The sequence below is a fragment of the Apium graveolens genome, chromosome 4 (assembly GCF_009905375.1).
Source record: "Apium graveolens cultivar Ventura chromosome 4, ASM990537v1, whole genome shotgun sequence".
NCBI classification, from domain to species: domain Eukaryota; kingdom Viridiplantae; phylum Streptophyta; class Magnoliopsida; order Apiales; family Apiaceae; genus Apium; species Apium graveolens.
The window spans coordinates 102719535-102791623 of NC_133650.1; the positions used below are offsets into that span (position 1 = coordinate 102719535).

General features: G+C 36.8%; 2 protein-coding genes across 4 annotated transcripts; both read left to right on the forward strand.

Moving 5' to 3' along the window:
* Positions 1-15873: 15873 nt before the first annotated feature.
* LOC141718641 (auxin transport protein BIG) lies at positions 15874-36378 on the forward strand. 3 transcript variants are annotated; one of them, XM_074521018.1, is made up of 14 exons: positions 15874-16330; positions 16416-16522; positions 17513-17678; positions 17763-23866; positions 24606-25226; positions 25337-25517; positions 26442-26676; positions 26758-31299; positions 31376-31598; positions 32099-32497; positions 32658-32801; positions 33373-34398; positions 34777-35280; positions 35416-36378. In XM_074521018.1, the coding sequence occupies exons 1-14, from the start codon at positions 16087-16089 to the stop codon at positions 36229-36231; spliced, it is 15312 nt and encodes a 5103-aa protein (XP_074377119.1). In that variant the 5' UTR covers positions 15874-16086; the 3' UTR covers positions 36232-36378. The 3 variants fall into 3 exon arrangements, with proteins under 3 accessions (XP_074377119.1, XP_074377120.1, XP_074377121.1); XM_074521019.1 differs by having other exon boundaries at positions 17766-23866; XM_074521020.1 differs by having other exon boundaries at positions 16416-16501.
* Positions 36379-37749: 1371 nt separating this feature from the next.
* On the forward strand, positions 37750-40743 carry LOC141718644 (rhamnogalacturonan I rhamnosyltransferase 1). The gene is made up of 8 exons (XM_074521022.1): positions 37750-38053; positions 38379-38446; positions 38550-38638; positions 38721-38886; positions 38984-39273; positions 39361-39565; positions 39671-39828; positions 40246-40743. Exons 1-8 carry the CDS (start codon positions 37750-37752, stop codon positions 40490-40492), a joined length of 1527 nt encoding a protein of 508 aa, XP_074377123.1. The 3' UTR covers positions 40493-40743.
* The last annotated feature ends 31346 nt before the right edge of the window (positions 40744-72089 follow it).

The window sequence follows — 72089 nt, forward strand, 5'->3', positions numbered from 1 at the left end:
TTACACTTATTGTACTGATGAACCTCAGTTAGTCAGCACCCAAACCCCACCTTTTAAGGTTGCAAAACGATACTTTAATGACCTGGTAAATGCTGATACTAAGAAAAAAGTGCTTAGACCATTACAGATTCCTAAGTCTGTAAAACAGATCCTGGTAAGTGCTGATCCTGATACTTATAGATCTGTTTACTCTGATGTCCAACCAACTCCAAACACCCAAAATCCATCAACCTCAGTACCTACCTCTCATTCTACTCAACCTACCCTCAGAACATATCTCAAATCCTATCTCTCCACTTCACAGACTGCTCAACCTTCATCTTCAGCACCTACTGTGAAGCCTTCATCTTCCAAGCCAAAGAGGACAAAGAATGTTCCTCAAACACCTCAAAAGAGAAGGAGGATTGCCTTGAGAGATGACTCTGATTCTGAGGAACCGGTTCCTGCTAGAGAACCTGTTGTAACTGAAGCTGAGAAAGAGGTTTCTCAGAAGGATTCTGAAATTGGGGGTTCTAGGCTTCTCAAGAGGCTTAGACGAATGATAGTTCCTGAAACTCCCAAGGAATCCAAATCAACAAGGAAGTACAAGAAACAGAGGGCACAAAGGCCAGTTTCAGATGATGAAGAGGAAGCAGCTAAGGAAGGGGATCAGGAATCTTTGATCTCACAAGACAAGGATTTTGCTCCAGTCACTTCTTCTCCATCAACTCCATCTCTGAAAGCTGTATCTGACAAGGCTAACTCACCATCTGTGTCTCTTGTTGATCCAGGCACAAGTGCTGAAATTGATATTCAGAACCTGGTTGTGCCTAAAATACTTTTCTTAGAAGCTCCAACAGCAAATAATCCTTTCACAACACCTGTTACTGATGATGTTCAAACTCCAGAGTTATCAACAACACCTTCTTTACATCAAGATGCAGATGATCAGACTTTAGGTGAGCATCAGGATTTGGCTGTTGATCAGAACTTAGTATCAGATCAGCAATTAGAGGATGCTGAAGCCTCCATTGCTACTCACACTGTTGTCTTATTCGAAGATACTGATTCTTTAAGTTCTGATGCTGCAAATACTGGAGATACTGGTGATACTGCTCCAACTGTAGATGCTGATGAAGCAGGACCTTCAGGACATACTCCTCAACAGACTCTTCCTAAGTCTGAACTGGTAGAGAAGTTTGTTACTGGGGCTGCATCATCACCAGTACCTTGGAGTGAAACTCCTGCAGGTCAGGAGTGGACTAAGGAATGAAACTCAGTTTCATGTGTTCCAAATGCATTACATCTTGCTGAGCACTTGACTAAAGCTGATGAAATGTTAAATTCTGATGATTTTAAAACCCAGCTTAGAGTCACTGCATTGAGTACTAAACATCTACAAGGTCTTCATTCAACTACTCATGCAGAACTACACAAGATACAAGAGAACTTTATCAAACAAGAACAAGTTTGGGAAATTGATAAGAAAAAGTTCTTTCAACCTACCATTGACAGGATTGCTTATATTGAGAAAACTCAAGAGAAACAACAAGCTCAGATTGATGACATTCTGACAAATCAAGCTTCTCAGCAATCTCAACTTACTGAAATCCAATCCTCAGTGAAATTACTTATCTCTCTTTTACTACCTGCTGATGCCAAAAAGGGGGAGAAGGTAATTAAGTCCAAATGCAAAACTAACAAGACACTGCAAGGAAAGGATGATGGAAATGATGATCAAGGATACTCTGGAATGGGTAGCGGTCATAGTCAAGGTAGAAGGTTTACATCAAGACAAGCTAGTCACAGGACAAGTTCTGATACTGGGAAAAGAATAAGTTCTGCTGCTGGTAAAAGGATAAGTTCTGATGAACTTCTAGATCTTGATGAAGAAATGTCAAGACAGTTATTTCTTCAAGAAAATCCAGGAATGGACTTGGAAAGTTTAAAGGAAGAAGAAGCCAGACTTAAATCAGAAAAAGTCACATCTAAATCTGAAGCTTCTGGTAAAAAGTCACTTCCAAAACTTAAAGGCATTGTGATCAAAAAAAGGACACATACTGAAGCAACATTGGCTAGATCACAACCACGGATAGATCCAAGATCCAAGGGTAAAGAAAAGGTTGGTGAACCTATCAAGGTTTATGTACCTCCTGAGGAAGAAGAAATTGCTGATGAAAAAGATGATCTTGCTCTGACTTCAAGAAAAGTTCTTAAAACAACCTCTGACATGGCTCAAGTTGTTCAGAGTCAAGAAATTGTAAGTTCTGATATTCAGAAGAAGCAAGTAACCTCTGACAGAGCTCAAGTTAACTTGATATCAGAAAATAGATCAAAGACACTCCTACCAGGATTCACTAAAGCAAAACAGACTCAATCTTTGAAGACTACTGCAAGTGGTTTTAAAGCAAGAGTAGTTACTGGAAAGGAAGCTAGAGATAAAACTGGATTGGGAAGTGCTGATGAAAGAAGAGTACACAACACTACCAATGATCCAACTTCCTGGAGTGAACCAGGTATTGGAGTAACTCCTGAGAGATTGAATCAACTGGAATCTGTACAGATGGTTTACCATACCTACTTGAAAGAATATATCATGTTGTATTTCATGACAGATGGTAGGGTTTATCATATAAGACAAAATGTCATTCCATTGAAGTATTTTGAAGAATTGGAGCATGTACTTTTCTTACTTCAAGTGGATGACAGAATAATAGGGACTGCTGCAAACTACTTAAAAGAACAGATTCAGAGACAGAAAAGGCTTTATTCTGTTAAGTCTGACAGCATATATGTTCCAAAGTACAGAGATCACAATGGTGATATTGTTGATATGAAGCCTAATACTGCACAGATCAGAACGTATCTTGGTATTAAGGGACTTGAATTCAATCTAGAGTCTGACAAAGCTTATGTTTTAAGACTAGATCAGGAGTTGAGAAAAGCAAAGATCAATGATCTCAGAGCTGCAATCTTTCAAACTGGTGAAGATACTGCAGAGCTTAAAGATGTTAAAAGGAGAATGATTGATGAACTAAGATATGCTGAGAAATGTTTGTTGAAGAACTATCTCAGAACAACTCCTGACATCAGAGAGATCAGAAAATGAAGAAGCCAAGTCGAAGATCTACAACTGCTTAAATTCTGATATATATACAGACTGAAGTTGTTATCAGAAGTTAAAATTGGTAAAAACTTTAAGGACTGTAAGTTGTAGTTATCTAGTCTAATTCTCATGCATTTGTACTTAATGTTTTTGACATCATCAAATATCTGTTAAACTTGTATATTATGTTAATTTACAAGTTGGGGGAGATTGTTAGATATATTTGATAATGTCATGGCTAATATGTTTTATGTTTAGCTTTCAGATCTTACTGAACAGGATAAATCAGTACTTAACTGTTGATCAGTACTTATACTGGAAGTCAGGACTTAAGGATATCAGTACGTATGTTACCAGGAGATAATCATCAGAAGATAGATATCAGAACTTAAGTGCTGAAGGATAATCAGATAAGGACAGTAGCTGATTAAAGGAAAGAAGATTGAGATAAACATAAGAAGAGATATGCATGAAGAAGGAATTCCGTGAAGAATGGAATACTTGGAAGAAAAGATATCTGATTGATATATTTTAGGAAGCAGAATTATATTCCATATCAATTAGCGATTATCTTGTAACTGTGTAGTATATAAACACAGACATAGGGTTTACACTATAAGTGTTATCATTCTTAGAGAAGATTATTCATTGTAACCCTAACAGCTCTCGTGATATTTGTTCATCACTGATAGGTAATAGTTCCATACTGTAACAGAGTTTATTGTTTCAATAAAGTTTGTTTTCTGTTACTTAAGTTCTTAAAGTTCGATTTGAGTGTACTATACACTGTATTCACCCCCTCTACAGTGTGTGTGTGACCTAACATTATTTTATTAATTTAAGTATGTACATAATTATAAATGAAAACATATTTATTTAATGTCATAATTTAAAAAACATAATTTATTTACAAAATAAATATTATTAACTCACTGTAATCATATAGTTTGGTTAATGTAACGTATGTACATTGGGCTTTTTGTTTTTTTTCGTAGTTAACCCAAAGCCGCAATACTTTGGCTACACACTTGGTGGTAAATCATTGTGTACATGTCGAAGATGTAATTTAAAAGAAAAGCATAAATCCTATTCTTTTCAGAATATAGTTTAACTTAGGAAATTTAATTATGTTGTCCAACCGATACATTTTTTATGAACTATGTATATTCAAAAGTAATAAACTTTTTGCACCTCCCTTTACATAAGCTGCTATTACATTTTGAACTAATGGCACGAGCAATTTATTGGAACCAAGATTCCACAGGCCCGTAACTTACAATATGAAATATTTACTTCGTCCAATTTAAAGTCACAGATTTTATGTAGTTGCTAACAGTATTATCTCACACGATTTAATTTTCAAAACATCCTATTGAAAAAACCTTTGCTCAATGTATTTATTTAGCGTGTATGAACCATAATTTGACTACATTTCGTAAGTAGTACAACTACAACATGCCTTATTTGGCAAATATTTTATATACTACATATAATAATACGTGGCTACGTGCATACGAAACTAAAGATTAATGTAAAATTGTACTTTCAGATTCCTTCAATAAATTAAGATATCCCAGGTTTGGAATTAATAAGTTTAATAAAACAGCTATAAATATAAATTTTATTTCTCAATAATTTTATTACGCAATTAAAAAGTTTTTGTAATTACAAACAGTACAATCATTTCTTAGCTTTCAAATTTTAAAATTGGTATTGTGTTCTTCAAAAAGTTAAAAATAAAAATAAAAAGTAAATTACAATTTTCTAAACATCATTAACACACGATTTACTTATGTAATTTATGGCGTTTGGATTTCAAAAAATATCAATCACGTAATGAACTGAATGAAGTAACTTACAAATATTAAAAATTAATTTGACCGTTGGTTTCAAATAAATAAACCAAAGTGTGTACGGCGTAAATTAAATTTGAATTTTTTTGATAATGTGAGAAAGAATTATTTATAGAATATAACTTCGATCAAATAATATGTCCACTACTATAAAAACAACAACCAAAATTATGAAACAAATAAATTTACGTATTACTATATTTGAATTAGAAAATTATCAACACTTTCAATATATTATACTTATACGAGCTTATTTTGAAAATATATTAGAATAATTTGGAAGCTAGGTGTTTACCATTTTTTACTTCCATTAGGTCATACCATATTATTGAAACCTATGTATAAACCTCTCCCTGTATCAGTTAACTTGAAGTTGGACAATCTACCCTGCCATTACGTGCCACATCTTCAACCAGTCATCAACCAAGTAACAAGTGCTGTTACTGTACGAACTTAGGCACTAACTAGAGCATGATTAGTTTTCGGTTATCTACCTCTTTAGTTACCATTAAGAAGCCTAAAATATACATACCATTAAGAAGTTAGGTGAAGACTTAGTGAAGCTCCGCCTCCAGTTCGCAACATATCAGGTATGAATCTTTAAATCTGGCACTTACACTCTGCATTCAATAGTCTTACTTGAGTGACCTCTGAACACATTTATTGAACGCATCTGCAGGTACCTAATACTGAAGCAATAAGTTGCATACAAATGGATCTACACAACTACGATAATTTAAGTGATGTGGATAACTCAAGTAATGAATGGAAATATAGAGTAAGAGTGCAGGCGCTGTGGAAAGGAATAAACAGAGAAACACAAGAATTTTGGGGTTTTAATATGCTGCTCATCGATGATATGGTAAGTACCACATCATAATTACAACTGGGGACTACATGTCTCACTTCCACAACACCTTTTAATATGATGCCAATTCACAATATGTAAAACCATCGAATTCACGCTTTTGCAAATACAAAATATTGTGCGGAGTTGACTTGCCCTTTGGTTGAAGGAGGCATTTACATAGTTGACAACTTTAAAGTGAAGGACTTTTTAGGTGACGAAACATATCACCCTGTGAGAAACAAAAAACACATATTCTTCACCAAGGACACAAAATTAAGCAGAGCAACTGAGCCGGGATTAGTAATTGAAAAATATGCTTTTGATCTTTTCCACATGACTGAAATTGAGAAACTTGCAACAGATAATAGGTTCTTAGTAGGTATGGATGTTATACTATTTTTGTAATTGATAACAACCCCTATTACTACTAAAATGTTTTCAATTTTAGACATGGTTGGTTACTTGAAGAACCGAAGACCCCTTATTACTTCAACTAAAAATAGTCAGGAAAAACAAAGGCTAAAATTTGATTTGGTAGATGGGAGGTTTGTCTTCTAATTCAACAATGTGTTAATGTTCTTTATAATTACATACTGGGCTACTTACTTAAGCAGCTTTTCGTTACGTAGGTGTTGCGTGTCTGTCACTTTGTTTGACGAATTTGGAATTATAATTGATAAATCTCTGCAACAACTTGAGGAAGAAGAACCTATTATTATTATTAGCTGTGCTAGAGTGAGTTCGTATGAAGGTATGGGTAATAGCACCCTCATAATGATTTGTATTACGTAATTAAGTTAAAATGTTGAGTAATAATATGCGTTACGGATATAGGAAGAGCACACCTTACAAACTACCCTGCAACAAGGATTTTTATCAATCCCGATCAATACAGTGTTCATGACCTCATAAATAGGTTAATTTTTTACTTAAGAAAATTTAGAAAATATAATATACCTTCCTATTTATGCTATGCAATGCCTTCAGATGCGATGAAATGACTGAAATGTCTGATGATGATGAACAAGACACCAAACAGACACTAACTGTGAGAGATATTACTCTGTTAACTGAAACACATATTCAGGTACTGTAATTATTTATGTGGTATTGTCATTTTCATTGGAGAGGAACTAACTAATGATATTCCTCTTCAGAGGGAAGTTGTGTGCGAAGTTGTGATTGGCAAGGTTAATGAGGATGGTAATTGGTACCTAACAAAATGCACAAGATGTCTCCTTGAAGTTCCATTCATAGCTGACAAATTCAAATGTCAAAATTGTAAGAGGATCATACCACATCCCAGAAGAAGGTAATATGACAAGTAATTAACTTACAATACTATGAACATTGACCATTTTTTGCATGCATAATCAGTTTCTTTGTAATACAGTTTTCGGTTGGAAGCAAAATGCTCGGATGACACTAGATCGTTGACAATAGTTTTACCTCACGCAGTCGTTGCTCAAATTTCACAGAAAACTGTTGAAGATCTGTACTCTGCAGACAAAGAGGTTAACCTCCAACATTGTGCTGCAATAATTTTGTAAACTAATACATACATTTTACTGAAACTAGTCATTTACACGTGTAGGAACTGGGAGAACAACAATTCCCGCCATTTTTGAGAATGTTTGAGAAGCAGAAATACAAAATGACGGTCATCATTAAAGAGGAAAATGTCATGAAAGCTTCAAAAGTGTACGAAGCTACTGGAATTGGTAGCGAAAATGAATCTGGTGGGAGCTTCACTCCGTTTTCTAACCAAACTGTTGATACAAATGAAATGTCAGCTATGAATGTAAGAGAGTAGCATGAAAAGTACAATATAGGTTTAAGAAATGTGTAATGTATGACTACCTTCTTGCATGTAGGTATCACTGAACGAAGATACATTAATACAAGCCCTGAACACAGCCAAATCTACAACCAAGAAGGTTCGAGCAAGGAAACTTCACGCACCAGTGCCATTTGATGAAGAAGGTCAGATTAAGAAGGAGCCTAAATTAGATAGAGTATGTTACCTGAATTTGACATTTGACAGCATGTTATAATATCCCTAATTTTGTTGTCTGACCATCCATAAACTTTCTCCAGAAAAAGAAGGCTAAGTGAAGAGACTCAGGAGATTGATTTACATTGGGAATTTTGTCTACGTAAAGCCAATATTTGCAGTTGTAACTATTCAGACAATGTCATTATCTATTTTGTTAAGAACATCAGTTGTAATTAAATGCATTTAATTATGATAAGATATGAAAGAAGTGGTTGCCCATATTGCTGACGCCAAACAACAAGTAATTACAAAGAAATTAGCATACATTACAAACACTTTAGAAGAATAGAAGATTTGCAAAATTGTCCACCTAAGGGTACAAGCTATAAAAGATAAAGTGTGAGACAACAATTGTTCATTTTTGCCATTTGGAAAAAACAAATAGGTAATTTAAAAGCACACCACAATCAAATACAAAGGAAAATAAATAAAATTTTCCTTCTTCATTTACAGTTGTGGGTAAGTAAATGTTGTTATCAAAACAAACATAAGTGCAAATTGTGGTAGGTGTTAAACATAACACATTATGGTTCTCTGACTATAATGAAAGTAATTTACAGCAGAGAACTTTCAACCACCAAATAATTGAGCATTGTATCTACCCTGTGAAGAGCAACATGTCCAAAGCAAGGTATGATGACCTAAGTAGCCTCAAAGTTGGGAAGTTTGATTGGAAAATCAGAGTAAGAGTTACAAGGTTTTGGAGAGGAGCTACTAGAAAAGGCGAGATTTTTGAAAGTTTCAACATCATTCTCTTAGACGACAAGGTAAAGTATGTTATGAACTTTTACTATTATATATACGCACTAAGAGAGAAGTTCACTGTGGGCAAGTGCTATATCATTAGGAAGTTTGTTGTTCAGGCATACAAACCCGATGACAAGTTCTTATGCCTCGCAAATGATGTGCAGTTGGTTTTTTCAAAAGACACTCAAATTAAAGAGATTCAGGAAAGTACATGTACTATTGAAAATAATACTTTTGATTTCTATGATCATAGCGAGCTGATGGAGCTTACAAAACAAACAACTCACTTGGCAGGTGAAATCAATAAATAAATGTTTTTAACATGTAAATCTTGAATTGAAACTAACAATTTCAAATAATTGTATCCACAGATGTAATTGGAATTATGAAATTTTATCAGCCACTCACACATTTGGTTAACAAATTCAATGATGCTCAGAAGCAAGTTAAGCTAATACTCACCGATGGAAGGTTACATTTTCCTTCTACGTTTAATTTCCATATTTTTAGGTTATTTTCGTCCTTAATCGTCAAATATCCCGGAAATAATGCGTAGGTCCTCAATCAATGTCACTTTCTGGGATACATTTGCTGAAATGTTTGATGAACAAATGAAAGAAGTTCATGAAAAACCTACTATACTGATTATTACAAGTAGTCGAGTAGGATTGTGGAATGGTATGAAAGTAGTAAGTTATTCCGTGTATTGATGAATCCATAACCTCTTTACATTTTTTGACTTCTCTATATACATTGTGCATGTGTAAACAAATGTTTCCCTTCCAAGATCAAGTCGATCTTTCAAGTGTAGGGGGGACTCAATGTTATATCAACTACAATCATTACAGTGTCATGCAACTAAGACAGAAGTAAGTAAAGGAATTAGATTGACATAATCCTTACACTAATGTCATGCATCTAACAATTTCAACATTCGCCAAATATCATTAGATTGAAACAACCTGCTTTCCAACAAGAGTTGTATGCAATGGACAAACATGCAGCGATGGAAATGCTTAATATTGCGAGGATTATAAGCGTGGGGAAGGAATACATCATGGTAATGCAAACCTAAACAAGTACCAGTTCTTTCTTCGTTCAATATTACAGTTTATGTACTTGCAGAGACAAATTTGTGCACACCTCATTATCACTGTGGTCGAAGAGACCGATCCATGGTACAAGACAATTTGCACACAATGCTTTGGAGAAATATAATTTGAGGAAGATCAATGGTACTGTATGCATTGCAATCATATCCTGCCTTGCCCCGACAAGATGTAAGTGACAGATTACAAACTTCTCCACCACAGAATTTTATGTCTACATTTGACAGTAAATTAATACCTTCTTCGGCCTCTTCAATATACATAAATTCAAGTTAACTGTAAAGGCATCAGATAACACGGGTTGCATTGACATCATACTGAACGACCAGCAGGTAAGAGCTGTCATTGGAAAAAGAGTTGTGCACCTCCTCAAACAGGTAACATCTAATACTTTAACCTATGATTTCATGCCTCCTTCCAAAGACCGCTAACTTCTTACTATACTTTCAGATGGGAGAAGATAAGTCGTTCCCTTCAGAGTTTAAAGCATTGGTTAACAAGAAATACACCTTCAAACTTATCATAAAGGAATTCAATGTATTGGACAAGGCCAAAACATACTTCGTAACAAACATTTGCACAGCCTTCATCGATCCAAACCAACATCTAACAGAGGCCACAGCCTCTATGCAGCAACAGACAACAACAGTAACGCATTACACCCCAACCTTCCCATGTCAGTATAAACAACGTATATTCTCAATACCATTCTTTGCTTGACTGCCTTTTACAGGAATCAAGCAGCAACTACCACCTGGACATGATGTCAAATCTTACCTTTCGGTCTCCAGCAACAAAATAGAAACCCAATCCATAAAACCAGTATGGGAGAAAGAATCATATTCTAATGATTTCCACAATCTATTTTGCTTGCATTTTGCATCCTGTACAATGTGAAACTCTATGTCCCCATGCTTCTACTTTTCCCTCCAACCTTCAAAGTGAGGAGGTTAAACTATTATGTAATGAATTTTATGATTTTCAAGCATAATCACCCTAAACTGTTATATTTGACAAGTGTGACCATGTATACGTATAATAATAATAATATAACAGTATGTGTAATGACATAAATAATTGTAAAATTTATCACACCTTTCTATTTGACCAAATTAACTTATGATTATGCTGAAAATTTTTATTACCTAATTTCTAGGATTCAGATTTTACGCATTTGGTACTACAACTAACTTGACAAACCCACCCATTTTATTTCACAATTATGAAGATCTTAATTAAAATTAAATGTAACCATACAAATTGTTATGGCTGTAATATATTATAATATAAGGATAAACAAAATTGTCTCTTCTTTCATAATCATGTCAACATTTTGTCAGTTTTTAAATATAGTGTTATATGAAATACATGTTCCTTCCTCCAATTTTTACATTTTTTTTCTCAATAAATTGATTAACTTTGCTCGCTTTAATAATTTTGACCGAAATAAATAATTTTCAAATACAATTATATTACATCCTACGTTTAAAGGTACATTCAAATCCGAACCCAAATTATAAAACTAAATTTCGGAATCGAAATATAATTTTTTTTTAAAAAAGAAAATTAATGCCAGAAATTATATTCTTCTTCTTAAAAATTACAATTTAATGTTACAAATTAATACGAGAAGCAATATTGGCACAAACTGATATAGAACTGAATAGGTAAGAGTACTCATTTGTTAGTTGTAATCAGACCTTACAATTTCATTTCATTCTCCCAATATATTTGATTAACTAAATTATGTATAGAAGTACATGTAATAAAGAATATATATATATATATATATATATATATATATATATATATATACACAGGAGCTTGAACGTTGCAATGTTAGACAACAGTTTTGACAAAAGTAGAAGGAAACTGAAGTACAAGTTGCAGAAGAGGAGTTGTATCGTGAACTGTATCTAGCAGGACATGAGGCATACTCCTTTTGAGCGGCTCGATGCTGCACAATACTAATTGGCTACTGACAGGATCTATATTTAGGAGTAGCTGTAAGTTTAAGTGAAGTAATAGTTCTGCCAAATTACAGAACCTTCAGTATACAGAACCTCGATTATATTAACCTACCAAGCAGCCTTACTAATTACGTCAATCTGTAGGCCTTCCTCCTACTAATAGTTACTTACAGATGCCTCCAAACACTATTTTGCCAAGTAGTCCTACTCTAAGTAATGTCTACTTTAAAGATAGGTAATGAAGCATTACCTTTCCATGGTAATACACAATAAAATTAGTTTTCAAATAAAATGAAAATGAATGAAAACATTTAGAAACAAATCACATTCATAAAACATTAGCGTAAACCAATAAATATGTTTACATCTGAATCCGATCATCCAAAATAAAACGGCATTGTTCATCAAAAAATTAAAATGTAATTAAATAGAAACAAACATAAAACCAACCACAATCTTAAGCCTTCAAAACCACTCATTCATCTTCATGCGGATCTCACCATGCTCAATCCTCAAAAGCCTAATCTCCTCAAGCAGAAGGTGCTGCTGCGCCTTGAACCTATTGTTGAACTCTTCCTGCTGCATCGTCATGTGACCAGTGAACTGCATGTGGCTCTCACCCAGCTCCTCTACCATCCTCGACACAGCTGCCAGGTTAACATTGAGATTAGTCATGCTCTTTTCCATATTCTGCGACCTGATGAATCTCCGGTTCTCATATCTGGCACTTTTGCACTCATCGGAACTGCTACCACTATTAGGACACATTAAAAAGGCCATATCATAGGAGTAAATTAAAAAAAATCAAATCTAAGTTCACCAATAATGTAATAATAGGAAATGAAATGATGAGAATGTCATAAGTCAGTAGACATAATAGGGAAAGAAATCATATGACAAGTATGAGGAATGAACCCAACCCTGAAAAACTACAAACTTTTACCCCTCGATTTAGCACTTACAACACATGAATCCAAATTTTAATAAGAGGCCTAAGTTAATCTATATTTGACACAAGGTATGAACCATTAATCTACACAAGTTGAGGCATAAAGTGAGGACATCAAATATGGGTGTGGTCATCCTATTATACAGCACATGAAAGTGAGAAGAGGACTAAGGTTGTAGAAGATATGCAAGTGAGTAAGAAGAAGACATGCATAATATGAAAATCATATAACAGTAAGCAAACGCAAAAAAACATATAAAGGGAGTACAAATTCAGAGAAATGGGAGTATTCACATAAGTATCTAGATGCATCAGTTAAAACAATCACCTGTTCTTTGAAGTGGAGGCCATTGCTGTGATTGATCTGAAGTTGAATGAAGCGGAACATAAATAGTAATATGAGTGAGAGGTGATGATGAATGAACCGTTTCTAATCAGATGCAGTCTGCTTTAATAGAGGTCTTGGGGAGATAAATAGTCCAAGTGTATCATATGCAATGGTCTGTTTGTGCGTTCACTAAGACACGGTATCTAACAGGCGTGTCTCTTCGATGAATGGTTACGTAGCAGATGAAAACGCTTCAACCAATCATTATTAATTATAATAAATAATTAAATACATAATAATAACTTTGACTTAAATACATAATTGTGACTTTAATTGAATAAAAAATTAAAAATCTGATTTTTACAAAAAACATAGATTACATTATTTTTAAACCACAAATGATGGCTCCGGTTATGTCAAAAAAATAGTATGTCCATCAATATACAATTAAAATTTTATACAGGTTTTTTAAAATGAAACATTAATTGTACTTCATTACTTATATATTGGATACATAAAAGGAGAATTATTTCGACACTATAATCATGTAGTTTGGTTAGTGTAACGTAAGTACATCATGTCAATTCTAAAGACTTTTTACAAAAGAATCACATTATTCCTATAACTATAAAAAAAGTGTTATTAAACAATTATCTTCAACTTAAAATTTTTAATTTTTTTCCAAACCAATACATTGTTCAAGAACTACGTATAGTAATAAACAATTATTATTTGCAACTACGTCTATTATATTTAAAATTTAACATGGGTATTTATTCACTTAAATGAAACAGATTAAAAATGCACTATTTACTGACATCTACATATTAACTCCTTACAAAAGGTTTTACAAATTTTATTATTCAAATTAATTTATATTAAGCACTAACCTAAAGAATATTCTAACAACAAATACTATAATTGGTAATGACATCCGAATATTAAAATTGGTATTTTGCTCTTAAGAAAGTTAGAGAAGTTAAACATAGTAAATTTGTAAATTATAATTTGCTTAAAATGATGAGTACACGATATTGGTATGTAATTTTAGGAATTTGGAGGTGAAAAACATATCGATGACTTAATAAGTTTTTTGAAGCTACGTACATAGTTTACAATTACCTGAGTCAATTGTTTTGAATAAATAAACTTAAACTATACAAAGTAAATTAATTTTGAACTATTTTTTTTGCAAAAAAGTTTAATTGTAGAATATATCTCCCGCAAATGATATGTCCAATATTATTAAAGAAAAAGTTGAAGTTATGGAACAATTCATTTTACGTATTACTAAAATTGAAATAAAATTATTCAACACTTTCAATATATAGACTTATGGAATAATTCATTTTAAGTATTACTAAAATTGAAATCAAATTATTCAACACTTTCAATATATACACTTATATTATATTTAGTTGAATTTGAAAATGTATTTATTATTTGCAGAAACTACCTGTTGTCCAGGAATGAGTTGATAGTTCCGAGTAAAGAACGCACCATATCAAGTACGGATCTTTCACTCTTAAATTACATTTTGCATTATTCATGTACTAAGAAACACATTATGACATTACCATATTATGTTTACCACTACTACTCTATAACTGGAGAACATACAGTTTCTATAGCTGAGAAAAGGGTCAACGTAATGTTAAAATCTTCAACTTATTTCGATATCAGGTTCCACTACGGACTGAAAATAACAAAGAAGAGGAAGTACTTTGGCAACAAAAAAAAATCGTCCCACCCAATCCTTTCTAAACGGTTTTCCAAATATGTAATCTCATTCATTTAACCTTCTTCCGTTTTCTGGGCACCCTCATAAAAAAAATAACAATACGCATCCAAACTCCTAATTTTGGAAAAATAGTTCCGTGTAATCACTTGATTGTCCTCTCAATTTATTAAAAAACTAACGGCACGCGAAGCGGGCATCCATACTAGTAATATATAACTTAGGCATGGTTGTAAAAATCGGTAATTGGTACTAATCAGTTTAGGTACCGATTAGGAATTAATCGGTAAATCGGGGATTAATCGGCGGGATTAATCGGAACAAAAATCGGATATATTTAAATATTTTAATAATATTTAATATATTTACCTTATTTATTATGAAATATATAATTCAAAATTAATTTATAAATATTAATCGGATTTCAAAAAATAGATTGGCCAAATATTTTTTAAGGATTAATCGGGGATTTTTTTAAAAATCGGGGATTTTTAGAACACCGAACTTAGGTAAGTTTTACTCATGTAACCGGTAACTTGTTAATAAGTAAATAAAGTTAGTAAAAGAAATATTAACTTTTTCTAAAATAAATATTTTAAATACAAGAAAATGAGTGGATGGATTCGTTCGATTTGAAATAAACAAAAAAATTAAATGAAAAATATATTGAAATCATTGTTTTAGTTAATGACGCAAATAAAGACACATACAAAGATATTACGCTTTCGTGCGCTAACTTAAATGCTCCGTCTCAAATATCTTAAGTCATTTGTATCACGCTTTCGTGCGCTAACTTAAATGTAAGTATGTCCGAACATAAACTATATTTACTACAATACCGTATTAATAAATGTCAGCACTATTTTTGAATTGAATCCGTTAATTTTTTCATGGTTATGAATGACATGATAGTTCGATTTTGAAGTTGGACACCTTTGTGACAATGATTGTTAATGAAATTACTTAATTTTGAAAATGAATATAATATTAACATAATAAAAATGCTCTGCTCGGTTAATTTTCTTGAAGGAAATAATTCGTTAATCCGGTTATTATATTGGGCATTGATTTTTAATACCAAGTGAGTTCCCGATGTTGTCCTTTTGACGATTAAAAACATAGTCGGCGACAGCGTCACCAAAAAAAATCAAAACATTACTTGGAAATTAAGCAAATGAATTGTTCTCGATTCTCATCTTTAACACACATAAATACACTTTACACTCATTTTCGTCCTCCTTACTAAACCCCTCTCCACGTTAAAATCTTCAACACAACCTATACATACACACACCTGTCTCTATAATTTCTCGATTCTCGAGAGCTACAACAAACTAGCTCTCAATTCACACTCTGTTATGCACTAATTTGATTAAATCGTGCTTTGATTGGTGTATTGTTATGGCCGAGATCGCCGTACTCGTCGAAGCTGTCTTCGGCGACAAGTCACCGGCCGATCTTCACCGGCGAGTCCGGTCCGATTCATCTCTCAAGTTAGGGTTTGAAAAACTGTATTTGATTCTCAAAAGAAGCGTTGAAGTTGATTCAGATGGCAAATTAGGGTTTGAATTGTGGGACCAGTCTCAGATTCAAGCTGTTTCGTCGATCGGTCACGCGATTTATTCGGCGGTTAATTCGGTTTCAGGTATTGTTTGTGTTTTTTGTGGAGTTATCTGATTATGTGTGTTTTGGTACTGAATCTAGTAGTGATTGTGTGTTTGTTTTTGTAGTGGAGCAAGCGGAACCGATAGTAGTTGCGGTGGTTCAGCAATTGGTGGAGTTTGCGTTGTGTTACTTGGAGAAGTCGATTACGAATGTAGATTGTTTGAATTTTCAGGTTTTTTGACTATTAATTTGTTATGCATAGTTTTTAAATGAAGATATATATATTTTTTTAAATTTAAATGTGGAAAAGACAAGGAGCTAACAATAAAATTTTAGTTATACTAGTATTCCACGATAATAATGTTAGATATACTAGTATGCCAGCAATATCTGATACATTTTTGTATGTTAGTTATGTGTTTATGTTCTCGTGTGCGCACGATGGTGCAAGTACATGCGCTTGTATTGTACCTGTTGTAATGATCAGCTTTGAGAAAGTTAAGGCAGTCTTTGTCTTGTTCTGTTGAATTCGTCAACCATTGCTCAAAATAAATGCTCCGTCTGTTTCGGTTTAATGACGACATTTGAGCTTCCGTTTAATTTTATAATTCCTTACGTGTGCCACATACATTTAATTTAAATGACTTATAGACTGAAATTTTGAAGTCTGAAGTGTGTACTAACTTTGTTGGCAAATAAAGAGTAGGTGAAAACGTCAGTGAATCCCACCTGTAGTAACTTTGGAGGATTCTCCATCAATCTAAGCCCTAAAGGTTATTTTGGGCTTTGTTTCTTTGTTCATATTTGTGTTAGTGCTCTATACAGTAGGAAGATGGAAATTCAAGATTTTTTATGAGTCTCCATACGCGGCCTTGATCTGCCTTAGAGTTATTATTGAGTGTTTCCGACCGTTTTCCTAGGTAGTCTGTAAAGCATTTGATGATTTAATAAGTATCAAAAAATAGTTAAATACAATTGATATCAGCATTTCTTTTGGGGAATCAGTTTAAGTATGTTTTTTTGGCGGTTAAACTTTTTGTGGCTAAAGGTGCATGAAAATGTTATCCCTTTCACATTATCTATTTAACACATGATGAAATGAGTTCAGACTTTATATTTGTGTTGGTCCATAGACATGAATTTAATCAGAGTGAACCATCCTACTATCTGCATGCTTGTGCCTGACTATCATTTTTCCCCTTACTACTTGATTCTATGTCAGGATATTATGGTACAAATGTTGGAGATGGCATTGTTAGATGGTATTGATAAAGAGTTAGATTTAATACAGCCTTCCTCTTCAAAAGCTCTCGTAGATTCGTTGGCAATGTTACCTGTAAAAAGTGGCAGTGCTAAATTACAGGACCATAACAAATGTCTACTTCAAGGTAGTAATCTATGTCTTATCATCTTACTTTCCTTTCTAAGCTCTATCAGTTTGCTGATTCTGTGCCTTGCGTCCTTGTTGTAAGAAGGGGGCAGTTGCACGAAGCAAGAGAAGCAAGTGGATCGTCTTCTCTTGACACTAGCTTCTGAGTGTATGCAAATTGAGAAGGCTACTCTAGGTCAAGGCATCTCCAATAATACTATACGTCATGAGTTCAATAAGGTGGTTTCCTTGACTCAGCACTGGGCACTATTTCATTTAGGATGTGTTCAGCGTCTTGTGATGTTCTGCAAAGAAGTGCTTTCACTTCCGGATATTGTTGATGATAAAACTGTTCAATTTAATCTACGAAAAAGATTATCCTGCTTGGCGAGAATTTTTAAATTACTTGGAAGTGTTACTAAAGACGTATTATATGTGGAATATAATTCTGTATTGTTCCAAGGCGTTACGTCAATTATCAGTGTACTTCCCAACTTATTCAATACTGGATTTGAATTTCTTAGCAACAATGCATCCGTGGAGAGTAGTGTTGACGGTCTCATTTTGTCAGTGTTGCAAGAGTTTCTACAGTTTGTTCATATCATCTTCTGTAACAGCAATGTGTTTCGAAACATTCAGGCATTTTTAGTAGCAAGTGTCTTGGACAATCTGGATGCTGATGTATGGAGGTACAATAAGTCTGGTGGTAATCCAATGCCTCCATTGAGTTATTTCCCCCGAATCGCGATTTACATTCTGAAACTTATTGGAGATATCAACCAACAAAATTATCAGGATTTTGAGTTTGAGAACTTGCCTGAAGACGGAAGTGGGGTGTTAATTGCTGACCAGATAGAATCTATTTCATGCGAGATTCGTTCTGAGAAAATTTTCCTGCTAAAGAAGTACTCTGTGCAGGAACTAATGAGAATAATATTCCCCATTTCAAGGCAGTGGCTTGACAATTTAATGCATCTTGCTTTCTTTCTTCATTCAGAAGGAGTCAAGTTGAAGCCAAAACTGGAGCCATCACATCCCAGTGGAACAAAAGTATCTTCCATTCCAGAACCAGAAAATGCTCTTTGCCATGAAGATGAAGCCCTATTTGGGGACCTATTTTCCGAGGGTGGTCGCTCCGTTGGATCTGTGGATGGACATGATCAGCTTGGCTGTGGCCCTAGTTCTGTTTCAAGCATATGTAACATGCCACTGCAAGCTGCTACAGAAGTTTTTAGCTTTCTGAAAAATAATATTTTTTCCCCCAGGTGGCATCCGGCTTTGTACGAAGATGGTTCCAGAAAGCTTACGGATGGTCATATTGACATTCTGCTATCTATTCTTAACTGTCAAGGTTGTTATTCTGAAGATAGAATGACCAATAATGACGCAACAGTAACTGGACAGATGAATGTTAGCCAGATTGATGAACTTTGCTTTGAACTGTTGCACAACTTTCTTACTAGCCATCTTTTGTCTAATTCCTTGGAGGAATACCTTGTTAGGAAAATTTTAAGTGTGGACAACGGTTGCTTTGTTTACAATGATCAGAGCCTTACTTTGCTTGCTCATGCTCTCATCTCTAGAGTTGGTTCAGCTGGAAGTCAGTTGAGAAATAATATTCAGAAGGCTTTTGTTGATTTCATATGTGAAAAAACAAAGACAGTTTGTTCAGGCAGTCCTGAAATCAAGGAAGTTCTTGAATCTCTGCCATCTGTCTTCTACATCGAGGTTCTCCTAATGACGTTCCATTTATCGTCTGAAGATGAGAAGGTGACATCAGCCAAGTGCATATTATCTTCCCTCAGAGGGATTGATGCTCTCCCTTCCGGTTTTAGTAGTGTTCAACTGTCATGCTGGGGTTTATTAGTTTCACGACTGATTCTAATTTTTCGTCATATGATCTACTACCCTCGTGCTTGCCCTGCAACTTTGCTTTCGGAGTTGCGATTCAAGTTGAGAGAAGTTGCATCTTATGGATCACATAATTCCGGGGATGGTGGCAACGACTGGTCACCCTGGACATCAGTTGTGGTGGAAACTGTGATGGCTACCTGTATTAAAGAAAGGCAAGTTGATAGAAGCGTTTTGAAACAACTGATTGATGTTGGGCCACTTTCTGCTTCAGTATGTAGAGACAACAAGGCAGTTGACTGTTTAGGCTTGAAATGGACTGAAATATGTTCGACTTTTGCATGGATTTTGGATTTCTGGAAGGGTGAGAAGGCTACAACAGTGGAAGACCTGATTATTGAGAGATATGTATTTGTTCTCTGCTGGGATACTCCGACGGTAGACTCTAAGCTAGAAGATTTGAATCCTTTTTGGGCTGACCTTCAGAATCCAGAGGCCACAAATATGGAGCATCTGCTCCATTATAGCCATTCCATATTATGCCACTCCAATGTTTTTCCTGAGAGTCTCAACATTTCTGATGTTGTATTATCTTTGCTTCAGCACATAGATTCAGTACAGGTATCAGATAATATCAAGGACCTAAGCTGGGACTTTCTTAGGCATGGGTCATGGCTGGCTCTGGTACTTTCATTACTCAGTACCGGGGTGTTGAGGTATCTTATGATAGGTACTACAGGATCTGAAGGGCTGTTGTTGGAAGAACACACACCTAGTGATGCTGAGTTTCTTATGCTTGCTGAGAGCTCGGTTTCTAGTATGTTTGAAACTGACAGGGTTGGAACCCTAGTGAAAATTTTATCCTCCTTGTTAGAAAGATATATGCAAGTATATGAAAAAGCATTTCTTTCAACTTTCAACAGCAACCACAAATCTAATGATGCATGTTCGACTTTGTTGTTTCATAAGCATGCTGGAATTGATAAGTCTGTGCAGGATGCTCTACTTGAGAAGTTTGAATTAAATTTCTCCGATATAGAGTCTGCTTATGAGCTTTTATCTAAGGTCACTGTAAATATCGACAGAATGGCTCCAGGGAATCGGACGAAGTTATACTGGGAACTCTTGCTGCATGGATTCCCTTGTCACTCTCAAACTTCCAGTGGAACTCTTCTCTCATGCATTCTGAACATTAGAATGATCATTACTGTTCTTGCTGGTCTGCTTGAGATAAAAAATGCTAGAGAAGTCATCTTTGGAGAGACTGAGTTACTACGCCGGATTCTTGAATTTGTCTTCACCATAAAGTTCGACAAAATCTTCGAATCTATTCATGGAAAATGTGACACCATCTATCATAGCTTGGTTGAAGGACTAGAAGGCATTGATTATAGGAGTTTATATGTCATGCGAGATGTTGAAAAATTGTTAAGAAGTGTCAATGCTGGGGAACTTGCATTAAGCAGTGTTTATGAATGCTTAATTACCAAAGCCATAGATACGATGAACAGTCTTCGGAAAGATCACTCGAAGAATGGTCTCTTTAAATTCTTACTCTCTGCAGAAGACACGTCTGAGCAGATAACGGATCTCTGTGGTTCTCATAGTGGAGATTTGTTTGTTCTCTTTGATTCACTTGATAAATGTAACTCTGAATCAGCGAACATAAAGGTTCTCAATTTTTTTGCTGAACTGTTATCTGAAGAGGTCTCTTCAAGTTTGAAACATAAGTTGCAGCAGAGATTTGCGAGCATGGACTTGCTATGCCTGTCAAGGTGGATAGAAATAAGGCTCCTAGGTTCCACGACAGAAGCCACAGCTGGGGTCACGAATCATTTAGGAATTTCACCTTCGCTCAGAGAGGCCACAAGGAATTTTATTGCATGTCTATTGTCTCCATCTTCTGAAATGCAGTCCCAGGAACTACACAATCATTTTTTCGAAGCCTTGCTAATCTCATTGGATTCCGCATTTCTACAATTCGATGTTAATACAGCGAAACCATATTTAGGTTTTGTTGCTCAACTTTCAAGATCAGAAACTTCAATGAAATCTCTTCTACAGAAAACGGTGATGCTTATGGAGAAGATGGCTGGAGATGAACATGTGCTCCAAGGACTGAAGTTCCTTTTTGATTTTTTTGGGACTATTTTAAGTGAGTGCGGGTCTAATAAAAATTGTGTAGAAAAATCTTCTAGAAAGTCTCTGTCTAGCAATAGTTCTGGGGTAGGATCTGTTGCTTCTCGGTCACTTGCTACGAGGAAAAACTCGGACACTTTGCTTTTTTCTTCTAATCAAGAAGGAAATTCAACATCAATTGACTGTGATGCAACATCTGTAGATGAAGATGAGGATGATGGAACATCTGACGGTGATGTGGGTAGCATTGATAAAGATGACGAGGAAGATTCCAATAATGAAAAAACCCTCGCATCAAAAGTTTGCACATTTACATCCAGTGGAAGCAACTTTATGGAGCAACACTGGTATTTTTGTTATACATGTGATTTGACTGTGTCCAAGGGCTGCTGTTCTGTGTGTGCAAAAGTTTGTCACCGTGGTCATCGTGTTGTATACTCCCGCTCTAGTCGCTTTTTCTGTGATTGTGGGGCAGGGGGTGTCAGGGGTAGTAATTGCCAATGCTTGAAGCCTCGAAAATTCACAGGAAGTAATAGTGAAGCCAGTCACGGTGCCAGTAATTTTCAGTCATTTTTACCTTTTCAAGAGGATGGGGATCAGCTTCCTGACAGTGATTCTGATGTTGATGACGATATTTTGGTGGATATAGATAATTCTGTGAAGTTGAATCTTTCAAGAGAGGTTCAAGATGGAATCCCACAGTTACTTGAAGATCTGGATGTTGAGAATCGGTTGCTGAAAATATTCAATTCCCTATTGCCTTCTGTAACTAGCAGAAGAGATTCAAACGTTTCCCGGGACAAAAAAGTGTCACTCGGTACTGATAAGGTGTTGTCTTACAATGGCGATCTTCTCCAGTTGAAAAAGGCATATAAAAGTGGATCATTAGACCTCAAGATAAAAGCTGAATATTCAAATGCCAAGGATCTTAAATCTCACCTAGCAAGTGGTTCCCTTGTCAAATCCTTATTGAGTGTCAGCACTAGAGGTCGTCTTGCTGTTGGAGAAGGTGACAAAGTTGCAATATTTGATGTTGGGCAGCTAATTGGACAAGCCACCACTGCACCTGTTACTGCAGACAAGGCTAATGTTAAGCCCCTTTCAAAAAATTTAGTAAGGTTTGAAATTGTTCATCTTGTTTTTAATCCCTTGGTGGAGAATTATCTTGCTGTGGTGGGTTATGAAGAGTGCCAGGTTCTTACAATAAGTCATCGTGGCGAGGTGGCTGATCGTCTAGCCATTGAACTTGCTTTGCAAGGTGCATATATCAGACGTGTAGACTGGGTTCCGGGATCTCAGGTGCATCTAATGGTGGTGACCAACAAATTTGTCAAAATTTATGATTTGTCACAGGACAACATCAGTCCGTTACATTATTTCACGTTAAATGATGGCACAATTGTGGATGCAACCCTTGTTTTGGCTTCACAAGGAAGGTTGTTGCTAATTGTGCTATCTGAAGGTGGATGCTTATTCAGGCTGGAAATTACGATGGTAGGAAATGTTGGAGCTAGGCCACTAAAGGAAAAGATTCAGTTGCAGGGAGGAGACATACAAGCAGGAGGCTCATCTTTGTACTATTCGTCAACATTTAAGTTGCTTTTTGTATCCTATCAAGATGGAACCACATTGATAGGTCGATTAGATTCTCACACAACATCTTTGTCTGAGGTATCCTATGTGTATGAGGAGCAGGAAGGAAAGCTTCGAGCTGCTGGACTACATCGTTGGAAAGAGTTGCTAGGTAGTACAGGATTGTTTGTTTGCTTCTCGAGTATAAAATCAAACTCTGTGCTGACAATTTCCATGGGAGAAAATGATATCTGTGCCCAGAACATGCGGCAAGCTGTGGGATCAACCTCACCAGTAGTGGGACTAACTGCTTATAGACCTTTATCAAAAGACAAAATCCACTGTCTTGTTTTACATGATGATGGGAGCCTTCAGATATACTCTCATGTACCTGTCGGGGTTGACACTTCTGCAAGTGCTGTTTCTGATAAAGTAAAAAAGTTAGGCCCAGGCATTCTTAACAATAAAGTTTATGGTAGCTCAAAACCAGAATTTCCACTTGATTTTTTTGAAAAAACAATGTGTATCACGGCTGATGTGAAACTAAGTGGTGATGTCATCAGAAATGGTGATTCAGAGGGAGCCAAGCAAAGCCTGGCTTCTGAGGATGGGTTTCTTGAGAGTCCCAGTCCAACAGGATTTAAGGTATGTGTTGTCTAGTATGGTAGTCGTTCTGTACTATAATATTCTAATCCTGAATAAAAGCTTTTATTTTTGTCTGTATTTTTTGGATCAAATCATAACACATGTTTTTCCATGAATAGTTCTCTCCCACACTTTGTCGGTTTTGAAGTATATTAAAGGTGTAGTGAACTTAAGCAGTTAGAGAGATTGCAAATTCTGTTGTGCAGAAACAGGCGGATCATGCTTTCTAGTTTAATTTTGGTTAGAGAGTGGAAGGGAGAATGCAGTCATTAAAAATATTAAGAGAAGATAATTATGATATTTTACATGGGAGAAACGGCATTCTTTGTTGCCCTTAAGAAAATTACTTCTTCAGAAGAGATTCAGCTAGCAAATTGTGAAGCAGGAAGAAATGAGGATGCAATCATTGAAAACTATGTGAAAAATATCTTGCAGATAGATGATAATGACATGCTTAGATATTTAATGGAGATATACCTGAACTCAGTACAGAGTTGTACATATTACATTCTAACGAAAAAAGCATGCAAAATGGGTTTTCATTTCAATATGGCCAATTAATTCTATCCCGTCTACTATGCACATATTCTGCTATATGTTTGTCTTTGGTAGCATGATACAGCTTATCCAATTTCTTGACTTCATAGAGTGTCTCACAGTTGCATCATTTATTCCTGATAGGCTTTACTGTTGTACACTTTACAGTTGTACATAACTACTTATGGCTTTCTTCTCTCAGGTAACTGTTTCGAACTCAAATCCAGACATAGTCATGGTTGGGGTTCGTGTGCATGTGGGAAACACGTCAGCAAACCACATACCGTCGGATATAAGTATTTTCCAGAGAGTAATTAAATTAGATGAAGGCATGCGTTCATGGTATGACATTCCATTTACAGTTGCAGAATCTCTTCTTGCTGATGAGGAATTTGCAGTTTCTATTGGACCAACATTCAATAGATCTGCTTTGCCTAGAATAGATTCGTTTGAAGTTTATGGCCGGGCTAAGGATGAGTTTGGTTGGAAGGAGAAGATGGACGCAGTACTGGACATGGAAGCCCGTGTTCTTGGGCTTAATTCTTGGGTTGCAGGATCTGGTAAAAAGAGTCGTGATGCCCAATCTTCATCTGTTCAGGAGCAGGTAGTTGCAGATGGCCTTAAGCTTTTGTCTAGATTCTATGCATTGTGTAGGCCGCCAATGGGGTGCTTAGGGGTCGAGGAAATAAAACCTGAACTGAGCAAGCTGAGGTGCAAACAGCTGTTAGAAACCATATTTGAGAGTGATAGGGAGCCTTTGTTGCATGCTGCTGCTTGCCGGGTTCTGCAGACTGTTTTTCCCCAGAGGGAAATGTATTACCAAGTAAGAACTCCATACCATATACCCCTGCAAGAAGTTTCTCTAGATGTGCTTTGGCAGAAGTTTCAATCCCTGTATATCGAAAATGTACTCATAACTACCTTCTTTCACAGGTCAAGGATACCATGCGCCTTTTTGGTGTAGTTAAGTCAACAACAATGCTTTCTTCAAGGCTGGGAGTTGGTGGGACTACAACAGGGTGGATTATTGAAGAGTTCACCGCACAAATGCGTGCAGTCTCTAAAATTGCATTGCATCGTCGATCTAATTTCGCTGATTTCCTTGATATTAATGGTACAGGTTTCGACATATCTAAGTTTGATTTTTTTTTTTCCGTGTTATTAGCTTGGTAAAATGTGGTTTATTCATTTAGCATTTTCACAAACATGACATATGCTTTTCTATTACTTGCTCACTGTTGTAGAGTTTGTTAAAATCTTCGGTTCATTAGTATAGTGATAACTTTGTACAGGTTTTAATTACCGCTCGTTCGCTGGCTGCATTTTGTGGAATTATCATTGTAGCTTATAATTATCTTTATAAATTCTGTACTACTTGATTCTGCCAATTTGGCGGTATTAAACCTCAGCAGTCAGCATAGGGATGATGTCCAAACTAGTAAAATTTCACTGTACAATAAGTTGATGTCGTGGTGTGTACATCATCTATTTGGCCTTGACATCGCTCTTTTTGAAATTATTCTTTGCTTGGACTATCTGTACCCCTGTTTTCCTTTATCAGGTTTTAGTTCAAATGACGGTACCCATAATGTGTTCATTCTGCTTTGCACACAATAGTAATTGTTATTCCAGAAAGCACCCTCTTTGTGGTAGAAATTGTAGAACATCCATTATTAGGAATTTAGTATGTACTTAAAGTTACATATAATTGTATGTGACATGCATGCTATGTCATATTCAGTCCATTCATTTCTCATCCAAATGGGGTCCTGATAAATTTGCAGCCTGCTACTTGTTTTTTTATTGTTATGGTTTTTTTTCAGGTGGGAGTGGTTTGCATAGTTTTTGGAATATTTTGTTTCTTTTTGGGGGAGGGGGGTGTTGAGGGGAAGATTTGTAACTATGAAAATGTAATGGGAAGATGAGGGGGGGATGAGCCTTTGCCACTAGGCTATCTCTGAACCCTCAGATGGTCATGGTCTTTCAGTAGAAAGGCAAAGCGTTAACTGTTTTGTTCTTTTTTTGACACCATTTGTAGGTTCCGAAGTGGTGGACAGGCTTATGCAAGTTTTGTGGGGAATTTTGGATGTTGAGCAGCCAGAAACACAAGCTATGAACAACATTGTTATCTCATCTGTTGAGCTTATCTATTGTTATGCTGAATGTCTGGCTTTGCACGGGAAAGAATCTGGGTTGCAATCTGTTGCGCCTGCTGTTTTGTTATTCAAGAAACTTCTATTTTCTACTAATGAAGCAGTTCAGACTTCTAGCAGGTATTTATATTTTTCAGGTGCTTCCGTTACTCTTACTGTATATCTTAACATCTTTAACTAATATTTTTTGTTTTCCAAAAGCTTGGCTATATCTTCTAGATTGCTCCAAGTTCCATTTCCAAAACAAACCATGTTGCATGCTGATGATACTGTGGAGGGCACAGCTCCCATTGCTGTTCGTTCTGATTCTGCCAGTGCTGCTGGAGGAAATACACAAATCTTGGTCGAGGAAGATTCTATCACTTCCTCTGTTCAGTATTGTTGTGATGGGTGCTCTACTGTTCCTATACTCAGGCGCCGATGGCATTGCAATATTTGTCCCGATTTTGATTTATGTGAGGCATGTTATGAAGTGCTAGACATAGACCGTCTTCCTCCGCCCCATTCCAGAGACCATCCCATGTCTGCAATTCCAATTGAAGTGGAAACTTATGGCAGTGAGGGAAATGAAATTCATTTCTCAACAAATGATGTAACTGACACCACTTTGTTGCCTGTTGCTCGTAATAGCAGCACGCAAAATTCTGCACCATCAATTCATGTCCTAGAACCAAATGTGTCTGGTGACTTTTCAGCTTCAATAGTTGATGCTGTTACCATTTCGGCATCGAAAAGGGCTGTAAATTCTTTGCTCCTTTCGGAGCTCCTGGAACAACTTAAAGGATGGATGGAAACAACATCAGGAGTTCAGGCAATACCTGTAATGCAGCTCTTCTACAGACTATCATCTGCCATTGGTGGACCATTTGTTGATGACTCGAAGCCAGAAAGTTTAGATTTGGAGAAATTAATTAAGTGGTTTTTGAATGAAATTAATACCAGCAGTCCTTTTGCAGCCAAGAGCCGTTCTTCCTTTGGAGAAGTCACTATTCTTGTCTTTATGTTCTTGACATTGATGCTGCGAAACTGGCACCAGCCTGGAAGTGACGGATCGATACCAAAATCAAGTGGAGGAACAGATACCCATGACAAAAATCCTCCGCATATACCAATCTCTACTTCAATTGGGACACCCACAACCTTGTCTGACCAGGAGAAAAGTGGATTCCTCACTCATCTTCTTCGGGCCTGTGGCAGTCTTAGGCAGCAAACTTTCATCAATTATTTAATGGATATTCTGCAACAGTTAGTTCATGTCTTTAAATCACCAGCTATTAGTTATGATGCCTCGCATGGTCCAGGTACTGGTTCAGGATGTGGAGCTTTGTTAACTATCCGAAGGGAGTTACCAGCTGGTAATTTTTCTCCTTTCTTTTCTGATTCATATGCAAAATCACACAGGGCTGATATATTTGCAGACTACCATAGGCTTTTGCTAGAAAATGCTTTTCGATTGGTTTACAGTTTGGTTAGACCAGAAAAACATGACAAGGTTGTAGATAAAGAGAAAGTACACAAGATCCCTTCTGGAAAGGATCTGAAACTAGAAGGATATCAGGATGTACTGTGCAGTTACATAAATAATCCTCATACAACTTTCGTAAGACGGTATGCAAGGAGGCTTTTCCTTCATCTCTGTGGTAGCAAGACACAATATTATAGCATCCGCGACTCTTGGCAATTCTCAAGTGAAGTAAAGAAACTTTATAAACATATACATAAATCTGGCGGGTTCCAGAGTGCCAAATCGTATGAGAGGAGTGTCAAGATAGTGAAGTGTCTATCTACTATGGCAGAAGTAGCTGCTGCAAGGCCCAGGAATTGGCAGAAGTATTGTTTGAGGCATGATGATATCTTATCTTTCCTTCTGAATGGAGTTTTTTATTTCCGGGAGGAGTGTGTGGTTCAGACTCTTAAGCTTCTGAACTTGGCCTTTTATACCGGAAAGAATACCGACTCTTTACATAAAGCTGAAGGAGGTGATGCAGGAACAGGTGCAAACAAGTCAGGGTCTCAGCCAGTTGATTCTAAGAAGAAAAAGAAAGGAGAAGATGGGAATGATTCTGGTTCAGATAAAGCTTATGTGGATGTTGAGCCACTAGTGGATATTTTTACCAGTAAAACTGTTGATCTTTTGAGACCATTTATTGACTACTTCTTACTGGAATGGAATTCAAGCTCTGTACGTGCTGAAGCGAAGTGTGTACTTCATGGGGTGTGGCATCATGCAAGGCAGTCACTGAAGGAGACCATATTACTGGCCCTTTTGCAGAAGGTACAATTTTTGCCAATGTATGGCCAAAATATCATGGAGTATACTGAACTAGTCAATTTCCTGTTGGGAACATTTCCGGACAGTACTGAAAAGCAAAAAAGGTTGGACATTGTAGATCGTTGCTTGACCTTTGATGTGATTAAGTGCATTTTTGAGACTCTGCACTCACAAAATGAGCTCTTAGCTAATCACCCTAATTCTCGTATATACAACACTTTGAGTGGCTTGGTGGAGTTTGATGGGTATTACCTCGAGAGCGAGCCTTGCGTTGCCTGCAGCTCACCCGAGGTACCCTATAGTAGGATGAAGCTGGAAACTTTGAAGTCAGAAACAAAGTTTACTGATAACCGCATCATAGTGAAATGCACAGGTAGCTATACGATTCAGAGTGTGACCATGAATGTTCATGATGCTCGCAAGTCCAAATCGGTAAAGGTTTTGAACCTTTACTACAACAATAGACCTGTGGCAGACTTGTCAGAGTTAAAGAACAATTGGGCTTTGTGGAAGCGTGCTAAGATCTGTCATCTTGCTTTTAATCAGACTGAGCTCAAAGTCGACTTCCCAATTCCAATAACTGCATGCAATTTCATGATTGAGCTGGATTCTTTTTATGAAAATCTCCAGGCTCTATCCCTTGAGCCATTACAGTGTCCAAGGTGTAGTCGTCCAGTAACAGATAGACATGGAATATGTAGTAATTGTCATGAGAATGCCTATCAGTGCAGGCAATGTCGTAACATAAATTATGAGAATCTGGATTCATTTTTGTGCAATGAATGTGGCTATAGCAAGTATGGTCGATTTGAATTTAACTTCATGGCAAAACCAAGTTTCACTTTCGATAACATGGAGAATGACGAGGATATGAAAAGGGGACTGGCTGCTATTGAATCAGAATCTGAAAATGCCCATCGTAGATATCAACAGCTTTTAGGTTTCAAAAAGCCTTTGCTCAAGATTGTGTCGAGCATTGGTGAGACTGAAATGGACTCCCAGCAGAAGGATTCTGTTCAACAAATGATGGTCTCATTGCCCGGACCATCTTGTAAAATAAACCGTAAAATCGCTCTTCTGGGCGTCTTGTATGGTGAAAAATGTAAAGCAGCATTTGATTCAGTCAGCAAAAGTGTACAGACTCTTCAAGGTCTTCGACGAGTGTTGATGAATTACCTGCATCAAAAAAATTCTGATACAACAGTTGCATCAAGATTTGTTGTATCTAGGTCACCTAACAGCTGTTACGGGTGTGCAACTGTTTTTGTTACACAGTGTCTTGAGATGTTGCAAGTTTTATCAAAGCACCAGAATTCTAAAAAACAACTTGTAGCAGCTGGTATTTTGTCAGAGTTGTTTGAGAATAATATTCACCAAGGTCCCAGATCTGCTCGTGTCCAAGCTAGGGCAGCTCTTTGTGCATTTTCTGAGGGTGATATTAATGCAGTGAATGATTTAAATAGCTTAATACAGAAGAAAGTTATTTATTGTCTTGAGCATCATAGGTCTATGGATATTGCAGTGGCCACACGTGAAGAATTGTTGTTGCTTTCAGAGGTATGTTCTGTGCCAGATGAGTTCTGGGAGGCGAGATTAAGAGTTGTATTCCAGATACTATTTTCCTCTATCAAGTTGGGGGCCAAACATCCTGCTATATCTGAGCATGTCATACTCCCATGTCTTAGGATTATATCTCAAGCATGCACTCCTCCAAAATCTGAGACATTGGATAAAGAGCAGCCCACAGTTAAGACGACCTCAGTTCCACAGGATGAGCGCAACTTAAACTTATCTGGATCATTAAGTGGTATTGTCAGTGGAAGTAGATCTGAATCAGAGAAGAATTGGAATGGGTCCCAAAAGGGTCAAGATATTCAGTTATTGAGCTATACAGAATGGGAAAAAGGTGCATCATATCTTGATTTCGTGAGGCGGCAATATAAGGTATCACAGGCAGTCAAAGGTGTTCAGAGGTCTAAGGCACAGAGATATGATTACCTGGCTCTAAAATATGCTCTCAGATGGAAAAGACATTCTCGTAAGACGGGTAAGAATGAAGCAACTTCTTTTGAGTTGGGCGCCTGGGTCACAGAACTTGTGCTGAGTGCTTGTTCTCAGTCTATAAGGTCTGAGATGTGCATGCTTATAAGTTTGCTATCTTCCCAAAGTTCATCAAGGAGGTTTCGACTATTGAACTTAGTAATGTCTTTGTTACCTGCAACTCTTGCTGCTGGTGAAAATGCTGCTGAATATTTTGAATTGCTAACGAAGATGATAGAATCTGAAGATGCACGTTTGTTTTTAACTGTGCGTGGTTATCTTACCACTATTTGCAAGTTAATCACCCAGGAGGTGGGTAATATTGAAGCCCTAGAGAGGAGCCTGCATATCGATATTTCACAGGGATTTATCCTTAACAAACTTATAGAGCTGCTCGGAAATTTTTTAGAGGTTCCTAACATCAGATCTAGGTAATATGCGTCACATTTTGTTTTATTGTTAACTTGTCTTGACATCATCTTATATTCTTATCTTTAATTGTGGCAGGTTCATGAAGGAACAATTGCTCTCTGAAATTCTCGAGTCCCTGATTGTCATTAGGGGATTAATTGTGCAGAAAACAAAGTTAATAAGTGATTGCAATCGACTTCTTAAGGATCTTTTGGACAGCCTTCTGCTGGAGAGTAGTGAGAACAAGCGCCAATTTATTCAGGCCTGCATTAGTGGGCTTCAAATCCACGGGCAGGATAAAAGAGGCCGAACATCTCTGGTATGCAAGAAAGTGCATGTTATTATCTTACCCATATTTATAGTGATACACACCTTAGCTTTCTTACTACCTATATGCCCAAGTTTGAATGGGCTTGAAGCACATTTAATGGTTGTGCTGTATGCAAATTTGGATACTAATTCAATTTGAGAAGTTATAATTTCTAGAGTTTTAGTGGGGAAGCTACTTGTGGGATGTTTTTTACTCCTGTTTCTCTGACTTATCTCTCTTTGTGGAGGTCTATAATCTTGTCCTTCCACTTGCACTGTATCTGGCATCAGCTCAATATTATTATTATTATTATTATTATTATTATTATTATTATTATTATTATTATTATTATTATTATTATTATTATCCAGATCTACAGTATTTTCTAATTGAAATAATTAGTAATGTCATGTTATTTCTGTATGTGTTTGCATGCACAAACTACACGTATTGGATAATTGTGGTAAGAGCAACGGTTCACCCTTACAAAATCATCAACCTTTATGCAGTTCATTCTGGAGCAACTATGCAATCTGATCTGCCCGTCAAAACCAGAGTCCGTGTATCTTTTAATACTGAATAAGGCACACACCCAGGAAGAGTTCATACGAGGATCGATGACCAAGAATCCATATGCCAGTTCTGAGATTGGTCCCTTGATGCGTGATGTTAAAAACAAAATTTGCAACCAGTTGGATCTGTTAGGTCTTGTGGAAGATGACTTTGGCATGGAGTTACTAGTAGCTGGAAATATTATATCTCTTGACTTGAGTGTTGCTCAAGTTTATGAGCAAGTATGGAAAAAGTCAACTAGTCTGTCTTTAAATTCCGTATCTGGCACCCTATCTTCTAATGGTATAACTCCGACCAGAGACTGCCCCCCAATGACAGTAACATACCGCCTTCAGGTATACTTCAACTTCCATTAGTCAACTCTTAAAGTAAAATGTCAATTTAATGAAAATTGTGCTGCCTTGCGATGTGCAGTAATTTTTCCTTATACAGTACATGAATAGTAAATTATGCATATTTCTTATATTTTTTCATCTATGTCATCCAAATGGGCAGGGTTTAGACGGTGAGGCTACTGAACCCATGATTAAAGAGCTAGATGAAGATAGGGAGGAGACTCAAGATCCTGAGGTGGAATTTGCAATAGCTGGGGCAGTTCGGGAGTGCGGAGGCTTAGAAATTCTCTTGGCTATGATTCAGGTGTGTGCTGTCAGTTAGTGTTTTTAAGAATAGTCTGTCATTCATGCTATGATATCCTGGATATTGTTCTTTTATATATTTTTGTTACCCATGTGACCATGTCCCCATTTAATGTTTAAGTTCTGTTTTTGCACACTTATCAGGAAAGAAAAATCTTCAAATATATTCGTCAGTTGCATTCTTCTCCCTCGTGAATATTTGTTGTCCATTTTTACCAAAGTGGAAAATGCCAACTTTAAATGCAGTGAACATTTAGAGAACTTTCAGCATAAAATTGAATTGAGGGTATTATTCTAAAGTTAACATACAAAGTTTAATAATTAATTAATCATATAGATGACATTTAACTTGGAAGTTGGGACATCCTAATAGGAACAGGATATTGTTCAAGGAGAAAGGGATGTAAGAGAGTATTGAATAAGCAGATCCGGCACTTTCTTAGATTTTAGAACATCAGTTTGTGAAATGTGGAATTTGTCATATTTTTGTATAATTGTGTCCTTGATCCTTTGCAGGTTTTTTAAAATATTTTAAAAGATGTATATTTTAATCTAACTTTTTTTTTCTGCAGCTCTTGCGAGATGATCTGAAGTCGAACCAAGAGCAGTTGGTGGTTGTGCTTAATCTTCTCATGTACTGCTGCAAGATAAGGGAAAATAGAAGGTCCTTGTTGAGACTAGGAGCTCTAGGTTTGCTACTAGAGACAGCAAGACGCGCTTTTTCTGTTGATGCCATGGAACCAGCTGAAGGCATCCTTATGATTGTAGAGAGTTTAACCCTAGAGGCAAATGAAAGTGATAATATAGACATTACCCAAAATGCTCTAACAGTCTCTAGTGAAGAAACTGGTTCCGGCGAGCAAGCGAAGAAAATAGTTCTCATGTTCTTAGAGAGGTTATGCCATCCTTTAGGCCTTAAAAAGACAAACAAACAGCAGAGGAACACTGAAATGGTAGCCAGAATTTTACCCTACCTGACTTACGGTGAACGTGCAGCAATGGAAGCACTTGTCCAGTATTTTGATCCCTACTTGCAGAATTGGAGGGAATTTGATCGCCTGCAGAAGCAGCATCAAGATAATGCAAAAGACGAAAGCATTTCTCAGCAAGCAGTCAAACAGAGATTTGCCATTGAGAACTTTGTTAGGGTTTCAGAATCACTTAAAACAAGCTCCTGTGGTGAGAGACTGAAGGATATCATATTGGAGAAGGGGATTACTAGTGTTGCAGTCAGGCATTTGAGGGAAACTTTTGCATTTACAGGGCAGGCTGGCTTTAGATCTAGTAAAGAATGTGCATCAGGTTTGAAACTGCCATCCGTGCCACTTGTGTTGTCTATGCTAAGGGGATTGTCAATGGGTCATTTGGCCACTCAAAGTTGTATTGATGATGGAGAAATCTTGCCTTTGCTCCATGCATTGGAGGGAGTTTCTGGAGAAAATGAGATTGGTGCTAAGGCTGAAAATTTACTGGATACTCTTTCGGACAAGGAAGGAAAAGGCGATGGCTTTTTGGCCGATAAAATTTCTGGGTTGCGGCACGCCACCAAGGATGAAATGAGGCGTCTTGCTCTGAGGAAGAGAGAGCAGCTGCTTCAGGTAATATCTTATTATCCTCTTGTACAATTAGAATTGAAGGATGTAGGTTTTTTGTTGTGTTTTCTTTTTGTCATAATATGTTCAGTATCTGGATCTCTTTTACTGTCTACATAGGTGAATACCTATAATATATATTTTTAATATGCCTGGTATTAAAAACCATCATTTCACAATAACTTCATCCCCTTCATGCACAGTATGTACACGGACTCTATATTTGCTGCAAATTTGATCTAGTTAGGCTTAAGTTTCTCTTGCTCTCTCAATATATTGTCATAATAAGTTATGGGTTGTACTTTTGTCTTTACTTGTAACAGTTTAGTGTCCATTACTTGCAAAATACATTTCATATAATCACTTCTTAATGAAATGAAACAGGGACTTGGGTGGAGGCAAGAATTAGCTTCTGATGGTGGGGAGCGAATTGTTGTTGATCAGCCAGTGCTTGAAGGTCTGGAAGACGTAGAGGAAGAGGAGGACGGGTTGGCGTGCATGGTATGCAGAGAGGGTTATAGTTTGAGACCTACAGACCTGCTAGGTGTTTACACTTATAGTAAACGTGTCAATCTTGGTGTGGGGACTTCGGGAAGTGCTCGAGGGGATTGTGTATACACAACAGTTAGCCATTTCAATATCATACATTATCAGTGTCATCAGGAAGCTAAGAGAGCAGATGCTGCTCTTAGGAATCCAAAGAAAGAATGGGAAGGAGCAGCCCTCAGAAATAACGAGACTCTGTGTAATAATTTGTTTCCGTTGAGAGGTCCATCTGTTCCAGTAACACAATACATGCGATACATTGATCAGTACTGGGACTACCTTAATGCTCTTGGACGTGCTGATGGAAGTCGGCTTCGGTTATTGACTTATGACATTGTCCTGGTAAAGTACTTTGTATATCGATTTGAAAAATAATAGTTGGTATATATGTGTATGTATGCTTGTCTACTAGCAAATGTGTTAATTCCAGACTCTTATGCGGAACAATTATTTATGTGTAAACTTCGTTTCTTGTAGATGCTTGCTCGGTTTGCTACTGGAGCCTCATTTAGTACCGATTGTAGAGGTGGCGGAAAAGAAAGTAACTCAAAATTTCTCCCGTTCATGATTCAAATGGCTCGACACTTGCTTGATCATGACGATTCCCAGCGTCGTACCTTGGCCAATTACATAGCAGCCTATTTATCCTCCTCAACATCAGATGCAAAATCTTCCCTTCCTTCCGTTTCACCTTCTACAGGAACTGAGGAAACTGTACAATTCATGATGGTTAGCTCACTTCTCTCTGAATCATACGAGTCATGGTTGGAGCATCGCCGTGCCTTCTTGCAACGTGGAATATATCATGCTTACATGCAGCGTAGTCATAACCGGCCAACACAGCGCCCATCTAATCTTCCTGGTGTTGTGAGACCAGAGTCCGGAAGTAACAGTGAAAGCGCAACAGGAACTCAAGGCACAAACGAGTTATTGTCAGTTATCCAGCCAATGCTTGTTTACACCGGCTTGATTGAGCAGCTGCAGTTCTTTTTTAAGGTTAAAAAATCGTCAACTTCTGTTAAGGTCCGAGCAGGTCACACGAAGGAACTGGGCGCAGGTGGTGAGAGTGCAAGCATAGAGGGTTGGGAAATCTTGATGAAAGAAAAATTGTTGAATGTAAAGGAAATGCTTGGCTTCTCAAAGGATTTATTGTCTTGGCTCGAGGACATGACTTCGATAACTGATCTGCAGGAGGCATTCGATGTCATTGGTGTTTTATCGGATGTCCTCTCTGGTGGTTTTTCAAAATGTGAAGATTTTGTGTATGCTGCAATTGATTCTGGGAAAAGCTGAATTTACTAAGGTTTTGGGAGCAATGTTGAATGCTGTAAAGAGCCATGTAATCTGTTACAGGAATTATGAAATTATCTTGTATAAAAAATGTACAATTTGACACATTTTTCTAAGGTTATATCAATGCAGCCCTCCCATTTGTGTGTTTTTTTTTTCTATATCTAGGGAGCACGTAAAATGAAGCAAATCGCCCGCTTCTCCTATATCTCGGTGAATCTTGTGGAGGTAAAATTGCAATTTGTATTGCCAGTTACCAGACATACTGTAGTACTTGAAAAGATATTTAGTTTTCTATAATGTGTTTTGATGGATCTTAATTCTTAGCCAATGTGGCAAGACTTGAAAGATATTACTACTTACCTAAGAGTGTTCTTGCTTAGTTCAAAATTTCACAGTTTCTCATTTTTTTGGATGCAGGTGAGATATATATATATATAGTGGATATGTTTTTTTTGGAAACCCTAAAGTGTTTACTTTGTTTCATGGCCATTCAAATGCATTTTTAATTATTTGTTGATAAGAAAAGTGAAATAGCCTTGATTTTGGAATCATAAACTGACATTCAAACTTCAAAGTTGAAGTGAACAATTATTTTTTAAAAAATTGTTTTTATAATTTTTTCAAAGTGAACATGTTTTGAAACAAGAGAGAGTAATAAAAAAAAATAAAAATAGTCTATGAATATATTTCCTACCACTACATTTTTCCATATCAAGATAATTTGGATTTAGGACATTTTTCTTCCAACACATTCTACGAGAAAATCCAAAAACCTGACAATCATGATTCATGAATGCACAAACTCCGAATAAAACGGTTAATTAAATAAGCACTGTAAAAAATACTACCAACACCGACGCCATAATTACAGCTTCTAGCAAAGTTTTACAGTTTTCATACACCAACAGACTAAACAAACCGTCTCTCTCTCTCTCTCTCGTCCCACCCTCTATAATCTCTCTACAAATTTCCAGGCAAAACTCGTCAGAAAACTCTCACAAACTGTTCATCTTCCATTAAATCTCTTCACTCTCCTACATTATACAAAATTTCACCACTCAACTCTCCTTTGTAAGTATAGTTGTTTATTTATTACTTAATGAATAATATTACGTGTATGTAATGTTTGACTTCGTAGATTCGTCTTGAGTCGAGGTAAATGAGTGAGGTATATATGATTTGTTTAATTGGATGAGGCAACTACTCAGGAGTTTCTTTTGTACTATTAAACTAATTTAATTATTGTTTATTCAAATGTGTTTAATTATATATAATAATGTTTGAATTTGTAGATTCATTCTTGATTTCTGCTAAATTTATGATGAATTTAATTGGATCAAGCTACTATTCAGGAGTTCATATTTGTATTTAAATAATATATTTCAAATTATTGAGTTTCTGTATAAGTAGAGTAGAGGACTTGTTGCACATTTATTTTAGCATTGAGACACCAGCGCATTTGATGAATTTTGAGGTGTATGTTTGTTGATTTAAATTCGAGTATTGATTTTTATCGAAATGTGTAAATTAGATGAGAAGAGGGAAGAGAAGGAGGAGAGGAGAATGAGTACGAAGTTTGTGGGTGAATTTCACGAGGAGAGACAGGATTTGATGATTTCTCATGCTCGAACATTACTGTGGATTGTTCGAGGAATCACTACTTTATTGCTTTGGAGCTTTGTTATTCGGTTGTTGACAATGGGTGAGGTTTGGGGTCCGAGATTGTTGAAGACTTGGCCTTCTTGTTTTACTCCTCCAAGTGTTGTTAGTGATCAAGTTGAGTTGTCGTATGTTCGTTCCAAAGTTTATTATCCTCCTAAAAGTAAGTAATATCCTTTGTGTTCTTTTCCATTGAGTGTGTATTGCAGTATGTGCTTAGGGTTGTTGTTTTGATTGTGAAAACTATACTTGGTGTAACTTATACATTGTAATCATTCATTTCGAAAGCTGTCTGGATTGCGTATGGTTCATACCTTTCTGAACTCATTGTTGCAGTCTATGAATTATATTTGTGTATTTGGATGATTGTGCTATGTATGTTGCTATTTGGTTCTCGTGATGATTGCTTTCATGTTTTTTAGTTAGCACCAAGTTTTTGTTGATGGTGTATGTTTTCCTTTGCTTATGACTTAAGTTGCTGGTTGCAGGAGTTTATAAAAATAATGGGTATCTTATGGTTTCTTGCAATGGAGGACTCAATCAAATGCGAGGAGCAGTGAGTTGAAAGTTTTGATTACTGTGATTGCCTCTTTCATGACTTTTATTTGTTTAATGAGTGTAATAAGTCTCTTTATCTGACTATATCGATGTTGTGGCAGATTTGCGACATGGTTTCTATTGCAAGATACCTGAATGTCACACTTATTGTTCCAGAACTGGATAAAAGTTCATTTTGGGCAGATTCAAGGTATGGTATTTGCTTTTGTTATGTTAAAATTCAGCGTCATTCATCATGTAGTAATTTTTGTGAAAAATTCATGACATGGCAGTGAGTTTAAGGACATATTTGATGTTAATCATTTCATTACCTCCTTGAGGAGCGAGGTCCGAATTTTGAAAGAGATACCACCACGGCTAAAGAGAAGAGTCGATCTTGGAATGTTCTACTCATTGCCTCCTGTTAGTTGGTCCGAAATTTCCTACTATCATCATCAGGTTGTTTTGCTATTACACATGCTAGCAATAGTCTTTCTTACTCTTCGCATAACTTTTAGGCAGACCATAAACTAACTATTTTCTGTTATGCAAACAGATCCTTCCTTTATTGAGAAGGTTTAAAGTTGTGCATCTAAATAGAACTGATGCTCGACTTGCAAATAATGGATTGCCAATAGAGATTCAGAAGTTGCGATGCAGAGTTAATTTTAATGCTCTGAGGTTCACACCCCAAATTGAGGAGCTGGGAAGGAAAGTTGTCAGCATTTTAAGGCAAAATGGCCCTTTTGTAGTCCTCCATCTCAGATATGAGATGGATATGTTGGCTTTCTCTGGCTGCAGTCATGGTTGCAACAGTGAGGAGTCCAAAGAACTAGCAAGAATGAGGTACTGTTTGTAGCACACTAAATAACAAATTGCTTCACTATTGTTTATATTTTGCTTTAACTTACATGGTTAAATGTGTATAACCAGATATGCTTATCCATGGTGGAAAGAAAAAGATATAAATTCAGACTTGAAAAGGAAAGAAGGCTTGTGTCCTTTGACACCTGAAGAAACTGCTCTAGTATTAACTGCATTGGGCATCGATCGTGATGTTCAAATTTATATTGCCGCTGGTGAAATTTATGGTGGACAACGAAGAATGGTAAACTTGGCAGCTGCATTCCCCAATTTGGTCAGTGATTATGAGATGCGACTTTCCATAGGCTCTGTTGAAATTTTAATATTATCTTAAGAACTGCACATGATTTGTAAAAGTCTGCTTCAATTCTGTGGACAGGTCAGAAAGGAGAAATTGCTGGATCCTTCAGAATTGGGGTATTTTCAGAATCACTCATCACAAATGGCTGCGCTAGATTATCTTGTTTCCTTGGAGAGTGACATATTTGTACCTACATATGATGGGAATATGGCTAAAGTTGTTGAAGGGCATAGAAGGTATAGTATTTCTAAATTATTTGTTTCTATCTTTAAACTAATTGTTTTAGCTTGTCACACTCTTTTTGTACATCTTCCTTTGTTTGTTAGAAGTGTTTAAGGTGTTTTTTCTAAAGCTTTTGTAAAATTCAAGTTATATATCTTTGCTTAGTCTGAATTGGTGATATGGAAATTGATTCCTTTTTTATTTCACCCAATGAGCATCTAATACCCTTCTATATCATATGTGTGCTGTTAGTAGTATTTTTGTTTTATAATTTGGTCAGTTTTTACTTATCTGATATCTCAATTAGAATGAGGAAATACAAAGCTGCACAATTAGGCATAGTGTTTTACCTCTCAAGCTCAATACGGTCTTTCCTTGCAAAGCACAGTCTCCTACTTTCAGTCATAAGATTCGCATCTAAAATTTTTCAGATATTTGGGATACAAGAAAACTATCTCACTGGACAGGAAGCTTCTAGTTGATCTGGTAGATCATTATCGCGCCGGATCATTAAGCTGGGATGAGTTTGCTATTACAGTGAAGGAAGCCCATGTTGATCGTATGGGAAGCCCTAGAGAGAGACTTGTGATCCCGGAAAGACCTAAAGAAGAAGACTATTTCTATGCCAATCCACACGAGTGTTTGCAACCATTGGTTAAGCCATTTAGATACATATGATCGTTCATGTCAATGAACAAAGTAGTTTTGATATATATATATATATATATACACTGCTTGTGTATAGTCGTAGCCCGTAGGCAAACTATCAGGCTTCGTGGCAACACCACACCAGGCCCTGTCCTGGCAAGATCTTTAAAGCAAATTTTCCATAATTATGTATTATGATTTTCCATAGGTCTCAACATTCAAATTGTTGTACAGAAAAACAATCAGAAAACCAGTTTTAGTTGCAATTTATCATTTATGTATACTTGTCAAGAAGCTTTATGGTGACTCTGGTCCGAGAAAACTAACTACACAGATTCTAACTGTTCGTTGAAAAATTAGAGATTTAGGCCCTGTTCACGTCAATAGTTTTTTGGAAAAATATTATAGGAAAATAAAAAAAAAGTAAAATATGTTCAAGTCTTCAGTTTTCCAAAAAAAAACAAAAAATAGGAAAACAAGGTTTTCTAAATTTTAACTTAATTTTAGAAAACTTTTGAAAACTGATTTTAGATGTTTTCCACAATTTTCCATATAAATTAGAAAATAGTTTTCTAACTTTAGAAAACTAGAAAAGCTTAAATTAAGGAGAGGTTATGTTATGGATTAAAAACTAAGGTATATAACTGCTGTATTTATTACTAAGGAACGTGAGCTTCGAGTCTCGATTTGACTGCTCTTGTGTTTCGTGACTCAATCTGCCTTAACAAGATGCCTACGTACCTTGCTGATTGCCAAAGATCAAGTCAAAAAACGTAGTTCTGATTTGTGGGGTGAGACCCCTTATATAGATGTTGGTGGTACTTGAATTGGACTTGTTATAGCAGACTTGGTAGCCAAGTCTCATAATTAAAATGGACTTTAGAGTCCTAAATAGTAGGAAACTGATTCCTTATCCTTCTAGGTCCCTTAGAGGCTAATCTGCAAGGATTTATGTCCTTATTGGGACTCTTCTCAATAGCTGATTTTTCCCTTATTAACTAATTACGAAATTAATTAATATTCAGGGTTTTTGGGTCTTCTTTGTTCCATCAGGCCTGATCTGGTCCATCAGGCCTGATCAATGTGTTAACCTTTTTGGTCTGAATGTCATACATCTTCTTATTGGGCCTAGTAGCCCAAATCATGTATAATTAATGTAATATTTAGTTTCACAACCAGGATTTATTTATCCCTATCATTTACCCCCCAACTTTTGGGAAACCGTATAAGATTTCGCAAAAGTTAAGTTCGTTCATTCCCTTTCAGGGTATCGTTTTGCGTAAAGTGTGGAGCGACCTACACGTTTACAACGATTTGCCTTGTACGCGGCTTCAGGGTCGTTTAAAAACTTCCTTTTTATTTTCTTACCTTTTCCCTATTTTTAGGAATTTTCTAGTATTTTTCAGAAATTTTCCCTTTTTTCCGAGATTTTTCCAAATTTTCTGCAATTTTTCACGAATATTTTTAAATTTTCAGCCCTTTTTCGACCAGGATCCTAGTCGAAATTTCGACCTGAATCCTAGTCGAATTTTGGGGCAGCATTTCAATCCTGGTCGAAGGATTTCGACTAGGATCCACGACCTGGATTTCGACCAGGATCCTAGTCGAACCTTCGACCTGGATTTTGGTCGAAATCTATGTCCTTCTTTGTTTCCCGGTCGTAAGGTTTCGACTAGGATTTACGACCTGGATTTCGACCAGGATCCTAGTCGACCCTCGACTTGGATTTTAGTCGAAATTTATTTGCTTATTTGTTTCCTGGTCGTAAGGTTTCGACTAGGATTTACGACTTGGATTTCAACCAGGATCCTAGTCGAACCCTCGACCTGGATTTTGGTCGAAATTTCTGGCCTTGTTCTCGAAAAATATTGTGCTTGATTCGGGAATTCAACCTCAATCCTGGTCTTATTTACCTGGACTTCGACCTCAATCCTGGTCTGGACTTCGACCTCAATCCTGGTCTTTTTTAACCATAATTTTCGGGTGTCTATTCGAAAGCATTTGAATACAATTCACGACCTCAAATTCGACCTCAATCCTGGTCTTTTTTACCCATAATTTTCGGGCACCTGTTCGAAAGAATTCGAATAGAATTCACGACCTCAAATTCGGCCTCAACCCTGGTCTTTATTGGCCTTCTTCCTAATTCAATTTGGATTGAGCCTTGTTTGGGCCTTCTCTTTTTCCAATTCCTAATTGGGTTTGGGCTTTGATTTGGGCCTTGACTTGGGCCTGTATTCTTCTAAATCCTAATTGGATTTGAGCCTCTATTTTTCCAAATCCTAATTGGATTTGGGCCTTCTATTGGGCCTCTTCCATATTATAACTGGACTTTAATATGTTTAAACACCTTCTTTAGAATTCTCTAGAATTCTCGGAAATTTTTTATTTATTTCCTTTGGAATTCCTTGGAGTTTTCTGGAACGTTCTATTTCTGGGCTTTCTTCTTTGGGCCTTTAATCATACTGGGCTTTTTGTCCCTTCAACTTCATTTTTTCTCCTATATAAAGGAGTGAGTAGAGTCTATTACTCCTCACTTTCTCATTTCTAAATTCTCCGTCTCTTTTCTTCTGTTAAGGATCTCAGAGAAATAACTGTAGGTCGGAGTATTTTGAGCCCCAAAGCCTCCATTTAGCAAGCCAGCCTCTTTTAGCAGCATTACTTCAGGTAAACACTTTTCCCTTTTTTCTTGTTGTGCTTGTTTTTGCATAGTTTGCGTTTAAAATTGTCTTCTTATGTGCCCTTTTTTCAGATGGCTGATAAGAAAATGACTCGTTTGGCCAAGATGAACGTGGCCAGAAAGTCCAATGAATTCCCCATTCGATCAAGGTACACTTCCTTGATTGATATGATCAACACCCGAGGGGACGAGTACCCGTCTGATGCGCATTTAGATGCACACGACCATATCAGTGTCTTGCGGGATCCAAAGGAGCGGGACAAGTTGAGTGCTTGTTTCAAAATCAAGGAACCTTTCAAGCTAGTTCTTGCGGGTCCGGCCGACAAGGCCTGTCAATGGAGGAAGGACACACTATGCGTCTACAGGGACACTCTAAGGGCAGGTATTAGACTCCCCTTTCACCCATTTATCCCTGTTTTGCTAGCTGATATGGGGATCAACCCTTGCCAACTCCCTCCAAACTCTTGGAGGTTGATTCTGTGCTACTTGTCGTAATGCGCCGAGCACAACGTCCCTACCTCGGTTGCCGTTTTTAGAAAGATTTTTCAATTCAAGAACAGTCCCGACAAGAATCCGGGGTGGGTTTTTTTGAACCAGCGTCCAACCGTTCCCCACATAGTGAATGGGAAGTCCATCCCTGACAATAATTTGGGGTGGAAGAAATATTTTCTGTACGTTCTTTGGGAGGGCGGCGATTGGGGCACCCTTTTTCGTTCATCTTTTGGGCTAGCTGTAGATGGGAGCCCTAATGATATAGTTTTGTCTGAGGAGGAGACCAAAGCTTTCAACCTCCTTACTCAAGATAATGGGACTTCCCACTTCTGGGATCTCATCAGGGAGACCGTTCTTGTAGAACGTGGCCTTTCTCCCGTTCCTAAAAAGAGTATGTTTCCTTCCTTCTCTATTTGTCTTCGTTTCTTCCATCTTTTACTTTGCTAATTTCTCAACTCACTTATCTTATTTGTTGCAGTGGCTGAGAAGATTGAGGAGGCTACAAAGCCTAAATACCTGGAGACAACCAGGATGAAACGTGCTGGGAAGGTCTTCAAAGACCCGCGCCTCGGGGATCGTTTCCCGGAGTTCCTACTCCAGGCGAAGGAACCAGGCGAGGAAGGCCCCAGCCAACCTTTACGTACTAAACAAAAACTAGGGGCTTTCTTCCAACCCGCTTGGGGAATCCGGGAAAAGGATTCAATTGTTGGGAACACAGCGCTTGCCAAGGAATGGTCTATGCATTCCATTTCCCCGGTTGACTATCATGACCTTGTCCTTCAACAGGACTTGTAGGCTAATGAGCTTTTCAGAGCTCAGGCTTTGGCGACGGTACGTCTTTTTCTTTTGGCATTCATAGCTTTTTACCGTAATTTTTCTCATTTCTCACTTTTGCTTTGTATCTTGTAGGCGAATGTCCATTTTCAAGGGGTAATTCACCAAGCCGAGGCTTGGAAAGTTGGCCTAGATGATGCAAACAAGAAGCTGGAGGAGGCCAACCAGAGGATAGAGGCTCTTCAAGCCCAACTCGCCTCATCAACTTCTGACCTTGAAACGGCCCGGGCTGAGAATGTTATCCTCAAGGCTCAAAAAGATAACGCTTTTGACGACTGGATGGATACTAAGGAATTCAAGGATTTAATGGTGGAGCATGATGCCCTCCTACATCCAGTCAGCTACAAGCAAGGCTGGGACGCTGCTGTGGAGGCTATCCAGGAATAATTTCCTGAGGTTCTTGAACAATCTTCTTTCCCCTGCCCTGTGAAAGTCCCAACACTTGGGGGCGTTGCAGATAAGCTTGCCGATCTGATTAAGGACGGCCCATCGGGTAGTCAGGGCCAAGGCCAAAAAAGGAAAGAGCTTGAATCCAGCTCTGAAGAGGAGGAATCTTCTTCTGAGGAGGAGACCGAGCCCGTTATAAAAAAGGCCAGGGTAGAAGAGCCTCCAAAACCAGCATCTCCTAAACCAGCGTCTCCTGCGGCATCCAAAGCGTCCGAGGATAGTTCCGAGGGAACCTCTGCGGAGACTTCCGAAGAGACTTCCGAGGGACCGACTGAAGGGATGTCCGAGGAGACTTCGGATAGTGGTTCCGAAGAATGTGAGCCTTCCAAGGCCTAAGTTTTATGTATTTCTTATTTCTTAGACAATATTGAACTTTGTAATTGACTTTTATTATTTTCAGTTGTATTGCCCAAGTATCATCATATTTTTTCCGAGTTTTCAAACTCAAGTTTATAACTTGGTTTTATCCTTCACAATACATCAATCTAATAGGCTTAAGCCGAACGCTCTTTATTATAACTTGGTATTCTTGATACTTTACATGAGATGGGTTCAACCCTGATAAAACCTAAACATATCTTCTATAAAAAATTCCTAAGCAAGCAAAGCTTCAAGGTGCTTTTAAACCTTCTTGTCACTCTAACAAGTGAGAATCGTGCTTTAACTGTTTTACACATAGTAAACTTTCAGGTTTTGGGCATGCCAAGTTCTCGGGACTTCAAAACCATCCATAGTCTCCAGCTTGTAGGTTCCTCTACCCTGAACGCTCTTGACTTTGTATGGCCCTTCCCAATTTGGGAAAAGTTTCCCTTTCTGCCCTACACCAGAAACTTCCACTTTCCTCAAGACAAAGTCACCTTGTTTGAAGAACCTTTCTTTAACCCTTAGGTTGTAGTAGAATGAAGCTTTTTTCTGATATTCCACTATCTTTGCATGTGCCTCATCTCGTGCTTCATCAATTAGATCCAGGGCTAACCTTTGCCCTTCTTCATTTTCCTCAGCATTGAAAGCTTGAATCCTGGGGGAGGAATGTCATATCTCTACATGAACAACTGCTTATGCACTATATGCTAACATGAAGGGAGTTGCTCCAGTCGTGACTCTACAGGTAGTCCTATAGGCCCATAGTATTGGGAGTATTTCATCCACCCAATTATTCCTTGACTTCTCGATCCTCTTCTTTAGTCCATCCAGGATTATTCGATTCGCCACTTCTGCTTGCCCATTGGCTTGCGGGTGAGCCACAGAGGTAAATCGCAACTCAATTTCATTCTTCTCACAATACTTCTTGAATTCCTCATTGTTGAATTGTGTTTCATTGTCAGTGACTAGGATGCGGGGAATTCCATACTGGCACATGATACTTTCCCACAGGAATTGTGCAACTTGCTTAGTTGTGATTTTGGCCAAAGGCTTGGCTTCAATCCACTTAGTAAAATAATCAATGGCTACAATCAGGAACTTCCTTTGTGTCGTGGCCATGGGGAAAAGTCCCAGTATATCCATTCCCCACATAGCAAAGGGGATGGGCGAGTTGATGGAGGTCAGCATCTCGGGGGGTTGTCTAACGACTGGTGCGTGCTTCTGACAGCGGTCACACTTTTTCACATATTCTTTGGCATCAGCCATCATTTCTGGCCAATAGAAGCCTAAACGGGTATCTTATGAGCTAAGGCCCTGCCCCCCAAGTGTTGCCCACATATGCCTTCATGTACTTCTTCAAGATCCAAGCGTGCCTAATCGGGCCTGAGACACCTTATGTAGGGAAACACGAAAGATCTTTTATACAGAATTTCATCTATCAAAGAGTATCTTAGTGCTCGAGCAGCCAATTTTCGTGCTTCAGTAGCATCATTCGACAACCAACCGGTTTGAATATGAGTCTTAATGGGATCTATCCATGACGTCCCCAGACCTATAGGAGCTACAAGCTTAACATCAATGCTTCGTGTCTTCAGGACGCGGAAGTACACACTTCCTGAACTTTCCTCTATCTCAGATGAAGCAAACTTTGATAATGCATCTGCCTTAGCGTTTTCCTCTCTTGGAATGTGCTCAATATGGCATTCATCGAATTGGGTCATCACAACCCTTACTAGGAGGACATACTTAGCCATCGTATCATCCCTTGCCTCAAACTCTCCCTTCATCTGGGATATGACCAGCTTCAAGTCTCCACAGACTTTTAAGTTCTTGACTCTAAGTGTCCCTGCTAAGCCAAGACCAGCTATCAGAGCTTCATATTCTGCCTCATTGTTTGTGGCTGAGAAGTCTAACTTCATGGCATACTCAATTAAGAACCCATCAGGGCTTTGTAAAACCAAACCTGCTCCACTTGAATTTGTTTTTGATGCTCCATCAAAATAGAGAACCCAGTATTCTTTCTCGTTATCAACCTTTTCTTTGTCCTCCTTATCAACTTCCTTGTCTTGAGGTATGGTATCTTTCTGCCCCCCGACTTCTTGGTTGGGTATGGTATATTTCACTACGAAGTCAGCCAATGCCTAGGCTTTTATCGCCATTCGAGGCTTATATTTGATGTCGAATTCTCCCAGCTCTATTGCCCATTTGATTAGTCTCCCACTAGCCTTAGGACTATGGATTATATTTCTCAAGGTTTGATTTGTTAGAACCTCAATTTGATGAGCCTGAAAGTAAGGACGTAGCTTTCTTGAAGCCATTACCAGAGCTAAAGCAAACTTCTCAATGGTTGAATAATTTAACTCAGCCCCATGCAGAATTTTGCTGACATAGTATACGGGTTTCTGGATTTTCAGTTCCTCCTTAACCAACACAGCGCTCAAGGCGTTTTCTTAAACGGCCAAGTACAAGTATAGAACCTCGTTTAAAACTGGCTTGGCCAACAACGGGGCTTGAGCCATATATTTCTTCGATTCCTCAAATGCCTTCTGGCTTTCCTCACTCCATTGAAAATCTTTGACCTTCTTTAAGGACTTGAAGAACGACAATCACTTGTCTCCTGACTTGGAGATGAATCGTCCCAGCGCAGCAACCCTTCTTGTGAGCTTCTGAACATCTTTGACAGTTTTTGGTGGCTCCATATCCAGTATTGCCTTTATTTTATCGGGGTTGGCCTCGATCCCTCTCTTGAAGACCATCAATCCCAAAAATTTTCCAGATCCTACTCCGAAAGCACGCTTCGTAGGATTTAACATCATCTTGTGGTACCTCAGGACCTCGAAAGCTCCCCTCAAATGGGTTATATGATCAGTCTTTACTAGAATCTTGACTAACATGTCATCAACATAGACTTCCATAGTCTTGCCAATAAGATCATTGAAAATTTTATTTACAAACCTTTGATAGGTGGCTCCTGCATTCTGGAGACTAAATGCCATAACAAGATAACAATAAACATCAAAGTCAGTGATGAATGATACCTTTGGAATGTCGTCCTTATGCATCTTGATCTGATTGTATCCACTAAATCCATCCATGAAGCTCAGCATCTCATGCCCAACAGTGGCATCTATCAAAGTATCGATCCTTATTAACGGGAAACAGTCTTTATGACAGGCATCATTTAGATCAGTGAAGTCCACACACATCCTCCATTTTCCATTGGCCTTCTTCACCATTAAAGGGTTTGCTAACCACTCCGGAAATTAAATCTCCTCAATGAAACCAGCCTCTAAAAGCTTCTCCACTTCCTGTTTTATAGCTTCTTGCCTTTCTGGAGCAAAACTTCTTTTCTTTTGTTTCACTGTTTTCCGATTCGGGTCCACATTCAGCTTGTGAGTAATCAGTTCCGGGTCTATGCCTGGCATATCAGCTGCTGACCATGCAAATACGTCACTATTTTCTTGCAAAAATTTCACCAACTTCCCTCTAAGGGGCTCCTCGAGCGTGGCTCCAATAAAAGTCACATTCTCAGGATCTTCGGGGGCTAAATGAATTGAAACCAAGTCTTCTGCTGGCTTTCCTCTTTTCTCATCATTCTCTCGGATACCAGATCTTCAATATGAAGAACCTGCCCCCCAACTCCATCTACCCTCAAAGAGGCCACATAACAGCTTCTAGCCATTTTTTGATCTCCTCTCTCTTCTCCGATCCCATCCCGGGTGGGAAATTTCATAATTAAATGGTAGGAAGAAGGGACTGCCTTGAAGGCGTGTATCCCTGTTCTTCCCATGATAGCGTTGTAAGTCGAACTAGCCTTCACCACCACGAAGTCCAACATCTGAGTTGCTTGCCTTAGTTCCTGTCCTATGGTTGTTGGCAACTTGATTATCCCTTCTACGGGGCACTCCACTCCCGCAAATCCATATATCAACATGTCGGTTGGGGTTAATTGGGAGTCGTTATATCCCATCCTCAAAAAGGTGTCATGGAGCAAGATATCCCCTGAAGCACCATTATCTACAAGGACCCTTCTCACTGGGCTGTTCCCTATTATCAGGGTTATAACCAACGGGTCGTCATGGGGAAATTTCACACCCTCCAGATCAGAATCATCAAAAGACATTGTTACTCCTGTCCTGTCCCTCTTCGGGGCTTCCCCAACAATATGCATAACTTCTCGGGCATACGCTTTCCTGGAGTTCTTGGATAACCCATCAACAGTTGGTCCTTCAAAAATTATGTTTATCACAGGCCCTCGGGGTCGTGGTCCTCCGAAAATTGTATTTATCACCGGTCCCCTAGGCTGGGGATTCCGCCCCTGATCGTATTGGTCCCTCATACGATCTTCAAAGTTCTTTCTTCCATTGTTGCTCCTGTCTCCTCCATCTCCAATGTACTTGTTCAATATCCCTTTTCTAATAAAGAACTCAATTTCATCTTTCAGTTGCCTACACTCATCAATGTCATGACCCACATCCTGGTGAAATCTACAATACTTGCTCTTATCTAACTTGGCAGGATCGGCCTTCAAGGGCTAAGGCCAGCGAATATCTCGATCTTTCTCGATTTTCATTAAAATTTGGCTCCTTGGAGCATTCAACATAGCATACTCAGTAAATTTTTGTCCAGGTCCTCCTCTCTTGGGAGTTGAGTCAGGATTCTGCTCAGTTCTAGGATACTTGTCCTTAGCGATGCATTCCAGATCGGTCTTTCGCTTCTTGCCTCCAGCGGGCTCGTTGCTCACGACTGTCTTCCTCATATGCTCTTCCACTTTGATATACTTCCCTGCCCTATCTTGGAGCCGCAGCATGCTTTCAGGGGGGCGTTTGGCCAAGGACATCTTGAAAAACTCATCTCTAGTTCCCTGTTACAGTGCTATCATGGATACCTTGTCATCAAGGTCCGGGAATTTTAAAGCTTCCTTTATGAAACGATTCAGATAGTCTCTTAAGGATTCCTTCGCCCCTTGCACAATGCTCATGAGGGATGCTGAACTTTTCTCATGCACTCTCCCACTGATAAATTGCTTAATAAAAGCCTGACTTAATTCTATGAAGGACCCAATAGAGTTAAGGGGTAAACGATTATATCACCTTTGAGCCATACCCGACAGGGTTTGAGGAAAGGCCCGACACTTAATAGCGTCATTCATGGGCCGTAGCAACAGTGCATTGGAGAATGTCCTGACATGATTGGCGGGATCTCCAGTGCCATCATAAGCTTTAATAATGGGCATCTTGAACTTCCTTGAGATATGGGCATTCAGTATTTCTTCAGTGAATGGTGGAGTAGGATCATCAGGATCTCCAAGGGGAAGAAGATTGCTCGGATCAGCCCTTGGGACAACAGCCCTTCCCTGTATCGGACCATCCAGGTCTATGATAGGGGGATGATTCCTCCCCCTTGGGGGTAATGGGGGTCAGGTGTTCTGGTGTGACTCCAAGTCGCGCTTCAGCCTTTGAATCTGAGCCTCATGAGCCCTGATTCTTTCCTGCACTTCTTGGGAATTCGTCCCTTGGGTGCTCCTAGGACGTTGGCGACCATCAGCCATCGGCTCTTTGCCAGCGCGCCTCCTTCTTGGGGCCACTTCATCATCTGAAGATTCAGAGTCTCTCTCAGTGTAAGGACCAGAAAATTCCTGATCCTCAGGGATTGGTGCCAAACCTTGTATATAGGGGGGCGATCGCCCTCGTGCCTCACTCCGCCCAGCATGTCCGCTTCCTCCAATCCTCGGGGTAAAGGGGCATCCCATATGGGGGTTAGTAGTCACAATAGTTGAATACTCATACCCAATGGGTCGAGAATTCACAGGTGCATGTAGTTGTTGAACTTGGGGATTCGTACCTTGAGTAGCCGAGGGAATCGTCCCTTATGGCTGAGGTTCAGTTGCCCCTATCTAGGCTTCTCCTTGCGTGGCTGTATAAGTTGAATGAGAAGGTACCTCCACGGTTGACGAAATCACTTGGGTTGTCCCTGTTGGTGTTCCTCCTTCAAGGGCTCTAACTGTTCTCCGTGTTCTCGCCATGGTTGTTATTGTGCTTTCCCACAGACGGCGCCAAATGTTATGGATTAAAAACTAAGGTATATAACTGCTGTATTTATTACTAAGAAACGTGAGCTTCGAGGCTTGATTTGACTGCTCTTGTGTTTCGTGACTCAATTTGCCTTAACAAGATGCCTACGTACCTTGCTGATTGCCAAAGATCAAGTCAAAAAACGTAGTTCTGATTTGTGGGGTGAGACCCCTTATATAGATGTTGGTAGTCCTTGAATTGGACTTGGTATAGGATACTTGGTAGTTAAGTCTCAGAATTAGAATGGACTTTGGAGTCCTAAATAGTAGGAAACTGATTCCTTATCCTTCTAGGTCCCTTAGAGGCTAATCTGCAAGGATTTATGTCCTTATTGAGACTCTTCTCAATAGATGATTTTGCCCTTATTAATTAATTACGAAATTAATTAATATTCAGAGTTTTTGGGCCTTCTTTGTTCCAGCAGGCCTGATCTGGTCCATCAGGCCTGATCAATGTGTTAGCCTTTTTGGTCTGAATGTCATACATCTTCTTATTGGGCCTAGTAGCCCAAATCATGTATAATTAATGTAATATTTAATTACACAATCAGGATTTATTTATCCCTATCAGGTTATTTTAATGTTACCCATGATACATCACTTTATATTTTTATCTAAACTGTTTTTGTTCATATTCTACTTCCTCTCTACCGAGCTCTTCTCCACCTCTATTTTTCTATCTTGTTTTAAGCACCTTTCATTAAAATATGATTTCATGGAATTATTTGTTAATGTTGTTCATTACTTTTTAACCCGATGGTGTATGTATTGTTTGTATAGTTTTAATGTTATATATATTATAATTAATTACTGTAAGAACCCAAATTTTTGACATCGGTAAAAGATCTTTATGAATAGTAATATAATAACTTGAATTTTTGAGACATTGTAAAATGTTTAATGAATAGTAACCCTGACGGACGGGGAAAAACTTTTTAGCCCATACTATGTTGTGCATGAGAAAATGAGTTTCGGAATTGATAACATGATTATACGTACCAAATGTGTGTATGTAAACGATATTAGTTTTCGAAGAAAACGAACTTTGAAAAATGACCATATTTACGAATCATCGAGAATTACGGGAATCATAATATAATTACGAATTTAAAACCCTACGCATTTATATTTAAGTATGATAATTCAAATCATAAGGAATAAATACGAAATGAATTACGTCGCGAACCATTTACGAGAAAGTATTTCAAAAACGTTTAAGCGACCGAGCGAACACGTAGACGATTAAATAAATATAACGCACTAACTAACCATGGTAAGAAAGTAACCATGGTTACTTTATCAAATATTAAGCTAACCATAGGATGATCAAGCAAGCTAGCCAAAATAGTGTGCTAAGGAAGCTAACACATGTAGTTAGCTTGTAATCTAGCAAGCTACTTGGATTTTGTCCCCAAGATTTGCAACAAAGAATAAACCTAGGATTCAACCTAGGAGAATAAAAATCAAGTGGAAGATATCACCATCCCATTTCCTAGAAGCAACCAAGAGAAGCTACCAAGAGAAGCAAGCATAAATACCCCCCACCCCTTCATTCTTCCATTCGGCCTTCAAGAAGAAAAGGGAGAAATCCAAATTCAAATCTCAAAATCTAGCCATGGTAAAATCATCCCATTAATTCTCAAGCTTCCTAACAATCAAACTAAGGTAATAAAATTCTTTCATCCCTTTTTATCAAGGTTTGATGGGTGAAATAAAATCAAGAAAGTTACTACTGAATAGTATGAATAGTAACTCTTCTTGGGTTTCTTGATTTCAATGGCGGTTTTAGGTTCCAAAAATCATACCAAGCACTTCCAAGACTCCACAATCCTCAAGAATACATCTCAAGCTTTCAATAAAGGTAAAAACCTTTGGCCCAAATTTATTTAAGATTCATTTTTAAGATCCATTTAGTATGTAGTTGTGAACCTAGTTTAAGAAGTGGTATTGCTGAAATCTTGGTGTTTAAGTTAAGTAGGTTTGAGGTTGATTATTGTTGCCTCAAGAACATGATGTTATTGAGAGAATTTTGTGTGTTGATTATGAAATTATTATTTTTGGTGGTTGTGTTAAGAGTTAGGGCGTAAACGAAACCCCGATCGTAAACGTAACTCCGTTAAAACCAACAAATCGTAACTTTAAGTTTCTGCAGAAATTCCAGAAGTTTTAAACTGTAGTTTCTTGAAATATAACCCTTTATTATGATATAAAATGTTATAAGGATTGTTTAGGCACTTGAATCACTTGATTCCGATTTACGGATCAAAAGTTATGGCCGTTTCACTAAAAGTGATTTACGCGACAAAAACTGCTACGAATTACGAACTTTGAAAATATAAAGGATCGACTTAAAAGTGTTCATAAATCATGAAATTTTTACAGAGAGTAACATATTGAGTTTCCTAACGGCCACAAAAGTTTCAAGTGAAAATAATTATTTCTCAATTTTATTAAAATATCGGAGCCAAGACCGCGCGAGTAGAAACCGTAATGAATCCATAAGCGGAGCCGACGACGATAAAGAGAATGAATCTAAGATACTTAGAAAAATGAAGCGACCATGATGTGAATAAGGACTTAAAGGAATAATAAGGATAGTTTAATTTGAGAGGGTGCATAATGAGTAGCGCATGAGTGCGAGTCGCCGTAAATTAGAACGGGACCTAACGAAATGAATTGTGTTTATGGTTATAGATTTCCGAGCGAAACCTAGAGCATCCTCCACCTCGAGATACCCAAGCAAGTTTTCAAACCCTACCTTTTAAGAACTGTTGTGTTTTGAATATTTTACAAAACTGTGATATATGCATGAGATTGCTTTAAACTGTTTTACGAAGTTTGAGATGTATTACATTACTCAATTGTTGATAATTTCTAGTATATGTTCATACCGAGTTCGAAATGTTATATTTAGACCGAGAGTCGGTCGGTGTAAGCTTATAAAAACCTGGAGGTATCCCGGAGGAGTTTATAATTGAGAACATTAATGCTAGCGAGTAGCGTGGCGTGTATATATTTTAGACCGAGGATCGGTCAGTAAAAATTGATGAAAATCCGGAAGTATTCCGAAGGTGCTTTATTTAAGAATATTAGCGCTATAGTAGGGCGTGATGTATAAGTTGTAAGATCGAGAGTCGGTCAGTTTTGTTTTTATAAAATAAAACCCGGGAATTATTCCAGTGATATTATAGTACGATTACAAGTCCAGAGTAGTACGTTTTAAAGGGATTCAACGTCCACTTGCAAACATTAAAAATACCTCGAACTTTTATTAAAACGATTTCCAAATATCGTATTCCCTCAACTATACTTTATCATTCGGATAAGAATTATTTATCTACTAATCATTTATTATAGGAGAAGTATTGTGACGCCCTCCAAACCCGGGGTCTAGGTTTGGGGGTCACTCGCCAATAAACCAAAATAAAATAATCACAACGGAATAATATAATAAATACGACCCCTTTTACCTACACTGGATCGATCACAGGTTATAGTATGGAACAGGAACTAATACAAACCAACTGTTATTACAGACCATAGTCTAATTAGTTTTACAACTTATTCAAATTTTATTACAAACCTCTAGACTAATTAAGCGTCCCAAACTGTCTACCTGGAAACACACCAACTATTTACAAGCACAAAACCTCTGGTCAGACCTGGAACTTAAGCTTGCTCTGGCCTAGCTGAAAGAATCAAGATATGAAACAAGTATGAGCGAAAGAAATGCTCAGCAAGTAATAAATAGCTTATGATTTGGAATAACAACAGTATATCTGATGAACAAAACCAACTAAGCTAACTGAACAGTATCAAAATTGATAAAAATTTGATAATAAACAACATTTGCAATATATTATATTTTGGGACTGGAATCCTCGAACGACGGTGTGTTGCCGCCGGTGATCAGCCGCGGAGCAACACCGGTATGCCGAAGCATATCCAACTAAACAAAAGGTACCCAAGGCACATATTGGCCTAGCAAGGTGTTATATCCTGTATAACACATAGCTCACACTGGACCGCCGCCACGGCCTCTTACGCAACCATCCAACCCATAAAAACAATTTTCCGCCAAAGGAGTCGAATCAAATGACATCCTTAACCACATAACTCCCCATTTCTCATGGTCCGGAGTTTTCTCAACAACCAATGGCGAAATAACCAGAACAATTAGTTATTCGCTAATCTCAATTCAAAGCTTTGCCGTATAGAGTAAGTTGTAGCAAAATGTAAAAATATTTAACTATTCTGAACTTAGAATAGTAAAGAAATTGAAAGGATAAATTCAGAGTCAATACCACTTGAATGATATGTGATGATATAAATAATTGCATAATATGATGCGAAATAAACGTCACTTGAACAATAAGTGAAGTTAGGGTACTTGCCTGGTATGCTCAATAACCTCTTACTTTAACTCTGCTTCTAACTGCTGGCTACTATCTTCGTCTAACACTTGACTGCACTCCTTGCTACTCAATTCTATAAACAAAAGGACTATCTTAAGTGACAGAACTAAACTCAATCGACGTAACTCTACGTCTTGACATCTACCCGACCGTTTATAACTAAGCATGACATAATAAACTGTAAACAGATAGCATACTTATCACATAACACATAATCATGACATTTGTATAACACGTAATCATATATTTCATGTAACACATACGTAAGATCATTACAAGACACGCCTCAGTGCGTTCAGAATGAAAATCAGGTCAATATTAGCATTTATCGATCAAATACCGACTCAAGCTGATACATAAATCAAATGACATTGCAATACAAAAGAAATTAGGTCTTAAAAGTATTTTTATTGGAAGCGCAATATTTTTCTGAGTTTGTACACGTTCGTTTCGTATTAAACGGACAAACGGTTGATTTATTATGAATTTTTGAACATTTTTCGGAATAAAACGGGTCTCCAAATCATTTAATAATTAAATAATAGGGCTCGAATACTCGAAAATAATTTTATAAAAATTATCGAGCCTAGAAAATAATTTAAAATAATATTTTAAAGCTCGAAACTATTTTTCGGAATTTTTAAATCAATTTTAAATAATTAAATCTAATTATTAAATCAATTAAAATCAATTAATAATTAATTAAATTAATTAATCAATTAATTATAAATTAATCGATTAATTAAAATAATTAAAAACTAATTAAAATTAATTAATAAAATAATTTCAATTTATTTTTGAATAAATAAATAATTAAAATAATTTTCTGAATTAAATAAATAATTTTTTTCTAATTTTTAAAATAATAAACTATCATTTCCTAAATATTTTTTAAACAGAAATCTAATTTTTGTAATATTTTAAAACAGAAATCCATGCTTTGCAAGATTAGCAAAAATACAGGTACCAACCTGCATTTTTGCCATCTTCCCCGACCCCGTCGCCGGTTGCCGGCCAGACGCCATTAATGGCATTCGGAGCTTTTCCGGCGAGCCAAAATCAGTCCAGAATTCAACCAAAACACAGGCGTATGATCTATGCAATCCCAGAAACACATCTGCAAGGTTCGTTCTTGCAAACAACACTTCGTTTGTCCGAAAAAAGTGACCAAAGTTTCCGCCGCCGTCGAGTTTTAAAACTCCGGCGAGCACGAATGTTCATCCTCTGTTCAATCCAATTATATCACTCGATTGCTTATCACACGATCTGTTTAATGGTATAAGTCATACGTTCCCAGGTTTAACGAGTCAAAAATCCGGCCAAAAATTTAAGTTTTCCGGTGAGTTCATTCAAGAACACCAAGAACACTCAAACTCGAGAATCAAACCAACTTTTCTACATGATGTAGAACTCAAAATCTGACATATTATATACCAAATTGACCAGAAAAACATACTCTACAACATGGAAGCATCAAATCACATCAACAACATCAAGAACAAATTTTCATAATTTAATTATCAAATAATTCGAATATAAATAATTACATAAGAAAATTACCGTGATTTATGGGCAGAAACTGATGATTGTTTCAGAAAGAAGATTTCGAGAGCTTCGTTTTGATATGCTGCACGCCCGAATCGGAGTTCGATAACGCCTTCGTTCGTGTGTTTGATTCTCGGGAACGTATCGGTTTCTCGGGTTTTTCTCTGTATTTACGGTATTTTAACTGGTTGCACATGAATAAACGAAATAAACGAAATAAGAAATAGGCTATTTATATTTATGGAATATTGGATCGTTCTGGATCATTTTGGATCGTTAAATTAGTTGCTTAGCCGCTAAGTAACTGTAAAAACGATACAATTCAATACCAGAATTGGATAATTATAAAAACCGGGCTTTTTATAAAACACCATATACGAAAATAACGTAAAAATATCCCGTCTTTCGAGATTACGGGTTTTATTGATTACCGAAATAACTATCGTATCGAAAATATTGCGCCGGGCCGCGCACAGGTCAAACCGTAATCCGGATCGAAAAAGTCAAAACACGGAAAATGTCCGAAATTACCAGATTAGGTTAGGAAGGAGTTTTCAGAAGAGTTTCGGGTTGTAAAAATGCAAAACGGTTGAAGTTGGAAGATTCCCGACTTTATAAAATAATTTTATAATTATTCTGAAAATAATTAATAATTCATAAATCATTATAAAATCATATAACACTCCAAAAATTACCAGAAAAATACCACAATTATCTATATTTTATTCTGGACATATAAAAATTCAAATATTCAAATAATGTCACATATAAACATTCAGATATCTATTCTACTTTTCAGATAAATCACCAAAAATTCACATAAAATCACATAAACAATTCCGAATAATAATAATAATATTTGAAAATATATGGGATATTACAATCTACCCCCCTTAACAGGATTCTGTCCCCAGAATCAGCCTAGGAAAATAAATGAGGATACTTGGATTGCATTTCGCTTTCCAATTCCCAAGTCGACTCTTCAACCTTGGGATTCCTCCACAAGACTCGCACTAAAGATACAGACTTATTCCTAAGTACTCTTTCTTTCTTATCTAAAATCTGTACTGGTTGCTCTACAAAAGATAAATCTGGTTGGATCTCGATTGGCTCGTATTCTATCACATGGTTCGAATCAGGCAAATAATGCTTCAACATCGACACATGGAACACATTGTGAATATGTTGCATGTGAGGTGGTAACGCTAATTCATAAGCAACCTTTCCCACACGCTTCAAAATCTCAAAAGGACCAACATAACGCGGACTCAGCTTTCCTTTCTTCCCAAATATTGATAGACCTTTCCAAGGAGAAACTTTTAATAGCACTGCTTCACCAACTTCAAATTCCATATCTTTTCTGGTAGGATCTGCATATTTATGTTGACGGTCTTGAGCTGCTGTTAATCTTTTCCGAATGAGTTCTATTTTCTCTTTTGTCTGCTGGATCAATTCTGGACCCAAAATCTTTCTCTCACCAACTTCTTCCCAACATATTGGAGATCTGCATCTTCTCCCGTACAAGGCTTCGTAAGGCGGCATTCCAATGCTGGCATGATAGCTGTTGTTGTAGGAGAATTCAACTAATGGCAAATGCTCATCCCAACTCCCTTCAAAATCTAGTGCACATACTCTCAACATATCTTCAATAGTCTGAATCGTCCTTTCACTTTGACCGTCCGTCTGCGGATGATACGCGGTACTCATGTTCAGCTTCGTTCCGAGACAATCTTAAAAACTTCTCCAAAATCTTGAGTTAAATCGAGGATCTCTGTCTGAAACTATGGATACTGGAACTCCATGTCGTGTCACAATTTCTTTAAGATATAACCGTAACAATTTATCCATTGAGAATCTCTCGTTGATAGGAAGAAAATGCGCTGACTTCGTCAATCTGTCGATAATAACCCAAATAGCATCATGATTCGCCCTGGTCCTCGGTAATCCGACTATAAAATCCATCGCTATATACTCCCACTTTCATTCGGGAATATCCAATGGTTGTATTAATCCACTGGGCCTTTGATGTTCTGCTTTAACTCGCTGGCAAGTGTAACACTTACTTACCCATTCTGCAATTTCCTTCTTCATGCTTGGCCACCAAAAGTTTTCTCTTAAATCTCGGTACATCTTCGTACTCCCGGGATGAATTGAATATCTAGAGTTGTGAGCGTCTCGAAGAATTTCATCTTTCAGCTCGGCTACATTGGGTATCCATATTCTGGAAGAAAATCTTAATATCCCTTTATCATCCTTTTGACTCCCTATCTCTTCTCCTGTCAAACTGTCTTGTTCATGGCTCATAACTTCCTCCTGACATCTTCTTATTTTCTCTAATAGTTCTGGTTGAAAAGACATTGCACACAATATCTCTGTAGACATACTTGGAATACTGACCTCTATTTCTAGTTTCTCAAATTCCTTGATCAATTCCTCTGATGAAATTATCATATTTAACCTTTCTTTTCTGCTCAGAGCGTCGGCCACCACATTTGCTTTGCCTGGATGATAGTTAATAGTACAGTCATAATCCTTGATCAATTCTAGCCATCTTCTCTGCCTCATGTTCAATTCCTTCTGGGTGAAGATATACTTTAAACTCTTGTGGTCCGTGTAGATCTCGCACTTTTCCCCATAAAGATAATGCCTCCAAATCTTCAATGCAAACACTATAGCTGCCAATTCTAGATCATGCGTTGGATACTTTTCTTCATATGGTTTCAATTGTCTTGAAGCATAGGCTATCACCTTGTCATGCTGCATCAAAACACATCTCAATCCTTTGTACGACGCGTCACTGTAGATCACAAAATTTCCTTGTTCATCTGGCAAGACTAGTACTGGAGAAGATACTAATCTATTCTTTAATTCCTGGAAACTTTCTTCGCACTTCTCCTCTCATTCAAATTTCTGATTTCTCCTGGTGAGCTTTGTCAATGGCATAAGTATCTTCGCGAAATCCTGCACAAATCTTCTGTAGTAACCTGCTAATCCCATGAAACTTCTTACTTCTGCTGGTGTTTTTGGCCTCTCCCAGTTGATTATGGCTTCAACCTTTACTGGATCCACTTCCACTCCTTTATTGCTAATCACGTGCCCAAGAAATCGTACTCATTTTAACCAAAATTCACACTTGGAGAACTTTGCGTACAATTTCTCCCGTCGCAGTATTTCCAGAACTATCCCCAAATGCTCTGCATGCTCCTCTTCTGTTTTAGAATAGATCAAGATGTCGTCTATAAACACGTTCACGAATTTATCCAAATACTTCTTAAATACTCGATTCATCAGATCCATGAAAGCTGCTGGTGCGTTGGTTAATCCAAATGCCATCACTAGAAACTCATAATGCCCATATCTGGTTCTAAATGCGGTCTTCGGAATGTCTTCAGGCTTGATCTTCAGTTGATGATATCCGAATCTTAAATCAATTTTAGAAAACCATATAGCGCCTTTCAATTGGTCAAACAGATCATCGATCCTCGGCAATGGGTATTTGTTCTTAATGGTCAGCTTGTTTAATTCTCGATAGTCAATACACAGTCGCATACTCCCGTCTTTCTTCTTGACAAACAGTACTGGTGCGCCCCATGGGGATACACTGGGTTTTATAACTCCTTTCTCCAAAAGATCTTGCAGCGGAGTTTCCAATTCTTTCATCTCCACTGGTGCCATCCGGTACGGAGCTTTAGAGACTGGTTCTGTTCCGGGTGCTAGATCAATCGCAAATTCAATTTCTCTGTCGGGAGGTAATCCTGGTAGATCATCTGGGAAAACATCTGAAAATTCGTTGACAACTGGAATCGCTTCTAGTGCTGGAACTTCTTTACTGGTGTCTACCACATGGGCTAAATATGCTTCACAATTCTGACGCAATAACTTTTTCACTTGAGCGATCGCTAAGAACTTCTTCTCTTGCCTATTTCCTCGAAATATCACCTTCTTCTTACTACCCAAGGTCTGAAGTCTCACTTTCCTATTCTTACAATCAATCTGAGCCTTATTTTCTGACAACCAATCCATTCCTAAAATAACATCAAATTCTCCCAACTTAAAAGGTATCAAGTTGGCATAAAAATGATGTCCTCCTATTTCAATATCGCACCTCGGGCACACTCGGTCGACGGAAACTTGATCCTTATTAGCTAACTCTATCATCAACGCTTGTTCTAACAACTTAACTTCGCAATGCAGTTTATCGACAAAACTTTGAGAAATAAATGATCTTGTAGCTCCAGAATCAAATAAAACTTTAACATCTATGGAGTTGACTGGAAGCGTACCTGCCACCACGTCTGAACTCTGAACAGCATCCTTCATAGTCATATTGAATGTCCTAGCCTTTGGCTGGTCCTTTGCTGGTGGTCCTTCAATCCTTGGCACATTAGCAGTTGGTTCAGTTGTCTGGCAGTCCCTGGCAATATGCCCCATCTTTCCACATTTAAAGCACACTGTCCCTGATCTCTGAGCTATAGTCTGACTTCGACACTCATTAGAATAGTGTCCCTTCTGATTGCACTTATAACACAACACATTAGCCTTACAAATCCCAAAATGCCTTCTACCATAAAATTTGCACTCTGACGCAGGTGGACGATTGGGTCTCTGCTGATTTGAATTCTGAAAACGGTTCCCATTTCCTGGCTGTGGTTTCTTAAATCCCACACTCTTATTATCCTGAAACTCTGGCCTTTTATTGAAACGGCCCTGGAAGTTACCTTGTTGCTGGCCTCCCCCTGAGGTTTCTATTTTCCTTTTCTTCCCATCCTTCCCTTTTTGATACATATCACTCTTACTTTCAATCACCATTGCTTTCTGCACCACTGCCACATATGAAGTCAATTCAAACATGGCCACCCTATTCTGAATCCAAAATCCCAATCCCTGCTCAAACCTTCTTGCTTTCTTTTCATCCGTATCAACCTGGTCTGGCACGAACCTCGCTAATTCAGTAAACTTAGCTTCGTACTCAGCTACAGTAAGATCTCCCTGGGTTATGTTCAAGAATTGGATCTCCATTTGATTCTTCATATACCTCGGGAAATACTTCTCCAGAAACAGCTCTGTGAATCTTTCCCAAGTTATAAACTCACCTCCTTCCAATGCTCGCGCGGATTCCCACCAATAGTTCTCCTCACCCTTCAGAAAGTAACTTGCAAACTTGGTCTTCTGCTCAGCTCCTGCTCCGACCAATTCAAAAGCCTTTTCCATTTCCTTAAGCCATGCATTGGCTTCCACAGGATCAGCACTTCCCTTGAACTCAGGTGGCTTCACTGCTTGAAACTGCTTAAAAGTCACTGCAGGTGGTGCTACTTGCTGCTGCTGTTGCTGTTGCTGTTGTTGTTGCTGCTGTGTAAGATGAAACATCTGCTGCTGCATCAGTCCCAACATCTGGATAATCGCTGGATCTGTACGGCTCTCGGTACTACCCTCTCCTGAATTATTCCTTCTCTTTGGTGCCATTATTCTGGTAAGAGACAAGCAACATATATAATAATCTGTCAAGCATTGTGTCAAATATGTAGCAATTCCTTAGCATATCAAAATTCGCAAACAGTATCTCTTCCCTGAATATCATAAACTTGCTACCATATTAACACAAGCGACATGATTATCACATAATCCTGCTTATTATCTCAAGAATAATAACACAAAGAAAATTACTCCGAATTATCCAACCCTTTTAAATCCTTGCTCGAAATCTTAACTAAATCAACAAAATAGCGGCAATGACACAAGGCCTAAAGCTAAACACAAAACAGGAAACCTAAACAATTTAACTACAACTTAACCCAATAACCTAAATTTAATCCTATAAAAGCTAAACTACACGCGCCTATATTATGTGATCTTCCTATGACTCATCTATGACAATCCTACGCCTGTTTCAGTGACCATAACCTGTAGCTCTGATACCAACCTGTGACGCCCTCCAAACCTGGGGTCTAGGTTTGGGGGTCACTCGCCAATAAACCAAAATAAAATAATCACAGCGGAATAATATAATAAATACGACCCCTTTTACCTACACTGGATCGATCACAGGTTATAGTATGGAACAGGCACTAATACAAACCAACTGTTATTATAGACCATAGTCTAATTAGTTTTACAACTTATTCAAATTTTATTACAAACCTCTAGACTAATTAAGCGTCCCAAACTGTCTACCTGGAAACACACCAACTATTTACAAGCGCAAAACCTCTGGTCAGACCTGGAACTTAAGCTTGCTCTGGCCTAGCTGAAAGAATCAAGATATGAAACAAGTATGAGCGAAAGAAATGCTCAGCAAGTAATAAATAGCTTATGATTTGGAATAACAACAGTATATCTGATGAACAAAACCAACTAAGCTAACTGAACAGTATCAAAATTGATAAAAATTTGATAATAAACAACATTTGCAATATATTATATTTTGGGACTGGAATCCTCGAACGACGGTGTGTTGCCGCCGGTGATCAGTCGCGGAGCAACACCGGTATGCCGAAGCATATCCAACTAAACAAAAGGTACCCAAGGCACATATTGGCCTAGCAAGGTGTTATATCCTGTATAACACATAGCTCATACTGGACCGCCGCCATGGCCTCTTACGCAACCATCCAACCCATAAAAACAATTTTCCGCCAAAGGAGTCGAATCAAATGACATCCTTAACCACATAACTCCCCATTTCTCATGGTCCGGAGTTTTCTCAACAACCAATGGCGAAATAACCAGAACAATTAGTTATTCGCTAATCTCAATTCAAAGCTTTGCCGTATAGAGTAAGTTGTAGCAAAATGTAAAAATATTTAACTATTCTGAACTTAGAATAGTAAAGAAATTGAAAGGATAAATTCAGAGTCAATACCACTTGAATGATATGTGATGATATAAATAATTGCATAATATGATGCGAAATAAACGTCACTTGAACAATAAGTGAAGTTAGGGTACTTGCCTGGTATGCTCAATAACCTCTTACTTTAACTCTGCTTCTAACTGCTAGCTACTATCTTCGTCTAACACTTGACTGCACTCCTTGCTACTCGATTCTATAAACAAAAGGACTATCTTAAGTGACAGAACTAAACTCAATCGACGTAACTCTACGTCTTGACATCTACCCGACCGTTTTTAACTAAACATGGCATAATAAACTGTAAACAGATAGCATACTTATCACATAACACATAATCATGACATTTGTATAACACGTAATCACATATTTCATGTAACACATACGTAAGATCATTACAAGACACGCCTCAGTGCGTTCAGAATGAAAATCAGGTCAATATTAGCATTTATCGATCAAATACCGACTCAAGCTGATACATAAATCAAATGACATTGCAATACAAAAGAAATTAGGTCTTAAAAGTATTTTTATTGGAAGCGCAATATTTTTCTGAGTTTGTACACGTTCGTTTCGTATTAAACGGACAAACGGTTGATTTATTATGAATTTTTGAACATTTTTCGGAATAAAACGGGTCTCCAAATCATTTAATAATTAAATAATAGGGCTCGAATACTCGAAAATAATTTTATAAAAATTATCGAGCCTAGAAAATAATTTAAAATAATATTTTAAAGCTCGAAACTATTTTTCGGAATTTTTAAATCAATTTTAAATAATTAAATCTAATTATTAAATCAATTAAAATCAATTAATAATTAATTAAATTAATTAATCAATTAATTATAAATTAATCGATTAATCAAAATAATTAAAAACTAATTAAAATTAATTAATAAAATAATTTCGATTTATTTTTGAATAAATAAATAATTAAAATAATTTTCTGAATTAAATAAATAATTTTTTTCTAATTTTTAAAATAATAAACTATCATTTCCTAAATATTTTTTAAACAGAAATCTAATTTTTGTAATATTTTAAAACAGAAATCCATGCTTTGCAAGATTAGCAAAAATACAGGTACCAACCTGCATTTTTGCCATCTTCCCTGACCCCGTCGCCGGTTGCCGGCCAGACGCCATTAATGGCATTCGGAGCTTTTCCGGCGAGCCAAAATCAGTCCAGAATTCAACCAAAACACAGGCGTATGATCTATGCAATCCCAGAAACACATCTGCAAGGTTCGTTCTTGCAAACAACACTTCGTTTGTCCGAAAAAAGTGACCAAAGTTTCCGCCGCCGTTGAGTTTTAAAACTCCGGCGAGCACGAATGTTCATCCTCTGTTCAATCCAATTATATCACTCGATTGCTTATCACACGATCTGTTTAATGGTATAAGTCATACGTTCCCAGGTTTAACGAGTCAAAAATCCGGCCAAAAATTTAAGTTTTCCGGTGAGTTCATTCAAGAACACCAAGAACACTCAAACTCGAGAATCAAACCAACTTTTCTACATGATGCAGAACTCAAAATCTGACATATTATATACCAAATTGACCAGAAAAAACATACTCTACAACATGGAAGCATCAAATCACATCAACAACATGAAGAATAAATTTTCATAATTTAATTATCAAATAATTCGAATATAAATAATTACATAAGAAAATTACCGTGATTTCTGGGCAGAAACTGATGATTGTTTCAGAAAGAAGATTTCGAGAGCTTCGTTTTGATATGCTGCACGCCCGAATCGGAGTTCGATAACGCCTTCGTTCGTGTGTTTGATTCTCGGGAACGTATCGGTTTCTCGGGTTTTTCTCTGTATTTACGGTATTTTAACTGGTTGCACATGAATAAACGAAATAAACGAAATAAGAAATAGGCTATTTATATTTATGGAATATTGGATCGTTCTGGATCGTTTTGGATCGTTAAATTAGTTGCTTAGCCGCTAAGTAACTGTAAAAACGATACAATTCAATACCAGAATTGGATAATTATAAAAACCGGGCTTTTTATAAAACACCATATACGAAAATAACGTAAAAATATCCCGTCTTTCGAGATTACGGGTTTTATTGATTACCGAAATAACTATCGTATCGAAAATATTGCGCCGGGCCGCGCACAGGTCAAACCGTAATCCGGATCGAAAAAGTCAAAACACGGAAAATGTCCGGAATTACCAGATTAGGTTATGAAGGAGTTTTCGGAAGAGTTTCGGGTTGTAAAAACGCAAAACGGTTGAAGTTGGAAGATTTCCGACTTTATAAAATAATTTTATAATTATTCTGAAAATAATTAATAATTCATAAATCATTATAAAATCATATAACACTCCAAAAATTACCAGAAAAATACCACAATTATCTATATTTTATTCTGGACATATAAAAATTCAAATATTCAAATAATGTCACATATAAACATTCAGATATCTATTCTACTTTTCAGATAATTCACCAAAAATTCACATAAAATCACATAAACAATTCCAAATAATAATAATAATATTTGAAAATATATGGGATATTACAAGTATTCTCCAACACTTATTTATTTCAAACCTGATTAATCATTAAGGATTATTAATTACGTAGACATAAATTAGTTGATGAATATTATTTCAAATATTATTTTAAAAAATAAACTCATTCAAGGTTTAATTATTTATTGAATATCGTTTAATTATTTATTATTCATTAAATGGTTTATTATTGATTTAAAAATCATAGATCCTGATTTAAAACATACTTTCTGATTTCGGGAATTCATTCGAGTAATTTCAGATCGTCGGAGAATATTACCCCGACTTATTTAATATTTTGAATATAGTTTCAAGGAGAAACTTTTCCCCCTTATTTAATTATCTGTTGACAACGGTCAACTCACATCCTTAGTACTTCCTATGAAAACTTTCGGAAGTACATATATATATATATAAAGTAAAGCTATGCCTATCAACAATCAAAACGCTTGGGGGAACTTCGATGTGGTTCGAGTTCTCGAGATATGATAGGATTTCCTAAAGGACAAGGGAGGGGTAGGATCCAAGTACTTCATGTATTGGATAGACTACTGGTACCGTAGGAGACGGTACAATATGTACATAAGGACCTGCGAATTGTGTGTATACCCGAAATGAGGACACATAGCCCGTATGCGGTAAGGGTGATAACCGGGATATGAAGGTGTCGTCCTTCTACTAGTAGAAAAGGTTACTTTTATCGTAGTACGATTGATCATCGTATGCGGTGCCTCCAACGAATGTCCTATTCTTCCAATTGGAATTGTGATACAATACCGTAACCCAAGCCTAGGTGCTGGGTTTACTATTAAGGTATTCGCAGGTTAATAAAATCCACCAAATGAATATTTTCATAAAAGGTGTGTATCACCAAGGGAAACTATTTTCGAATAAAACGTAACTATCAAATATGATGTTTTACGTGAGTTTATCATACAGTCATTTTCATACTGTACATTATTATGCTGGGCATTATAGCTCACTCTTGCTTTCTTTTAAATGACACAACACAACAGATAACCAGTATGCCGGTGTGGGACTTAGTCGCTTGCAATCATGGGGAGGATCCCTGGCAGCTTTGTCTCAGGTGTGCTAGAGTATCAGATAGATATAAGATATCAGTCGTATTTATTGTAACTTCATGTAGAGGTTATAAATAATTATTTTGAGATCTTGTAAAGTACATTTGAGTGTAATAAAAGAAGATTACATTTTGTACGTCATTTCTAAGGCTATAACTTGTGTGTGTGAGTATGAGATTGGGGTCTGTTGGATTATTGAATCAATACCAGGTTACACATGAGTGAAAGATGGCGTGACGACCCAGATTTCTGACCCCGGATTTGGGGGTGTTACAATTACTCTATTGTATATTTGCAACAAATATAGATGGGTGCACACCCTACTCATGGAGAACCTGTGGAGTGGACTGAAGAAACTGAAAAGAATTTTTTAGAGATTTTGGTTGAAAGAGTTAAGAAAGATCCAAATGGAGCTCCGATTTTTAAAATAACTGACTGGCAAGAGATGGATGACAAGATGTTTGTACAAACTGGAATAAAGTATGGGTCTGATAAATTAAAAGGAAAATATCATCGAATGCGTTCAGTGCATACTAAATTTACTGGTATGGTGAATGCCGATGAAAGTGTTTGGGATGCTTTTTTTAAGGTTTGGTCTTTCTTTGTTATTTTAAATTTTAGGCTAAATCATTGTTTATTATATAATACAATAAAATATTTGATAATTTTGCAGCGAGACAAAATTTTCAACACCTTTAAGAAAAAAGGGTGTAAGATCTATCCATTATTAAATATTGTTTTGTAGTTCTACGACTACATGTGCTTTTCATAATGTATCAAGTGCTATACCTCAAACTTCAGAGGAAGAACAAGCAATTGAGCAAGAGTATTTAGGTGGATTTGAAGGTCTTGGTGATAATGTTGGTGGTTTTGAGGCATGTGAAGGTCAATCTGATGTCAGGGTAAACGTAATTTTGAAGATTTAGAGAATGAATATATACCAGGACAAAGAAATATGCAAGTGAAAAGTATGATGTTCTAATGCAAGTTTGGGAGCAGTCAATGAATGCCAAAAAAGAAAGAGATCTTGCAAAAGTACAAAGATACAAATCACAAAAAGTTGAAGTTACAAGCCTGGCTTCCGATGAGTACTCCATTAACAAATGTATAGTTGCACTTAATAACTTATCTGAAGTCTCCACAATATCTTTCAATAAAGTACTGGATTTCTTTACTAATCCTGATTGAAGAAAAATATTTCTACTAATGAATGATGACAGAAAAAAGGGCTGGCTTGATGATTTGAAATAGATTATTTAGGAAGTGCTAGTTTTATTTGAATTTATTTTTCAACAAGCTGAAAGAATTGTAGAATTATTCTTAGTTCAGCATGTTTGTTCCTGCAAGTTCTTGTTAGACCTTTGTTCTGTTAATTTATTTTACTATGAAGATTACTTGTTTAGGTGTGTGTTTTTAATTTAGTAGAGCTCATGATTTTGTTGGTCATTATTAAGCTAATTGTGAGAAACTTTCTAATATGATGCAAGTTCTTTAGTTTCGTATGATGCAAAGTTTATATAGTAATGTCTGACCAATTTGAGCATTGTATAAGTAGGAAGAGGTTAAAATAATATTTACAATTCACCAAAAAATTTGCTTATTCACAAGTAAAAATTAATCTACTTAACAACTCAGTAAAAAAATACTTATAAATACAATTACAAACAAATACATGAGTAAGAAAATACTTATAAATACAATTATAAACAAATATATGACGTATCGATATTATTGTACTTTGTTTTTACTAAACATTAAAATATTAAAGTAGTATACAATGTACGTATAATTTTTATATAATAGTTATTATCCATTTTTTAGAAAAGGTTACATATACTATTTTACTTTTTTTTGTTAGGTTGTTTTATTATACTTTATTTTTACAAAAATAATATTATATACTTTATTTTTAAAAAAATGTTACATGTATTATTTTACTTTTTTGTTAGGTTGTTTTATTATACTTTATTTTTACAAAAATAATATTATATACTTTATTTTTTAAAAAAGATTACATGTATTATTTAATTTTTTTTGTTAGGTTATTTTATAATACTTTAATTTTACAAAAATAATATTATATACTTTATTTAAGAAAAAGGTTACATGTATTATTTTACTTTTTTGTGAGGTTGTTTTATTGTACTTTATTTTCACAAAAATAGTTTGTGGAATCAATTGCTAATAATTTGTGGAATCATTATACAACAAGGCGCCGAAGATAATCATTTTCGTATGATTTCTAAATTTGCATTTTACTTGTTTGATGAGAATAAGTTTCATGTACAAAACAAGCTTGAATAAGAGATTTTTTCATGTGAGTTCTAAATTTGCGTTTTACTTGTTAAATGAGAACAAATTTTATGGCGTAAATGAGTTTGAATATTATTTAGTATTTTTTTTATTTTGCAAATAACTAGTATAAAAATTGTACAATTCATAATCTATATATTTTGTTAAGTTTGATTTTTTATTTCCATATCAAAATAAAATTATAAGTAGATTATATATAATATTAAATATTTATAATAAATAATAAGTAATTTTAAAAAGTAAATTTAAATATAAGATGTTTCACTTTTGTAAAATATTTGTTATGTGAAACATATTTTTCAGTTTTCCAAGAATAAAAAATTGTAACATGAAACAAGTTTTCCATTTTTTTAATTGAAAACCTGCTTTACTTTTGGAACATATTTTCTTTATTTTCCAAAATTTTCTAAGAAAATGAAAATTCAAGAAAAATAAGAAAAATGAGAAACAGAAAACTGGTAAACAACCCGTTAGGTTCTTCCTAGACCTTCAGGAAGTAAGTAGTACGTACAATTTAAATACTCCTACATAGCACACATGATTATTTTTAAGACTCCAATTTAGGAAGAAAGGGGGTCCTGATCTGCATTTTTCCTCCACAATTTTAAATTCGTTTACCAGTGAATCGTATTTCTCCTTAATTTTTCATGAATTTTCTATCATTTTTTCTTAAAATTTTCACATTCCTTGTTTCAAAACTATTATCTGTGTATTATAAAATATGAATAGGGTATAGACAAGTATAGAGCAGGAAGAGTTTTTAAGAGAGAGAATTCATGTATTGATCTATTTTTACAATTCCATTATTATTTAAAGGATTTACATGACATAAGTTACAGGAAATTAGAAAATCTAAACTCTTAATTGAAAATGCAAAGAATCTTACACAAGAAAGACCAAATATTTATAACACTTGTGCTTAGATGTCCGTCATAATAAATAATATCTCGTTATAGTCTCACCTGGGAAAAAATCATGTAATTGAAAAATCCAGTGAAGGAGTGATGCTGTCTTATTAAAATCTCTCTCTCCACGTACACACTTTATCCCCCCATTTTGACCACCAAACTTCATGGACAACCGAAATTTCAGATTTAATCATGTTTCATCTTTTTTCCGGCCGCATCCCATTTCCGGTCTCATTATCTCATCTTCGGTCAACTAAAATCGTCAAATATATGTTAACCATGATATTAGTTTTAGGTCTAACATCCACCAAATCTAATGCTTTTGTCGAGAGTGATGTTGATACCACCTACTCCAATATTACTTTTATGAACTTAGATCCATATTTTTTTTATAATTTTTGTTTAAATTTTAAATTTTTCATAGTTATGAAAGACCTATTCCTCCAAGTATAGGCAAACTAAAAAATTTACAGATTATTTCTTACTTATCCCCTACTAACTATGAATTCTTCAAAGTGATATGTGAGCTAAAGGAATTGAGGCATATAATTTTAACTAGTAAAGAAGGGACTTTAAATATTAGCAGTGACCAAACAAAGCTCCAGACCCTATATCAAATAAAGCTTACAGAATGGTTCGAAATTTATTCCACCAATTTGATCAATCTTCAGACACTTGTTATTGAAGGAAGTGGATGCATAATCTATCTATGATAAAATGGTGACATGTCTCGAGTCCATAGCTAATCTATCAAGTATTCGAAAATTAATCATCACATAAAATATAATTTACTCCCAACAATCAAACCTCTTTTGTGTTGCAAACAATTAAAATGGTCTACTGTTGCAAACAACTAAAGATGGCCGAGTTGAAGGACAAGATGAAAAATCCAGTAAGCTTAAGTTTTTTAATATATTTTAATTTTTTTATGATTCCGCTTGAAATTTGATGATTCTTTTATGGTGATCTTAAAATTTCCAATATTTTTAGTTCTAATTTGATGATTTCGCAGGGGTTGTGATTTAAATTTCAGTCATTTAATTTTAAATTCGGTGGTAGTAGTAATAATGTGGTGGTGCAAGTTGCG

What these genes read in the sequence shown, in the direction of transcription:
- LOC141718641 (XM_074521018.1), top strand. Translation starts at nt 16,087, where the DNA reads ATGGCCGAGATCGCCGTACTCGTCGAAGCTGTCTTCGGCGACAAGTCA. An exon ending in GGCGGTTAATTCGGTTTCAG is followed by an intron (nt 16,331 to 16,415) that starts GTATTGTTTGTG and finishes TTGTTTTTGTAG; the next exon opens with TGGAGCAAGCGGAACCGATA. An exon ending in GCAGTTCAGACTTCTAGCAG is followed by an intron (nt 26,677 to 26,757) that starts GTATTTATATTT and finishes GTTTTCCAAAAG; the next exon opens with CTTGGCTATATCTTCTAGAT.
- LOC141718644 (XM_074521022.1), top strand. Translation starts at nt 37,750, where the DNA reads ATGTGTAAATTAGATGAGAAGAGGGAAGAGAAGGAGGAGAGGAGAATG. An exon ending in TTTCCTACTATCATCATCAG is followed by an intron (nt 38,887 to 38,983) that starts GTTGTTTTGCTA and finishes TTATGCAAACAG; the next exon opens with ATCCTTCCTTTATTGAGAAG. An exon ending in CAGCTGCATTCCCCAATTTG is followed by an intron (nt 39,566 to 39,670) that starts GTCAGTGATTAT and finishes TTCTGTGGACAG; the next exon opens with GTCAGAAAGGAGAAATTGCT.